Source organism: Arachis hypogaea, chromosome 17 (genome assembly GCF_003086295.3).
Source record: "Arachis hypogaea cultivar Tifrunner chromosome 17, arahy.Tifrunner.gnm2.J5K5, whole genome shotgun sequence".
In the NCBI taxonomy this organism is placed as follows: domain Eukaryota; kingdom Viridiplantae; phylum Streptophyta; class Magnoliopsida; order Fabales; family Fabaceae; genus Arachis; species Arachis hypogaea.
This window is the reverse complement of record NC_092052.1, coordinates 132,738,083-132,810,171: the sequence shown is the minus strand read 5'-3', so window position 1 is coordinate 132,810,171 and position 72,089 is coordinate 132,738,083. Positions and strand designations below refer to the sequence as shown.

General features: G+C 32.9%; 5 protein-coding genes across 7 annotated transcripts; 2 read left to right on the top strand and 3 right to left on the bottom strand.

Annotated features, from left to right (window-relative positions):
- Positions 1-13,867: 13,867 nt before the first annotated feature.
- On the bottom strand, positions 13,868-16,321 carry LOC112764202 (zinc transporter 4, chloroplastic). Of its 2 annotated transcripts, none has more exons than XM_025809747.3 (4): positions 15,915-16,321; positions 15,754-15,805; positions 14,880-15,622; positions 13,868-14,607 (listed from the first exon to the last, which is right to left on the bottom strand). In XM_025809747.3, exons 3-4 carry the CDS (start codon positions 15,546-15,548, stop codon positions 14,152-14,154), a joined length of 1,125 nt encoding a protein of 374 aa, XP_025665532.1. In that variant the 5' UTR covers positions 15,549-15,622; positions 15,754-15,805; positions 15,915-16,321; the 3' UTR covers positions 13,868-14,151. The 2 variants fall into 2 exon arrangements, with proteins under 2 accessions (XP_025665532.1, XP_025665531.1); XM_025809746.3 differs by having other exon boundaries at positions 14,880-15,577.
- Positions 16,322-28,948: 12,627 nt separating this feature from the next.
- On the top strand, positions 28,949-32,730 carry LOC112765546 (uncharacterized). Its single transcript, XM_025811444.3, has 7 exons — positions 28,949-29,213; positions 29,309-29,408; positions 29,490-29,610; positions 30,009-30,130; positions 30,262-30,383; positions 31,385-31,544; positions 31,631-32,730. Exons 1-7 carry the CDS (start codon positions 29,075-29,077, stop codon positions 31,740-31,742), a joined length of 876 nt encoding a protein of 291 aa, XP_025667229.1. The 5' UTR covers positions 28,949-29,074; the 3' UTR covers positions 31,743-32,730.
- Positions 32,731-37,840: 5,110 nt separating this feature from the next.
- LOC112765297 (NDR1/HIN1-like protein 13) lies at positions 37,841-39,368 on the top strand. The gene has a single exon (XM_025811208.3). The coding sequence runs from the start codon at positions 38,184-38,186 to the stop codon at positions 38,970-38,972; it is 789 nt and encodes a 262-aa protein (XP_025666993.1). The 5' UTR covers positions 37,841-38,183; the 3' UTR covers positions 38,973-39,368.
- Positions 39,369-46,419: 7,051 nt separating this feature from the next.
- On the bottom strand, positions 46,420-47,971 carry LOC112766680 (delta(8)-fatty-acid desaturase 1). Its single transcript, XM_072223737.1, has one exon. It carries the CDS (start codon positions 47,969-47,971, stop codon positions 46,613-46,615), a length of 1,359 nt encoding a protein of 452 aa, XP_072079838.1. The 3' UTR covers positions 46,420-46,612.
- LOC112766679 (ATP-dependent zinc metalloprotease FTSH 4, mitochondrial) lies at positions 46,420-55,154 on the bottom strand. Of its 2 annotated transcripts, XR_011875722.1 has the most exons (9): positions 54,985-55,151; positions 54,316-54,403; positions 53,789-54,052; positions 52,514-52,750; positions 52,290-52,414; positions 51,190-51,666; positions 49,924-50,832; positions 49,026-49,078; positions 48,548-48,915 (listed from the first exon to the last, which is right to left on the bottom strand). XR_011875722.1 is itself a non-coding variant. In XM_025812577.3 (8 exons), exons 1-7 carry the CDS (start codon positions 55,009-55,011, stop codon positions 49,939-49,941), a joined length of 2,112 nt encoding a protein of 703 aa, XP_025668362.1. In that variant the 5' UTR covers positions 55,012-55,154; the 3' UTR covers positions 46,420-49,078; positions 49,924-49,938. The 2 variants fall into 2 exon arrangements, 1 of the variants encoding a protein (XP_025668362.1); XM_025812577.3 differs by having other exon boundaries at positions 46,420-49,078; positions 54,985-55,154.
- Positions 55,155-72,089: the final 16,935 nt, after the last annotated feature.

Genomic DNA, 72,089 nt, shown 5'->3' with positions numbered 1-72,089 from the left:
CAAAACGAATAAAAATAGAAATTCAACTTTTGTATTTTATTTTAAATTTCAAAAATTTTACATTTTTTAAATTTATGAATTTAAAACAGAACATTAAACGATTTCTAAAATTCATTAAAAATTATTCTTTGACTTATTAGCATCTAAAAAATTATTATCGGAACTTCTGATATTAAAAAAGTTAATATAAAGTATAGCCCTCCAAAGTGGCATAGGAGTTAAAAGTTAAATTTTTTCAGAGTCAGAAGTAACAACAGATAGTTATAAATTATAAAATGACCAACTATATTTATATAATATGTAATTTGAGAAATAATTAAAGTACAGTATAAATATAGTTGGTCAAATTACATATTGTATAAATATAGTTAGTCATTTTATAATTTATAACTATCTGTTACTTCTGATTCTGAAAAAAATTCAAGTTTTAACTCCTATGCTACCTGTTACGAACAGAGGTAAGAAGAATGAAAAATTATCTACTCAAGCATGCTTATAGGTGAGAAGAAAAGTATATAGTATAGTCCAACATCAATAAGGACCGAAGAAAAAGAAGAGTGTCAATCAAATAGCCTTGAGAGATCACCTGCAAGCCAAGAACATAGAAAATAAGGGAAGAGCTTCATAAGAAAGATAAGGATAAGCCAGAGAGGAGAAGAATTAACAGAGAGGTACTCACAATGTACTCTGCCCTTGTCTCCCCACCCTGTCATGCCTTTTGATCCTTTCCTCTAACCAATTCAGTTATGGTGCGACACTCTTTTCATCCTCTCAATTGGCATATGAGATGGGCCCTCAGGAGCAACCGTTTTGCCCTTCTTTATATCATTACCCCCTCCTTTAAAAAAAACCTTGACCTCAAGGTTGAAAGTAGAAAACTGCTGCTGTATTTCTTCATATGGTTCCCATGTTGCTGCCTCTGCTGGTACCCCATGCCATTAGATAAAAACTTGTTCTTGCCAACAGTCATTTTTCTTTACCATTCGATGTCCCAAAACCCACTGTGGTTGGACCCCCAAGCCTTGTTCATACAGCAGCAATGGTGTAGGAATATTAGTAGTCCCTGGATCTCCTCTACATTTTTTCAATGCGAAGACATGAAAAATAGGGTGTATCCTCGCTTCAGGTGGTAATTGTAGTCGATAAGAAACTTTGCCAATCCGAGCCACAATAGGTCTCATGCTCAACTTATGATTTTTCCGGAATGCCACCGAATGTTGGCGATAAAGTTGCAGTTTAACAAAAACATAGTCACCAACATTGAATTCAACTTTTCTTCGCTTACTATCAGCGTTGTGCTTCATACGCAGCTGGGCTCGCTGGCGGTTCAACTTGAGGGTGGCTAGAACCTCATCAAGTTGTTGTAATTGTTCTTGCACGGCTGGTATATCAGACACAGTATGCTCATAACGAATGAGAGGGAGAGGGTCCCTACCGAAGACAGCCTTGAATGGGGTCATTCCTATTGCCGAGTGGTGGGACGTATTGTAACTATAAGCTGCCCAAGGAAGGAGATGGTACCAATCGCGAGGATTCTCCTGAGTATAGCAGCGCAAGTACATTTTCAAACAACGATTGAGGACCTCGGTTTGTCCATCAGTTTCCGGATGATACGCAGAACTCCGAGCCAAAAGAATGCCTTGCTTGCCACAACATCGTTTCCAAAATTTACTGGTAAATACTTTATCTCGATCCGAGGCAATAGAATGAGGAATGCCATGAACGCTTACCACATTTTGAAGAAAAGCATCCGCAACCTTAGGGGCAGTAAAATCTGCCGACAATGGGATAAAATGAGCAAACTTTGACAAGCGATCTACCACCACCAATATAACTGAGCATCCATTGGATAGTGGTAGCCCAGTAATGAAGTCCATGGAGATGTCTTGTCAAATATGAGATGGGATGGGAAGTGGATCCAATAACCCGGCCGGTGGTTGAGTACTATATTTGACTCGATGACAAGTTGAACAAGTGGCTACATATTCCTTAATTGTTTTGGCCATATGTTTCCAATAAAATTGTGCAGAGATCCTTGTTAAAGTTCTATGGAACCCAGCATGTCCACCTAGTAAAGAGTAATGATACTCTCGCAAAATGATTTTGGTCAGTGGAGATGTAGCCGGAATCACCAACCTATCACCCCAGTACCACAGGCCCTGTCGGAGCTGGAGTTTTCCTAATTGAATTTCAGCTTCAGTGAACTCCTCGGATGGTGTGTAGGCCTCGAGTTCTTGTTGTAATTGGGGCAGCAAGGCACCACTTATCATGGTGAGGATGAGGAAGGATCTTGACAAAGCATCTGCCCCCTTGTTCTCGCTCCCTTTCTTATATTCTATAGTAAAATCGTAGCCCAACAACTTTGAAAGCCATAGTTGTTGTTCCGGTGTTTGTATGGTTTGAGCTTGCATCTCCTTGAAGCTCTTATGATCGGTGCGAATCATGTAAGGTCCAACATCGGTTGGGGAGGGGAACGAAGCATGCCTTATAAGGGTGTGGATACCTCTCTTTAGCATGACGCATTTTGACAAGTGAGTGTCGGGGGCTTCGGCTAGCATCCCTATCGTCAAAGACAAAACCGTGAGGCCTTGTGTGCCAAAGCAGACAATATCAGACTTAACTACAAATCACAAATTTGTCTGGGATGTTACAAATCACAAATTTGTGGCCCAACAAGTAGTGGCGAAACTTAACCACCGCTGTCAGGATCGCTTGCATTTCCCGAACATATGTGGATTGCTTTTGATTCAAACTAGAAAGCTTCTTAGAAAAGTAAGCGATGGGGTGACCTTCCTGACTAAGAATGGCCCCAATACCAGCCCCAGATGCATCCATTTCGAACACAAATTGCTTGGAAAAATCAAGTAGTGCTAACACTGGGGCGTTAGTAAGGACTGTCTTCAACTGTTGAAAGGTGGCTTCCGTGTGAGGGGACCAGTGGAAATTATCCCTTTAATAAATCAGTCAGTGGGGCAACAAGTAAAGCAAAATTTTTGATAAACTTGCGGTAATAACTGGCAAGGCCGAGGAATGCTCGAAGTTGTTTGATGGAGGTGGGAGAAGGCCATTGTTTGATTGCCAAAATCTTGGAGTCATCAACGCAAACACCCTCTCGGGAAACCACATGTCCCAAGTAATCAATTTGTTACCTTCCAAAGGAGTATTTGGATAGCTTGGCATATAAGGCGTGGGTGCGCAGCACTTCGAAGACATGCATTAAATGCTGTACGTGGGAGGACCAATCCGAGCTATACACAAGGATGTCGTCAAAGAATACGAGTACAAACTGTCGCAACACATTTGCAAAAATAGAATTCATTAAGCTCTGGAATGTGGCAGGAGCATTGGTGAGACCAAACGGCATAACGAGCCATTCATATAACCCTTGGTGAGTGCGAAAAGTAGTCTTGTAACAATCTTCCGCTCTTATTCTGATTTGATGATACCCAGAACGCAGATCGAGTTTCGAAAAAAATTGCGCACCAAACAGTTCATCAATCAATTCATCTATTGTTGGCATTGGAAAAGAGTCTTTAACAGTGACCGCATTAAGGGCACGGTAGTCAGTACAAAACCGCCATGAGCCATCTTTTTTTCTTAACCAATAACACTGGAGAAGAAATGGACTGGTGCTTGGTTGAATAATGCCTTCAGCTAACATATCTCTTACCATTCTTTCAATCTTGGTCTTCTGGCTGTGGGGGTATCGATATGGTCGCACCTTCACAGGAGGAACATTTGGAAGTAGCACAATTGAATGATCATGGCTGCATGGTGGTGGAAGGCCATAAGGAATGCTAAATATATCCTCAAAGTTACGAAGGAGCGAAATAAGTTCAGGGTCCAAATTGCATGGTAATATCAACATAGGAGGTTCCATGCTATCTTTCGACTGCACCTGCATAGTATATAGTTCAGCAATCTCATCCGTGGCCTGGAGTCATTTTAAGTGATTGAATTGTGCCTTGGCTGGTAGCTGTTGTAACTCACCCTGCAGTGTTACCAATTTTCCATCATCAAAGAATGTAATAAATTTCATTTTGTAATTTACCAAATGTGTATCAAGAGTTTCTAGCCATATATCTCCCAACACTAGTTCCTCATTAGCTATTAGCAGTACAAAAGCATTTACAAACAAAGTGTGGCCCTGGATGTTTACAGGCAATTGCTGCACTTCGCCTTCACATTGCAACAAAGTGCCATCTCCTACCTCCACCTTGAATGCGGGGTGCGTGATGCACAGTGACAATAAGTCTCTTAATCAAGGCGGGGTGAAAAAATTGTCAGAGCTACCTCCGTCCATTAAAACGTGCAGTTCTCGAGCCTTTACTGTCCCTTTAAAATGGATTGACCTTTTTGCAGGGATACCAGTCAAGGCATTGTAAGAGAGATGATGGGAATCTTCTGGGATGTGTTATCCAAAATTATCAGGCTGTTTGATCTCAGTGTTTTCCTCTTCAATTGGTGGATCCTCTGGTATTGCTTCTGTGGTTTGGATGAGTAAGTAATGTTTGGTTGCACATTTATGGGATGGAGAGAAATGCTCATCACATGTGAAGCAGGACCCTTCTCGCGTCTAAACTGGATCTCGGTGGGACTGAGTTTATGCAACTTAGTAGAGCTGGTTAGAGTGGGCAATAGTGGGGTTGTGGGGATGGGACTCAGGGTTATTGGGTTGGACCCAGGTGAGGGTTTGGGTACAGTGTGTTGGGGTAGAGGGTAAGCTGATTTCCATCGCGAGGAGGACGGGAAGAAACACTCCTCAAACAGCTTGGCTAAAGAAACCCCCTGAAGAAGAGATGCCGGCGATCGTGCCTTTACCTCACGTTTCAGTTTTAGGTGTAAACCCCCTACAAAGCAATCCAATAACAGGGTGTCGTCCATGCCATAGGTTCTTGAAACTAAATCATTGAAGGATTCAAAATACTTGCCAACAAAGGAAGTTTGTTTCAATTTTAGTAACTCTTCTCTAGGGTTATCAAATTGAGAAGGGCCAAATTGTATCTGAATGGTAATCGACAAATTCATCCAATTCTTCTTATTCAATTTTTCCCAAAGCTGAAACCACGCTAAAGCCCGCACTTCGAGGTTGACTGCGACGACGTCGAGCATTTGATCCTCCGCTACATCATAAATCTTGAAAAATCTCTCTGCCCGGTTTTCCCCATTAAATTTAGAAAAATCCATCTTCAATTGTCGTAACGATGCGAAACCAGACGAAGAATGGGGTTGTGTAGGCGAGTTTACCGTCGGGGATATGAGCTGTGCTTGTATTGTTGCCAGCGACTGGGTAATCATGGTGAGCTATTCATTGTGGAGATCGGCTTGTTCAGTGAGCTTGTTGATGGCCGCTTGCATAGTTTGCATTCGAGTATTATCCGCCATTTGAGGGTTATACTTTATATTAACTTTTTTAGTATTAAAAGTGTTTGTTAATGATTTTTTAGATGCTAATAAGTCAAAGGATAATTTTTAATGAATTTTTAGAAATCGTTGAATATTCTGTTTTAAATTCATAAAATTATAAAAATGCATATTTTTTGAAATTTGAACTAAAACACTAAAGTTGAATTTCTATTCTTATTCATTTTGATTTTTTGATATTTTATTTGAATCTAAATAAAAAGTACTTTTTTATTGACATTTATGTTTTAAAGTTAATGTAGAATAACTAAATAATTAACTTAAAAATAGTAAATGTCAATAATCTGTTATAAGTAGTAAATCGAATTAGTTCCATACTAATTTGAATTTAACCAATTCAATTTATACTTTAAACAATGTTCCTATGTCATTCGAATCAATGTGTTTCGATTTACTATTATATTATATAATTTGAAATATTTATGTAACATTATTTAATTTGAGTGATTTATATATATTGTTATTAGTTTAGTTTATATAACTGTTTTATCCTAAATAATAACAATTGAGTAGATGGAAAAAAATATAAAAGGTGACTACAAGTGACTGACAAGTCACAATAAAAAACATGTGGAAGATAAAATGCTTGCTGACCATGTTTTTGACTGATACAATAAATACCTTTTTTTGTCTTGGTTTCTAATCTTAACATTAACAAACAATATAGTTGAAAATTGAGGTGTAATTAATTTTACTTAAAATTAATAGTTGAAAATTATTAAATAAAAAATTAATTTAATTTTTTTTTTACCAAAGATATGAGATTTGAACTCGCAATTTCTTAATTGAATATAAGAAGATTATGTCATTTGAGCTATTATTCATTGGCAAAAAATTAATTTAATTAGTATCAATTTTAATAAAAACTCAGATGTAATCAATTTTAAGTGAAGTTGATACCTAAAAATTATTAGATGATTTAACTGATTTGATTAAATTTTCATCAAATATCAACTTCAGGTAAAGTCGAACATAAATTGATTGAACATAAATTTTCACCAATAATATACTAACAGAGAAGAGATGGGAAATAAGGGGAAACATCATCTAATCATACAATTCCTCTTCTTGGATTCAGCCTGACATATTTGGTTTGCCGCTACAAGCACTAGCCTCAAGTCGGTAAGAAATGTCTTCTTCTACCTGGAGCTACAGGAACTGAATGCGGTCTTTGATTCCACGGGGCTTCTTGCTACGGTTCCAGCACTCGGTATTCATGGCCACAGCCACCTATGACCTATCTGTGTCTCCGCCTCATCTTCGATGAGATTGCTTTCATTTACTCAATACCCAATTTTCTCTTTTTTTTTTTTTTCGCTATCACCTCCATCTTGTACCACACCATCACTCTGTTAGCTCTTCCCATTTTCCGTTTGCTCTATTCTGGAATTTGTCTTATCTATATGTTTAGGTAGAAACCGTAGAATGCATTCCCTCAATTAGTCATAAGTAGAATTTGTACATAACTGGAATTTTTAATCGGTCTTTTTCTATTATCAAATCAAATGTGACCGCTATATTTGTCAATCAATTTGTAGCTATTTAGCCACCGTTAATTTGGCCACCATATAGACGTGGCTAATATAAAATTATGGGACACAGACTACAATGTAAAAGGGTTGTAGTCTTATTCAAATGCTATTGAAAGGAGGTTTCAACAATTTTACTAATAAGGAGATCTATGTTTTTACAGATTGATATTTTTTTTAGATTTTTTTCTTGAATTTCAATTTAAGAGAGGAATTTTAATGTGTTGTACTCCCCCTTTATCCTTTAAGTAACAAAATGATATTTAAAAGCTTTATGTTAAATTGCAGTGCTCTATTTCTCAATTTGTAGTAAAATTAAGTAGAATGCAAATTTATGATAGATTTGGATAAAACAAGTATTAGTGTGAGTATATATAGTTTATTCTCTTCTCTGAGAGAGAGAATTTTTTTGCACAAAAAAGAAGTAATAAATAGAAAAAAATATGATATATTAAGATGATTAGCAAGTTATTTGTTAGCACTAGAATTAGAAAAGATACAATCAACGAAGATGCATATAATTGATTATATCAATTGAATTTGAAAAAGATATTGATGATTGACTGTAACAAAGGAGATGGATTAACAAAATATAATTTCTTTTATTTCTAGGTGAAAGAGAAAAAAATTCTTAATGAATCAAAGTTCGTTCAATTAATTTTTTTTTACATTATAATAGTGTAGTCTTTATTTGTATTATTTCTTTCATCAATAATATTTATTAATACTCATTATTATTTAAATAGTCACTTATTTTTATAATTATCATATTATATGTTAGTATCATTGTTATTGAGCACATGACATATAAGATTAAACTTCTAAATTAAAGTAGTTAAATAAATAAAAAAATAAAAATTTAATTATTTTTAAATTAAGACGGCAGATTTACTCATAATATAAGTTACAAATCAATAATAATTATTTATTTATTTTATTAATTTATAATTTTATTTACTTTAGAGAATTTTTTCATATAAATAATACATAAAGGTAAATATTTGTACTTATATATATATATATATATTATTTTTTATTAGTAACTTATTTTTTGTAAAGTAGACTTTTTTTTATTATATTAATTAATAAGATGATAAAAAAAATAAAAATCAATATTTAAAGTTTATGTTTTATGGTAGAAATTTATCATAATAAAATTCAAAAACATAATACATTAGCATAGTTTACAATAAATTGTTGATAATAATTATATGAAAAACTATAAAATTAATATTAGATTATTACATGACATGCACGGTTACACTTGTACTGCAGACAATAATGCATGCAACATGCTACGCTGACATTTAATATCTTATAACTTTTGTAACTTTCCGTAAACGCATCTGATACAAAAGTATACTATTCTAGAATACAATACAAAAGAACACAGTGCTGAACATATAAATATATATATTTTATCATTTATGTTAGTACATGATGATCAACACGCACTACATACAAATGTCATATAAATGAGAGAGCCAAAATGAAAAAGCATAAATATATAATTTATATATATATATATATATATATATATATATATAAAATATCAAATATAAAAATGAATATATAAAAAATTATAAAAATATTATGAATGAAATGACATCTAAAAATATTTTTATAAAATATTATTTTTATATGTAAATAAAAGAAACATAATAATAAAAATATATTTTTTAAAATATTTTATATTTCTAAAATATATATTATTGAGAGTATTATATAAAGAAAATATAATTATATTATTAAATTTAATTGAGATAATTGAATAATAAAATTTATTTATTTAAATTAATTTTTAAATATTGTACATTTCACTTTTTATATTATATAACATATAGCATATAATATATAAAGTAATAGATATTTTATTTATTATTACAAATATTAGACAATAAACATTTTTTCATATTAATCTACATTTAAATCAATACTAATTGATTTTCTATTTTTATTTAATATTTTTTTTTATAACTATGTTGATAAAGTATTCTAGTATGTTGTGAAAACCTAAATTTTAAAAGACAAGATGCTTTTAAACTTTGAGCTGAACTCAAACTAAAGAAAATGCTTACAACTCTATTTTTAAAATAAACTACAAACAGATACTTGTGGCAATAAAGTGTGAAGAACAACTTGTGTTTTAAAAAATAAAAGCTAAGTTAAGATATTGACTTCAACCATCTCCAAATGAATTATACAATGTTATTACTTTTTACCATTAGTATTAACATGTGCAAATAGTTGCTGCAAATATCTCCAAGTAAATTCTTAATAAAAGTTTATAACATTTAGAAAGTTGATTTAGGAGAAGATTTATCATTTTTAATTGCCTTGATATATACATATAAGTTAGTATATAAGAAACAAAAATGTAATTTTTTTTACAAGATTTTCTTATGACTACTTTGATAATAGACTCAATATTTTTGAAAGTGGAAATAGATGTATTGTACTCTGTGTACTCGGTGTTTGTATATACTCTTAGTGCACAGTTAAGAGCATCAATGGTTCTATAGGCCATGGATGATAATATCAAAGATGATAATAGATAAAAATCTTTAATTTTTTGTGGTATTTTTATCTATTATCATCTTTGTGATTATATATGTTCTATAATGTTGAATTGAGCTCCTTTCTTAAAAAAAAAAAAATTGGATACTATCTAGGCTGTTGCACACCAAGGAACAACTAGTCAACTATATACAAAGTACAAGAGCAAGCAAAAAATTGTTTCTATGAGTTGACCAGACAAGAATTTGTTTTATCTATGAAACTTACAGATTTGTGAATATTTTCGTGCTTCTGTTAATTTATCTCACCTACAATCTCTAGTACAGAGATACACTATTTGGTAAGTGTAATTTGATCTGACTTAATAAGTGCAAATCAATTATTAAAGATTTTTACTATCCTAATTAGTGTAATTAATTATTGAAAATATCAAAATTATCCATTCTATAAAAATTTAAAACTTTATTAATTGATGAAAGAGTTTTTTTAAAAAGATATAATATTTAAATTCAAAATATATTATTTATTTATTAAAAATAAAAATACCTACTAATAATATTATAACAAGTTTAATAAATTTTAATTATACCCCTAAAAATAGTTATATTAGAACATCTCTTTATACAATTGAATATATAATCAACTTTCAAATAACAAGAGTTGCACTCTTAAAATATTTTAATTTTTTTTTTATACAAAGCCATGCATGTCTCATACAATATATGAGGGACATCCTAACTTTTTAAGACTAAATATCTTGTAATACAAAGTAACTGCCACAACAATTTGACAAATATAATTTTCCATCTCACAATATATGAACTATTTATGGCAAATATCTTGTAATACACTCTGTTGTATTTGCTTCTAAGTTTTGATGGTTGATTAAAAGTAAAGGAGAAAATAGTAGGACAGAAGAGGCAAAGCTAAAAGAAAGAAAAGGAACATAATGCAAATTAAACAAAATCAAATCAAAGGTGAAACAACAAACGAGCACTACTTAATTATACAACATATATATGGCAAATATCCAAATAATTTACATATCAAGTATACTTTTAATTTACTGCTAATAGTTCACACTTGACAAGCTACTTAATTATTAATATTAATTACCACCGGCATACATGCAAGTATACATATAAATAAAAACGAACACTGTCTTAGAAAGCATCTGATACATCTATCATAATTATATCATGATGGAGTTGAACTCAAAACCACTCACTATTCTCCACAATCTGGTACCAAACAAGAACTTTTGCCAGCCACTCGTCATCAAAATCAGCTCCAAAGTGCTCTATGTTCATTTCTTGATCCTCGTTCTGAAGAAGGGGGATGAAAATGTCATTCTGTGGCAGCAATGGTGGCGTGGGGTTAGCGGAGCATGCAATTGTAGTTTTTGTATTGATCTCCTTATAGAGGTCTTGCATGAACTTTTGTACCATTTCTTCTTCCAACGGAACTTGCATCATGTCGTTCTCTAAATCTGCTCTAAGTTCCTGCAGCTTTGCCATCATAAACTCTGATGTAGAGTTTGGACTCTGTTCTTCCATCAAACAAGATATGGTACTTTTCTCTCTCTACTCACTCAAGAAGAAGTAAGAGGCAAGAACTCCTCAGTTTTGCTTTTCTGCTTCTATTAATTGATATTTAATAGCAACAGGGTCTCAAAGTTGGTGTTTTTATTTTTTTCAATAATAAAATAATTTATGACTCATCGATAATTAAATATGCGCCTATCTGTCATATGCATATAAATGTGTTTTTTCTGTAAACACTGAAAGGACTCAATTTCAAACTTAGTGCATACATTTAGATGTTTTATAAAGAAACAACAGAATGATTGTAATGACAATGAGTAATAGTTCAAATGGCATAGTCTCTCCATGATTAATTCTATCTCTTATTTTTTTTTTTAGTCTTCCTTCATGTATGTAATTATATTTTTTAATAAAATTTTTATTGTTTTTTTATATGAGTTCTCTTCTTCTATCTTTATTGTGTTTTATTTTTGTTTTATATGAAATTTTTCTATTTTTTGCTTTGGTAAAATTTATAATTGTAATTCTTGTATATTATGTTTATTATTATAATTTTATTATAATATAAATTATTGATCCTACTAAAAGAGATAAAGTAAATAAAAAACTAACTATAATTAATAATAGAGTTATAAATAATAAAAATTTATAATCTAAAATAATATTAAATAAAAGATTATTGAGAGTACTAAAAAAATTATGGATAATATAATTTAATAAAGTATATTTTGATATATTATTTTTATTTTTTATATAAAGTATATTTTATCAATTTGTATATGTTATTTTTAATTTAACAAGTAAATATTAATTTTTATTATAAAATTGATTAATAAAATTTATTTTAAATATCTAAAATAATATAAAATAATTATTTAAATTCATATTTTTTTGTAATTTTTATTTAAAAATAATTTTAAATAATATAATTCAAATAATATTTATTTTATTATAATCTATTTTAATATAAAAGTTACTAAATATAAATAACGTTAATACTAACTCACTTTTAATTAAAATTAATTTTATATAAACTCACATTTAACAAATTTCAATCCAAATATACAATATTGAGGAAAAAAAAAAGAAACCATCCAAACATAAAAAAAATAAATGAGGAGCCAAAACTAAAAAAAAGGTGCTTACTATAAAGGAAACAAAATGTTTAATGAAAAGTTTGTTAAAATCTTAGGATAAGTAAATCTATCTTGAAAGAGTTAATAAGATTTATTTGTAACAGATTAAATGTGTTTTAAAATTTATCTCGAAATACTTAATAATTTATATTTCCAAGCATATAATGTGTCCATACAAATTAGCTAATAAATTAATTAAATGTATAAAATAAATATTAAAATATAAAATATATAGTTAAAATGAATTAAAAAAATATATTTATATACAAAGGTGTGGTCTTAGACTAAGGTGGTCAAGTCAGGGCAGCCAATCCACTGATGACATTTGGCACAGTAAAAGTTGGAGGGCCCATGATTTGACTCGTCTAAACATAGTAAATAAATACACTAACGAGCGGAAGGTAAAATTGTTGGTCAACACAAAATGTCATCTGTTTTTATTTAGAAATGGATCCTCTCATTTTTTTAACATTTGAAAGAATAAAATATAATTTTTTACTTTTAATTTTATAAGTAGAACTAAAATTAAATAGGAGAGAACAATAAAAAAAAAATCTTACACATCTAATTTTTTTTTTCATTGAAAAAGATTCACTCCTATTTTAATCTTAACAGTGTGGTTGTCTGGTCGAGTTGCAATATCCTGCTGCTGCCAACCACAACGGCGTAATATGTGACTCAACGATAATTTTTGGGAGTTACCACAGTAGCGCAATATTTGAAAAAAAATTTCAATGAATAGTTAGACTTCTATTTATGCAACCATTTGTATTTTTATAATTCAAATAGTATAATTTTTTTTTTATTTAAAAATTTTATATTTAAGTCTCATTCTTAACTTAAAAAAAAAAATAATAAATTATATCTCAAATAACATAATCTTTTCATCCATATTTATAGTTAAAAAAAAACCCATCACTTAAGTCTGACTTATCATTTATTATAATTTTTTTTAAATATTAAGTCTGACTTATTATTGAATTTAACTAATAAAAGACTTGATAAAAAAATATTTAAAAATCTACTTTTTAAAAATTATTTTTATGTAATATACTAAATTTAATATTTATAACAATATTTAAATTGTTAAAATATTTAAAACATATAAAATATTTATAATAAAATTAAAAAATTTAATTTTTTAATTATAAAAATATTTATATATTTATTTATAGAAAAATTATAAATAAATAATTTTTAATCTATCAATTTTAAATAATTGTAATTAATAATTATTAATTTTATATTTTTAAAAAATAAAATTTAAATAATTATTAATTAATGACAATTTAAAAAATAAAATATGGTTCAAAAACACTTATTAATTTATTGTTTTGTTAGCTAAACTCTATTAATTATCTAACGAAATTATTATTTATATTTTAATAGATTTAGACATGAAATCTTTTTAGACTAATTTGTGACCTATTAATAAAATTAGATTTTAAAATCAATCTGAAAGTATTTTATGACAAAGATCAAACACAGGCCCACACTGCAAGCTCCTAACAGACCCTCCGACCCATTTTCACCGCTAACAACACGAGAGCTAGCTACACGTTTAAAGTCTCACGTAATTAACAGACATTCAAGAATATATACTAAAATAAAATCAATTATAAATTTATAATATATCACTAACTTAGGAAAACACTAAACTAACATCTAAAACTTTTAATAACACATTGCTGCCTGCCTGCGTACTTGGCTAAACGAGTAAGAAAAAATTCCGTTTTATATAGAATAGATAGAACTCAAAACACTAATGCACAGATTTGTGAATTCTTCAGTCCAATAACCAGACTACAGTATTTTTCTTGAGTTTCCGTGTTACAGTGGTTACACATTTTTCAGTTTGTACGTAAAGGCAGAGAAGGAAGGTAAAGAGAAACCAAAGTAACACAGAAAGGAAAACAAAAAAGTGGTGGTATGATATGAGTTATTGATCGACGTACTACTAGTTTACAGGTATAACGGAAGAAGGATCAGATTGAATCATTGTCAAGCCCAGATTGCGAGCGAAGACATCAATCCAGCCCCAAGAAAAAGCATACAGTAAGATACTATCTGCAGCCTAAAATTACAACTCATTCTTTTGCTAAGAAAATCTGCCGCTATCAAGTCCACTAACGCCATGTACACCAATATCCCTGCTGACAAAGAGTCCAGTATGCCCTCCGTGACCAGTGCACCCGCACTGTGAGGGTTATACACCGACGCGATTGCGGTTCCGATCCCAACACCGGTGGGTGTGGTCAGTGCAAAGAAACAAGCCATTATTGTTGCGGATGAGGTCTTGAATTGTGCCTGGGAGATGCACCCTCCCAGTGCAAACCCTTCAAAGAATTGGTGAAAAGACAATGCTGCAATTAAGGGTCTTATGGTGCATGGGCTCTGTGAAACCCCCAGAGACAACCCAATTATCACTGAGTGCGACACTATTCCAAGCTCCAGCACCTGCAATATAATCACAAGTCACAATCATGATCATGAAGTGTTAAAAAGCATTTCATTTTGTTCTATTTTGTTAAGAGGAATGCTAGGAGGCCAGCAATTTTAGTGTTTTGTAACCATTAATTGGCTATTAATAGTGTTTTTAATGGTGTGAAATTACATCTAACGGTGGAAAATCACCCACTTTTGTTTTGATAGTTAAGTGCTGGACAGAAAACACAAAAGTTGCTGTACTTAGACTTTTCCATTTGTTACCGCAGTGATAAAAAAGCTACCTGAGAAACAACCACGTGGCGGACGTCACTATCCTCCTCCTCATGCGTGCCGTGGACATGGCCGTGGTCGTGGGGCCTGACGCCGCCACCAATGCCATGGCAAGCATCCTGGCCATGGGGGTGGTTATGTCTATGGTGAGCAGCGTGCGCGTGCATTCCCACGATGTGCATTCCACCCTTCTCTTCTTCTCCAAAAACCTTCCCACTCCAATCCTTCGCCTCCACGATCCCGTCTTCTACGCCGGATTCCGAAGTTCCGACTCGCGCCTGCTCCTCCACCGCACGGTTCACCCCTTGCTTCCGCTCGTAGTACTGAGTCCCCACGAAATCAAGCAGCAGCGTCAAGAGAGCCGCCGTCATAGCGAAGAACCCCGTGAACGGAAACTTGTGCCACGGTGACGTTGGTAAGCACGGGTTGTTCAGCGCATCAGTAGCGTCTGATAGCATATGGACGAACCCGGTGGCGAGTATGACACCCGCCGCAAAGGCCTTCGCGGCGACGAATAGGTTTCCGTCTGTTCGGAGGAATCTGCGGTGTTTTCCGATGAGCGGAATGGCGATCCCAGCCATTCCGGCGAGCAGGATGGAGGCGATGGCCACGAACTTGAGAACGAAGGCGGCCGAGTCATCACGGCAGAGCTCGGCATCCCGGTCCCCGCACGCCGCCATGAATTCCGGCAGTTGCTGGAAAATCGATGCTTTGGGGAAACAAAAGCACCGGTGTGGAAGAATTTAGAAACTCCCTTTACAAAATTTAACTAGTGTGAATTTTTTGCAATATTAGAAAAGATTCCTTCGGATCTACGAAGCACCCTAATTGTAATTGGAGCGTTCATATCAAATTGTAGATTGGTGTAGCGCGTTAGTCACGTACCTGAATGAAGACGAGTATTCGATAGGAATTGCTGGAGTGGTGGCCAGATATCCTGTGAATAAAACAATTGAAAAAGAATGATCATTATTCATCTAGGGAAAGTGGAGAATAAAGAGAAAAAAAAAAAGGGAAAAAGGAACGAAAGGGAGAAGGGAAGAAACCTCAATCAGAAACATGGGATGATGATAGCACTAGAGGGATATTTGGGAGAGTGCGTATGGGTGGGGGTTATAGTAGAATAGTTGGATGCGGAGGAATCTGAAATATTAATAATGAGATGAAGATGAAAGGGAGAAGGAGGAACATGAAGAAGGGAAGAGAATTGGGTAAGAGAGAGGGTGTCGTCATAGTGAGGGTGTTGAGAGGGGAGAGAGTAGGAGGGGGTTCCTTCGCCTGCTGACTGTTTGCAAGGAAATGAGCGCGATAGTGTCGACATTCTTTCATCACATCTCCTCTCTCTCTCTCTCTCTCTCTCTCTTACTTTTATATCTGGAAACACCAACACGCTGCACCTATTTAAATATTCAATTTACGAATTACTAAATTCTTTTCTTTTCATTACAAGAATGCATGGATCTAGACATTAGGTCATATTTTAAACATCCACCGCACAACCAGCCTCGCAATTTATTAACGTCAAATTGTAGATAGCACAATTAATTAAAAAAAATAAAAAATAAATAACTAATATATAAAAATAAATATTTAAATTAATTAAATAATAATAATAATTTTTTAAAATTAATTAAAAATTAAATTTTAAAAAAACACGTAGCATTTTTTGTTGTCAAATATTTTTAATAAAAAAAAGTTATTGTTCTAGTATTAAAAATCATTATGAAGTTATTTATCGTATTAATTCTTATTTTTTTAATCTCTACTATATATAATAAAAATAAAAATATTATTTATACATTAAATATTATAAACATATGTATAAAAATATAAAAAAGAAATATAAAGTAGAATTCAGTTATGAAGTGTTGTGTTAAATAATAGGAAATGTCTAACATGTTTTACTTTCTAACATTTCTATTTATTTTCGATTTTAGTTTTTCCAATTGAACATGACGCTTTTGTGTTTTCTTGCATTTTTTATTGCTACTACGAATGTCCATGGCTGGGCTGGGCCGAGTTTAATTAGGCCAAATTTAAAAAAATGTTGGATTTATTTTAACTTACTTCGAAAGTGATTTAAAATAAATTAGATTAAATTTTATCGATTAGAAATAAAATTAGTATATATATATTTATAAATTTTATATATTAAATAATAAAATATTATTTTTAAAAATTAAATTTAATAAATATTATACTACATTTATATTAAGATAAATTATTTTAAAATAAAAATAATATTGTATAAAATAAAAAAATTAATTAAAATATAAAAATATAATATGACATTATTCATTTTATTTTAATACAGCATTACTTAATATTTTTTATGTAATTTTTAATCATTTTTCTCATTTCAATTTTACTCTAAAAAATTCTTATCAATTATCATCAGTTTAATTTATTGTCAATGGAGACATCGTATAAAATTGTCATCAAGCATTATTATACAAATCATGAATTTGATTGAAATTTTTTAGTGTTTGATTTATAAATTTGTTAGCATCTGATATCTAAGTTTATTAGAGTTTGTTTTATAGTTTAGTTGGATTTGGTCAAGAATTCAAATCATGAATTTTGATAAAGGTTTAGTTCAGTTTGATTAATAATAAATCATGAATTTGTTTGTAGGTTTTTTAAATGTATGCTTTTCTAGGTATATTGGAGTTTATTTTTTGAGCTTATTAGATTTCAATTGAGGATTTAGTTGGAATGTGGTTATTTTGGATTTTGTTAAAAAGATGTTTAGGTTTGATCCGTGGATTTCTCAGTGTGTAATTAAAAGTTTTTTTTTTTTTTGTTTGCTTTAATCAATAATGTAATTTGTGAATTTGATGGTAGATCTTTTGGAATTTGATTTGTGGACTTGTTATGTTAGCATTTGATTTTTGAGTTTATTAGATTTTGATACGAAGTTTGGTTGGGGTTAACAAGAAAGTTTTGTAGAAAATTATTTAGACTCTTATTTGTTAATGTTTGATTGAAAATTTTGTTGGATATTAGTACAAATTATAGATTTGATGATAGGTTTTGGGAGGTTGATTTGTAAGTATATTAGGGTTTGATTTTTAGATTCATTATATTCTCATAGGCGATTTAGTTGGAATTTCAATTTTTAATTATGAAATTTAATTTTGATTTGATTTGAAGAATAAGCGTGGTTCTTGCATCAAGGAAAAAAAAAGTGTTTTTTTAGTAAATATTATTTTAGTCAGTGTTATGTAATTTGTTGAATCAAGATTTAGTGCTTGTTTGTTATTTTGATAAAAAAAAAGATCTTTTTTCAATGAAAAAAGATTTTTTTTTTATTTTTTAGTGTGTTTGGCAAATTTCTAGTAGTAAAAGTAAAAGTATTAGAAAAATAAAAAAAATATCTTTTTTGAGAAGCTGTAATTTACATTTTTTTTTAAAAAAAAATTTCTCTTCAAAAAAAGATGTTTTTCATTTAATAAATAAACAAAAAAGTACTTTGATATCGTTATACCCAAACATAATTGATAGATAAAAAGATTTTTTTTGCATGAGATACCCAAACATAAAATTACTTATACTTTTCCATAAGATCTTTTAAAAAAAGATAACTCAAAAAAAAATCTTTTCTTAGAAACTCACCCAAACAAGCTCTTAGATCTTAACTCTTATATGATAAACATAATTGATATTTATTATTTTTTAATTTATTGTTTTTATGAACATCGTAGATATTAATAAAAAGAAATCAAAGAATCACAATTAACAATTTATGATTTAAGCAAAACAACACATGATTGAGCTATATACTCCAAAGATCATGTCATTCTAGAATAAGAAGCTGCTGCACTTGTGATCAAAGAATAAAGAAGGAAGGATTCCCTCTCCAATACTAACGGTTATAACATTGATTTGTGCAAAGGGCTAGTTGGATCAAAAAGAAAATTTTTCTTACATTGAAGAAGAGATCAACAAGCTTTATATATCATGATTTGTCCACGGAATAAGGTAACTAATTTGAGCTAATTCAGATAATATACACACAGTTTTTGCTTTCTTGTTTTTAAGTGTGTTCCAATATCTCTATTGTTTAAAATTACATTTGTATTGAGAGATATAAAAAATAAAGAGAGTTAATTCATACAAAAGTCATTTACACTTTTATTGGAGTGATTGATTTAAAAGTGCACTAGGATTAGAATACACTTGGTTTCCATTATCTAAGTTGAGTTAGCACTTAGAAATTATTAAATTTGGGTTAGTTCAGATGAGTTACAAAAATATGAATATCTTGAATTGGTATTTGTAATATTTTTTGATTATAGTGAAAATTCCACCATTATTTATAGTGGAGACTGAATATAGATCACATTACACTTCATGACCGAACCAAGATATATCGCGGTGTCACTTATTCTCTAACTCTCATCTCTGCACTATCATTTTCTATTCTTTTACTTCGAGACAAGCAAAAGGCAAAATAATCTCTCATTTCATGATTTCTGCACAATCAATTTTATTAATTTTAAAAAATATTTTCTTGATTTAATCCTCCCTTCTCAACTTACTTGAAAACTTTCAATTGACATAAGATTTTAGACTCAAGGAACTAACTTAACAATTTGGAATTAACGATCTATGGCAATCAATATTATTGCATACACTCTAATGAAAGAATAATCCAATAGTAGGCCACCATACTTCAATGACACTAAATATGCCTATTAAAAAGAAAGGATGAGGATCATCATGCAATCCATCGATTGCAACGTCTGAAAGATCATTCTCAATAGATCAGACATTCCTACCAATGTCAATACGGAAGAAAATATTGTTCCAAAAAAGGATAATGAATGGAACGACGAAGACAAGAAAGAAGTGGAGCTAAAGGCCAAAGCTATTAACATGATACATTGTGCAATTAGTTTCGAGAAATTTAGAAAAGTTTCAAAGTATAAAACCACAAAGAAGATATGAGATAAGCTGTTGTTCACTCATAAAGGTACCAAACAAGTTTGAAAAACTTGTATTGGCATGCTTATGAAGGAGTACGAAATATTTTTTATGAAAGAATATAAAGGCATGGACGAGATGTTTAAAAGATTCTTCATGATCATTAATAATCTTGATGCTCTCGTAAAGAAACACACTGAAGAAGAGCTCGTGAAAAAATTCTAAGAAGTCTCACCAAAAAATGAAAAACCAAGAGCATAGCAATTGCTGAAGGAAACAATTTTAAAAAAATCTCCTACGACGAGATGAGAGGAAATCTGCTAGCTTATAAAATAACTCATCATGAACCAAAGAATAAAGATTGTGTTAAAATCCAATATCTCCTCCAAAGATGAAGAATTAGAAGATGATCTCTCTGATAATGAGCTCGTCTTCTTCGCTGGAAGGCTTAGGAGAATGATGAGATAAGGTGGAAAGGAAAATAATCTTTTTCAAAGGACTTCAAAAGGGATCAAAGCAAGGTTATCTGTCATCACTATAGAGAACTTGGCCATTATAGATAAGACTGTCCACAAAAGAAAAAGAAGAACAATAATAAAAAAGAGTAAATAACTATTTCTGACCATGAAAGATTCGAACGCTGATAAAATTGACCACGAAATAACTAAATGAACTTTGTACTCGTGAAAGATAAATTATGTTCAACAAAAATATCTAATCGTTAAATTTTTATTAACTTCATTAACACATTAAATTCCAAAATTAACCCTACCACCAATCATTTTCAACCTTCAACCTCCTGTTATGTCTCCTTCATTTCTTCTTCCATTCTAGAAACAAAATGAAAAATAAAAAAATCCTAAACTTAAATCTGTCTCTTTTTCGAATCTGTCTACCTTACTCATTTTTTTGTCTTTTTATTTTTTAAAATCATTCATAGTAATTACAATTTAATTGATTATAAAAAACATAATTTAAAATCATGATAAATAAGCAGAGAAGCTTTAGCATTAGCAATAGTACATGAACGTGGAGGAAAGAAGGGGTTTGAGGAGAGAAGGAAAAAGTGGGATTCAAGAAAAAGAAAAGAGTGCCCTCATGAGAGTTAACGGTGAACTTAATGCCAATGGCCAAAGAAAAAGAAGAACCCTCATGAACCTCTTTGTTCAAAGCAGAGAGGGTTACCAGAATAGCAAACTCCATGATGGTTCTAGAAACATTTATAGGAAAGGACGACTTCTAGTTTTGAATGCTCAATTCAAAATGGGCTACTTCTAAAACTAATGAAAAGGAGCATTTTGAAGGCTTAAAGGGAGAGAACTTGCTGAAATGGAATGGAAGTGGGTTATGTTGGTTTTCGAATTTGGTGTCATTAAATGTGTAGCTACATGGCGAGCAAGAATAGGACTTAGAGTTTTTTAGTTTTTCATTTTGTTTCTGTAATGGAAGAAGAGAAAGAAGAAGAAATGAAGAAGGAGGCATGAGAAGAGGTTGAAAATTGAAGATGATTAGTGACAGGATAATTTTAAAATTTAATGTGTTTTTTAAATGGAGTTAATAAAAATTTAACAATTAGATATTTTTGTCAAAGATAATTTATCTTTCATGAGTATAAAATTCATTTAGTTCTTCCATGTTCAATTTTGTCAATATCCAAATCTTTCATGGTCTGAAATGGTTATTTACTTTACAAAAGATAGAAGAAGAAGGTTCTTATGGTATCAGGAGAGGATCTTGAAAATGACACTAATGATAAAGATTTTGATCATGAATCCCAGATTTATCTCATGACTAATCAAACTGGTTATGATGAGGTAGACTTTACTAAGCTTCCTACTAGATAATTGTATCATTGTATGTTATTATTGATGATTTAACTAAAAATTCTGCTAAACTTTTTGATAAATATAGCAATTTTTAAAAGAAAAATGATGCTTTGAAATTGAAAAATGCCAAGCTCAAAGAACGATTAAGCATGACAGAATCCTCCTTTGTTTTAAAACAAGAAAATGAGCTTTTGAAAATTGAAAAATTAAGAATCTAAAATTGAAGAATTCGGCTGTTGCATCAAATGATGTTCTTGCTGAAAATAAGAAATTATAAGAGAGGATCAAGAACTTAAACATTAATTTAACAAAGTTTGTTCAATATTCTGAAAATTTGGACAAAGTTCTAGCTAGCTAATCAAAGGTCATTTTTTATAAAATCTAATATTGGTTTTGTGAAAGAGAGAAAACTAATTTTAAAAAATAATTTTGAAGCCTCTTCCTCCAAAACCAAAAGGGCTGAATATGTTTTTAATAAAAATCACATGGCCACTTCTTTCAAAATAAGAATATTCTTTATCATTTAAAATTTTTTCAACAAGAAGCAACATTTATTCTAATTGAAATAGAGATGAACATTCTTCTCCTCAATGTTTCATTCACAAAAAGAAAATTAGTAATTATGTTTATAATATTGTTTGTGATTATAATATTTTTGGACAATCAAAAAGAATTATTAAAGAATTTAAGTTAGGTTGGATACCTAAAATTTCATGAAAACTTTGTAGATTTGTCTTGTATTTAAGAAAAGCAAAGACATGTGGAATCTTGATAATATGACTGAAGAATTTTTCATTAAGCTAAATGAATATGATAGTAGATTTGTGACTTTTAGAGATGATGTTAAAGAAAAAATCACAGCCATTAAAAAAAAGTAGGTAAAAACTTTTCATCTTGCATTGACAATATATTACTTATTGAAGGATTAACAGATAACCTCATTAGCATAAATCAATTATGTGATAATAATTATATGGTCATCTTTAGAAAAATCAAATGCAAAGTGATAGATGAAATTTCTAATTCTATTTTATTCATGGCCAAAAAGTGTGACAATGTTTATGGTTTAACACTAGATGAATTAAAAAATCAAAATGCAAAATACCTTTTTTCAATTGATTTTGAAAAATAAATTTGGCATAAGAGGTTAGGACATGTAAGCATGTTCCAAATCTCTAAATTAGTTAAAAAGAATTTAGTGAGAGATCTTCATAACATAAAGTTTGACAAAGATATCACTTATGATACTTGTCAAATGGGCAAGCAAAATAAAATCTTTTTTAAATATAAGGACGGCGTCTCTATTAAATATCTTTTAGAGCTTTTAAATATTGATCTCTTTGGTCCTACTAGAACTCAAAATCTTGAATATAAAAGTTATTATATGGTTATAGTGGATGACTATTCTAGATATGATAGGATAATTTTCTTTACTCATAAGAATGATGCTTTCAATCTTTTCAAAAATTCAATAGGAATGTTCAAAATAAAAAATATTTGAAAATTGTTTGTATAAGAAGTGATCATACAAAAAAATTTGAAAATTATTTTTTGAATCTTTTTTGTGATGAGAATGTCATTACATATAACTCATTTTGTCCAAGAACACCTCAACAAAATAGTGTAGTGAAAAGAAAGAATAGAAGCCTTCAAGAGATGGCTAGAGCAATGTTATGTGAAAGTGACATTCCAAATTTTTTTTAGGCTGATGCAGTGAACACTGAAAGTTATATTTTAAACCAAACCATCATTCGCAAGTTTTTAAAGAAAATCTCCTATAAGCTATGGAAAGAATCTCCTCCAATTATAAAATACTTTCGTATCTTTGAATAGAAATGCTTTATTTTGAACACAAAAGAAAATCTTGGTAAGTTTTATCCAAAGAACTATGGAGGAACGTTCATTAGTTATTACACAATTAGTAAAACCTATAGAATTTATCTTAAAAACTCTAAAACTGTTGAGAAAATTATACATATCACGTTTTGTGAGATTAATGATATTTCTAGTATTCATATAGATGATTACAGATGATAAAGAGGTTAAAAATGGCTCTGGACAAGGTGTTGTCCCTGAAATGGTATTAAATTCTGCAGATGTTACTGCTAATAAAAATTCTGGAGACAAAATAAAATTATCTTTTGATTCTTTAGGAGACAATACGATTGCAGAAAATTCAGAAACTGCAGAATTAATACCTAAACCTGCTCCAAATATTTTCAAATTGAGAGAATAGAATTCATGCAGAATTATCCTAATCAATTCATCATAGGTGATTTTTCACATGGAATTACAATAAGATCATCTACAAGAAGACTAGAATCAAACAATTTTGTCTTTATCTCAACAATAGAACCTCAAAACATTGAAGAGGTTCTTGAAGATTCGTCTTGGTTTAAAGTTATGAAAGATGAACTAAAAAATTTGAAAAGAATAAGGTCTGGACTTTGGTTCCAGATTCGAATGACAAAAAGTCAAAGGAACAAAATGAATATTTAGAAATAAACTTGAAGAAGATAGTAAGATTGTGAGAAATTAAGCAAGGCTTGTTGCACAATGATATAATCAAGAAAAATAAATAGATTTTGATGAATTATTTGCTCTAGTTGCTCTAAGTTGGTTAATAAGTTAGTTTATAACTAATTAGGATAATTAGTTAGATAAATTAATTTAGAATTTACTTTAGGATTGAAGTTAGACTAATTTAGACTTGAATTTAGGTTAATTAAGTTAATTTTATTATTAATTAGGATTTAAATTTAGATTAATTATTTTTACAAATGTTATTAATTTTTTATTATTAATTTTTATATTTCACTAACTTTATTTCTATTTTAGGATTTTTTTTTTGTTGAACGTCGTATGGCATTAATCGTGGGTTATTCGTGCTAATATATACGTGGATTGTTCGTGCTATCTCTAAACGTGTTAAATTGTTTAAGTTTTATGTTATACTTACTTTTTCTAAGATACAGTTTTAGGACAAAAGTATAAAAAGATTATCTAGTGGCGCCTTCTTGTTGAAAAATTGCGAAGTAATAAGGGATTACGCACTAGAACAACAAAGATTTGATATTTTATTGAATGCGTGTTTATTTTAGTTTATGCTTACAATTTCTCTTAAAAATTGATAAATTTTTTGGTGAAAAACTCTACCGAATTTTCGTTAAAATTGTTTAAAAATATATTTGATTTATGAAAAAAATAAAAAATATATTTAGTGGAGGACTCTAATTATAAAATAAACACTGTCAAAATTCTAAAAAAATTAATAAGTTGTGTTCTTGGTTGAATTCTAGGTTATTTGTTTCAAAATGATTTTAAGTTATCGTTTGTGGATGTATAATAGGAATAACGGTCAAATGGGGAGTTTAAAACCTAGGTTCTTTGAGGGGGTTGATTAATTTGTTGTGTATGTCTTCAATATAAAATCTTTTAGGTCTCAAGGGGTAACTAGGTGTCCGTGTTATAAGTGTTGACTGACTAAGTTATTAGGACCTTCGGATATAACCTTCACCTTTACTGTAATAGGATTAAGAGTGGATATTGGGAATGGATTGAACACAGAGAAGTTGATGAGCAGAGAATCAATCAGTCTACACCAAATTTCAATAGGTCTGGTCGATCAAGGAGGGTTCGAGTCGTTAGAGAAGTGAATTTGGGAGAGGTGAATTGGAAGGTAACTAAGAGAGATACAATGAGATAGTATTTAATGCAATCGGTGTTAATGATATAGAAGATGTTGAATAAGAGCCTAACCCAAAGATAGAGAGATTTTATGATCTGTTAAAATATGCCACAGAACCGTTGTTTGAGGAGTATATTCACTCAAAATTATTTGTCTGCATTACAATGATGAGTAGTAAGTTTGAGTCAAATCATACCTAAGAGTCTTTTACTAAGTGAGCCACCCTTGATAACGAATTAGTACCAGCCGGGACTACTGGCATCTCTCAGAGCCATTATGAAGCAAAGAAACTAGCTTCGAAGGGGTTGTTTGCTGTATTACAAGGGGATATAGACCTTACTGCTTGTAAATTTTGTAATGCACTGAGGTATTAATTAAGTAGACAGAAAATAGATTGGTAAATGAAGGTTAAATAGAGTTTCAAACAAAAGGATGCACTACTTATCCCTAATCTCTAAGCTAAAAAAAATTATATGCTTTGATGAGTTCGGCCTCTCACATGACATGGCATAGTAACAACAAGAGAGACGATGGTTTTATGATGCACCTGTCATACGAAGAGTCTTGAAAGTACTTTGATCAGGTCCATTCTACATTTGTGAGCGAATATAGAAATGTTAGATTAGTTTTGTACTCTGATAGATTTGCACCAAACTCTAATTTTGGTAACACGTACTCTTGTTAGCTTATTGTGGTGACTCTTTATAACCTACCTCTCGAAATGAGCATGAAAGAGCGATACATGTTCTTAACTTGTATCATACTTGGTCCAAGCAATTCAAAGGCCAAAATTGATATGTTCTTGCAACCCTCGGTGGATAAGTTGAATGAGTTGTGAATTGATGGTGTAGAGATATATGATATTTTAACTAAAACAAACTTTCAAATGTATGCTGCATTGATGTAGACCATTAACGATTTTTCTGCGTACGAGATGTTGTCTGGTTGGTCCACTCAAGACAGAATATTGTGTCCCATTTGTATAGAGGATACAAAGTCATTTTGATTGAAGAATGAAGGTAAGAATTCATGGTTCGATGGTCGTTGAAGATTCTTCGAGTTTGATCATCCTTTTTGGTGTAACAAAAACTCATTTAGGAAGAATAAAACTGAACTAGAAGAGGAACCCGTCAGGTTGAGTAGTTTAGAAGTGTGACATCGAGTCAGTAGTATTCTTAAGATCGTCGAGAATGGAGTAGGGTTGAGACCTTTGGGAAATGGCAGGAAGCATAATTTTTGACAAAATAAAGTATATTTTGAAAGTTACCTTATTGGAAAGATAACTTGGTTAGTCATTATCTTGATGTGACCCATATTGAAAAAAATGTCTTTGATAATATCATACACACGGTAATAGGCGACGAGTGAACCAAGGATAACGATACGGTTAGGTTAGACTTGATGGACACTTGTAGGCGGCCAGATCTGAACTTAAAGAGACTTGACAACGGTCAATAGTCTAAACCAAAGGTTATATTCGTTCGAACGAAGGGTCAAAGACAAAATATTTGTAGGTGGATTAGGTCACTCTTAGGTCGACTGTTATGGATGATGACATCATTAATCTTAGAGTAGACGACAACATGCTACTAGTAGAGGATGACGATGATTAAAAAAAAAAGGGGGGGTAGATGGAGATAAAGAAGAAGAAGACGAGTTTGATAATTAAGAAGTTACCTCAAAAAAGGAGAATGAACCAGAGAAAGAAGATGATGAATCCGAATAAGAGTAACCTAAGTATAGTTTAACTAGCTTGTTATATTTTTAAACTTTAATTAGATTGTTACATAATTACATTGTACGCTAGCCACATAACTATTTTCATTTTTCCTTTAGGTAGACTACCGCCTCTGTGGAACCAAGGAGATGTCAATGATGATACCTATCAAGACTCGTAGTGATTAGGGTTTGTTATGCTTTGTTTGAAAATATTTTATTTCTTTAATTTTTATTCTGTACACCTAATATTTACCTTATATATAGTTGACTATTTTCATTAAAAATATTTCTTGATTTTTACTAATTGAGATTTGACTATTAATTGTTGATTATGGGATTCTAATAGGTACAAAAAAATTATTGTTATCATCGAGTTTACTATTGGTTAATCTGAAGGTAATGTGGCGCGAAACCATAGCACATGGCGCTAAACTTATCGTTGGAATTTGTCTGATGGTAATCACCTCCATATTTTTGCCAACTATTTAATGGAACTCGTCGCTAATTCTATCAAAAATTACCGTCGAATTTTAGAATCCGATGGTAATTAGTTACCGACGAGGAGTTTATCATTGGATTGAGTCTGACGCTAAATTCGATGGTACTCAGAGAATTTCTTGCAATGCCTCCTCCTTTTTCTGGTTGTTTCTTCGTCTTCTTCTTGTTTTTATTTTTGTTAAGAAGGTGAAATAAGAAGAATTATGAGTAGGTAAAAGAAGAAGAACAAGAAGAGGTTGGGGAGTTTTGAATTGTGTAGAATTTATATAAAAAAATAGCACTAAAATATTTTAATTGTGACATAAGAAGTTTCTTAATTTTGACACCGAAATTTCTTAACCGTAACGCAAATTCTTGTTAAAAAGGCGAAATAAAAAAATTATAAGAATGTGAAATAAGATGATGGTGATGTTGATGATGATGATGAAAAAGAAGAAGAAGAAAAAGAAAAGTAAAAGGAGGAGAATGAAGAAGAGTTTTAAATTGTGCATAATTTATTAGAAATAGTAATGAATTTTTTTAATCGTGACACAAGTTCTTATTATAGAGGGTGAAACAAGAAGGAAAAAAAAAACGATGAACAAAAAGAGACAAAGGAATGAGAGTTTTAAATTGTGTAGAATTTATTAAAAAAATAGTACCGAAATTTTTTAATTGTGACACATAAAATTTCTTAATTTTAACATTGAAATTTCTTAATTGTGACACAAAACTTTTTAACCAAATTTTTTTATTATTAAACTATGGTATTAAACTCATATATAACATGTCTAACCATTTCTGTGTCATTTATAACAAGTTGTTGTATTTTTTGTTCAAAAATATATTTGAGTGTATTTTGTTGGTTGAGTGAGTTAAGATTTTAAATTTCTATTTTTTTAAAAATTTCTTGTGTCATTTATAAAAAATTTTGGTGTTATTTTTAACAAATTTCTTGTATTATTAACCTAAAATTTTTATATCACTTTTATTATCCTTAAATTAATCATTTGATATTGAACTAAGAAAAAAAAATGATAAAGATAATAATAAAGGAGAAAAAAAATCAAGGTTATATAAAAAAAAGACACGATGATAAGGACAATAAAAATGAAGAAAAAAATAATAAAACATAAATAAAAATATATAAATTTAATTTAGTCAAACTAAATTAAAAAAAAAACTTCATCCTCTATTTTTTTTATATAAATTTTTTATATATTGGTATGACAACTAGTAAATGGGTAAAAAAATTCATGAAAATCCAAAATTCAGGTCATAATTAATTATTTAATATTGTTGTTATGCATAGGAAGGATGATGAATGAAACTGAAAATGAGCATGCAGTAGGCACTAGGCACCGTTGCCTTACTACATAACGTTAAAAGGGGTCCCACGTGGGGTCTTTGGTCCACCTTTGGACCCTGGGGTCCTTCTCATTCCAACATTCGAACCACCACCTGACCTAACTATTTTTCTTTCTTTTCCTTTTCCTCTCATTCGAAGGAACCCCCATAGTCAAATCAAACCCCAAAACCCAAAACCTCACACCAAATTTCATTTTCACCGATGGGTTGGGTACCAAGATTCAACGCAAGTCGTATATGGCTACCTGCATTTCTCTTCTCTCTTTTCATCCTTTTCTTCACTCCCACTATCCCTCGCTCCCACAACCACCACCATTTCGTTGACATGCGCAATCTTCTCGGTAACCACGCTCGCTTCAATCTTCAACCATATTAATCACTTCTCTTGTTTTTGTTTTCCTTCTTCTCATCGTTTCAGCTTCTCGCTCTTTTGCAGGAGTTCCCAACACCATCAATGTCATCACAAATTTCCCTTTCTTAGTTGTGGGTGTTCTGGGCTTTGTTCTAGCCCTCGATGGAGCTGTCTTCTACATAAGGTTTTCCACTATTCTTCTCGCCATTTTAACTAAAATTGCTACGATCGCTGTCTTCAGATGATAGCAGTCCTTTTTTTTCAGTTCTCAAGGAGAAGTCTATGCTTGGGTAGTATTCTATGCTGGAATGGTAGGCGTGGCTTTTGGTTCTGCTTATTACCATTTGAAGCCTGACAACCACCGTGTGTTGTGGGACACTTTACCGGTTGGTATTGCAGACCAAGTGTTCGACGTTTATTCTCTGATTCTTATCCCTTTTTTTTTTTATACTCTGTGGTGTTTGAGTTTAAGTAGTAAATAGAAGACATTTTCCAACTGCATGATGGATTCGTTTTGATGAGAGGCTTTCTGATTAAACTAACACATTAACAGTAGATACTTTTGATGGTGTAACGAATTTTCAGTTCCATATGCCACTCACCGAATGGAATACTCGTAATTTAGCTATGGAAATTAACAAATTTCATACTTGTTCTTGTACTAGTTTTCCAGTAACTCTGTCTAAATGCATTTTTTTTCCTTTACAAAGTTGCAATAATGTCTGGGAACTGCTATTCTTGCATCTCTTTTCACTCAAACGTTCACTGGTTTTGTCAATGCCAGATGATGGTGGCATTTTCTTCGCTTTTTTCTGCATTGGTTGTTGAGAGATTCGGCCAGAGGATCGGGTTGTTCTGCCTGTTTGCACTCATTTTTGCTGCCGTTCTTTGTGTAGTTTATGAACGGTTAGTTCTTCTTTTCCTTACATACTTTAAAATTGCTGTTTCTGTCTTTGAATTCATTCTTCAAGTCAAGGTGCTGAAACAGTATGAGTATCCCAGTTTTCGTCTGAATTCTGTCTTCTAGTTGGTTGCAGAAATTATAATGACATTCGGTTCTGCATGATATTCCAGTTGACTCTTCCTCTAGCTATTCCAGTAATAGCATTTATGTATAGCTCCAAGTACACTCACTCAAGATATTGGTTTCTGGCTACAGGTAATCTCATAGACGTTTGTAATGCTTTGGTTTTAATTTGCTTTATTTAGTGTTTGCTCTGTCGACTGCCATCATTGCCTTGATGAAATAGCAGTAGGAACAGGAATAGGAAACTCTAAGAAAAGAAGTAAACTCTTATGCCATTCACAGCTTTATATTTTCTACCAAATGAACTTTGGTGGGTACCTTACATAAACTGTATAATTGTATATATGGGAAAGGAAGATGTCACTCCACTTGTTGGTCACACTGCTAATGCCCTATATAGTGGACGCTTAAGGACTTCTTCATTTGAATGGAAACTAGTGGTATTTTCTTACAACAGGGTGGATTTCATGTAATGATGTAGCCAGTTTGATAGGGATAGGGATAAGATAAAGGGTCAAGTATTAAGATATTCTGTTTGATTATGAAAAGAAAAATATAACTCTTATCAAAGATGCACTAATCAAGAGGAAGTCAATAATATTGGGGTTATCATAGTTGTGATGAATTCTAGTGCGTGTAAGACTATAGTCCCCTAAAATGAGTTTGGTTTCAGGGTTTGCCTTAGCTATACTACCACTATGCCTGGTTCTGTAGCTTTTAGGACAAGTTTCTGTGTTTTGAGTTTATACTAGCCCTCAGGATGGATCACTCTATATATATTTTTTTTCTCTGATTTTGAGGGCATACTTGTGTCTTAATGTCTGAATGAGAGCTAGCTTGATTGTTTTTTTAACTCCTTGTTGCATTTTGTATTATACTTTCTTTTCCCCTTATTTGTCCCATGAAACATTCTTCAGTTGTGTTGTGACCTGCTGCCCCCTATAAGCGATATGTTCCTTTCTGTTGCACTGTCCATGAATGATGTAAATTTTAAGGAAAACAAGACAGCTGTTAACATACAAGTTCAGGAACTTAAATCTTGGTCATGACCTTGAGTAATAGGCTATTACTAATACCCATACATACCATTCATTTTTGTGGTAAGCTTTGAAGCTTGAAATGTTTTGGCACAGGTATTTATCTGCTAGCCAAATTTGAAGGCGCTACTGACAAGAAACTTTACCATGCAAATAACTACATTATCAGCGGGCATTCTTTGGAACACTTATGCTTGTCGTTGATCCCAATTGTGCTCAGCATAATGCTCATCTACAGGGAATCTAAGTTTCAAAGGTTTTTGATCAAAATGCCTTGTAACTCTTCTGATTTCGCATAGAGAAAAACTCTTGTTCTATAATAATCTGTTGGCTTGATGACAGGTTAGTTGATCTTAAAGATCGACATCAAAGAGGAGGAGTGAATGATGATTTTTCAACTGAGCTATATATGGCTGAGACTTTGCAGCACACTGAGCAAGTCAAAACAAACTAGATGAAACTCTCTTCCATAACTTTGAAAAACTAACAATTTTAACTGTCTAGTAGTGTCAAATTCCTTTGTTTTCTATTGTAAAGGAATCATAGTTGACACTTACCTGCATTAATTGTCGGCCATATGGATGATGGATGGGAGAGCTCGTGCATTCTACGACATGATAGAGGTCCTTAGGTGACAAACAAGTGTGTGTCTGACACGCATTGTTTTTCTCTTTGTCGTTGAGATCATTGCCCTTGTCAGTCTTGGAACAGTTGATTGTGAGGCATTGGAGACTTTGTATTCTAGTCTTATTATTAGAGTAAATGTCTTTTCCAATCCTTAACCATTATCCCGAAGTAATTAGTCTAAGTGGCCGTGTGAATGGTGACCTGCAGACATGTTAGGGACCGCTTAATCCAATAACGGGTGCGTAGACCAATTACTTGGATGATTCGGGACCGGTTAGGGATTTTCGAATTGTGGAGAGGTGCTTTGTCTTTGGAACAAATGGTTAGGGATCGAAAAAGACAATTACTCCTTATTATTATTGGTCTTATTTTTACTCATTCGTTTTCTTGTTGGAAGTGAGAGAGTAACTAACATAGGGAGAAGAACGAAGATTATTTACTTGTATGTTCTTAGAGTATATTTAATGCGTATTTGGGTACAATTCATTAGGAAAGATGGCTGTAAATGTTTCTGATGCGTTGTGATTGACATAAGCCTGTGATCTTGTATGTTTTCTTGTGACCATTTGATGATCGATAAATCCAAGAGGGTGGCATCAAAGGCTTAACACTAACAAAGGTTGTAGCACGTGTAGGAACTTGAGGTGCTTTGGAAAGATATGCGTGCTTCACATGCCGTTGCTTTGTCCTTTTGAATAGCCTTTTGTGTGTTCTTATTTGATGGCTCCTAATATTATTCACAATCATGTGGCTGTACCAGCATATACATTATACACAATAATTTATTTGTATTACATTCGGTGATCTTTGGTTTCTTTAGGTGGGTTCACAAGTTTGAGAATATCAGCTTTCAAAATTCCTCCTCTTTATCTATTTTGAACTCATGGATAAGAAAAAATTTAAAAATCTTAAATACTCTCTTCTATTTTCTTTCTTTCCCTTCCATAACATTTGCTTTCCTTTTCCTCACAATTCGCAAATACACCCTTGGGGTCTCTTTCCTTCTCCATCTTGCCAAGGAGATCAATTTTTTCAAAATATACTGTCTCTATTTTGAAGTCTCCAAAGAAAAGGTTGCTTCTGATTACAAGAGTGACTGATATCAGCAAATTAGAAGTAAAAGATGACTCCTTGGATAAACAATAAAAATGGAAGTTTGCCAATTTGTCACGACATAAAAGTTTTTTGTTGAATCTTTACTGCATCCCTGAAATCTTATTTCCAAAATTTTCAGGCTCTTAAACATGCCAATTTTTGCAACGATAAATTTATACTCCCTGCATTTACAAAAAATTATCACGTTTCACAAAATTGGTTTATAGATGTGTTTAAATTGGCAGACTTCCTGACCCAAAAAAAAAATTGGCAGACTTCATTGCACCCTACCCTATCCAAAATTAAGTAAAAGAAAGAAAGTACAACACAGTTTTTTTCTGCCGTTTTCATAATTATATATTGTAAAAGGATTTAGTCAGCGTTATCGGTATACTATTTATTTTGTTAAAATTAATTTTAAAATATAAATAATTTTATTTCTAACTTTTAATTAAAATTAATTAGGTATATGTTCGTCATGTGCAAATCAGGCGCACAGTATAATACTATATACGTAGCTGTACTCAATTTGTTGATATCAACTCATTCGTCCATTTAAAGAAGTGTTCGAGGTTCTCATCTTATGCATAGTTAGCAATTGATTTATCGGATTAGGAGATACATGCATAACCAAAAAATAAAAAAAGAAATTATGTGTAATGTAGTACAAGATGATATGCACACACAAAAAATTAACTATCAACAACTGATTTTGATATATACACCGATTTTTTTTTTTTTTTTGGTCATTACAACACAACATATCCACACAATACACTCACACACACTAATGGTTTTTTTTTTTTTTTCACTAATAGAATTTGAACCCAGATGTGATTATTTAGGAGACTTATAATATGCTCTACTTGAACCAAGCTTCCAACCTATATGCACCGACTTTGATGTAAACTAAACTACTGAAGCACAGTATATATGTAACTAAACCAAGAGCACACACATATGTTTATTGTGGGGGTTGGTATAGTTGGTCATAGTAAAAAGTATGCACGCCATTTTGTACAAAAAGAAAAAAAGGACCCCACTTAAAATTTGAAATAATGTAAATCCAAGTGTCGGCAGTCTAAAATAAAAGAGTAGAGTTTGGATATCCCTCACTCTATCTATACAAAATAGTAACAAAATACTTGTCATCATGCTCTTTAAATAATATATACACTATATAATGATCAATTCAATTTAGCAACAAAGAAAGTACTCGAGGAGGAGACGATAAATGAATTAAAAAGGTAAATATCCAAGTGAGAAGTGGACCACCAAGTGGGTTGGGAAGCAAAGGTAATAATTGGCTTTGGAGTTACGCATATGCAACAATGAATGAATGCGATTACTAAACTATACTTAGGGTTACAGGGTCAATTGTCAATCTCTAATATAATCAGCACTGACTCAGATTTTACAGTTTCGAGATGAACTTATATATAAAACCAACAACATGCAATATTATTGGTTAAATAATAATAGATAGATGTAAATATAATATAGTTTTTTTTATCCTCCATATCTTTTAATCCAACAAGTTAAGGACTAATTCGTCGCAGATCTGAACTTCATTTAAGAGATTGTCGCTGGCCAATAAATTACTGCATGCATAAGCCGAGATAAAAAATAGTTCTTTTGAATGCAGTAGTTGAGATAAAAACCATTATAGTATTTTTGAAGTGATTATGAGTTTCCAATTCAATTCACGAGTTCTATAAAAAGTCTGACAAGATTTTAATGTTTGGAATTGGACATATTGGAACATTGATATTAGTAGGTGTGCTCCTTAAATTTATTTTTCTAAATTAGATAAATAATAAGTTTTCTTTTTCTTTCAAAGATTAAAGACAAAAAAGAAAAAAATATCTCAAATAAATAGTTATTGTGAAAAAAAAAAAAGAAACAGCATGATATATGGAACCTTACGCTGATAGCAAGTTGGCAAGCTGCTACTGCATTCTTTTTGGAAATTTCTATAAAATATAGGAAGAATTTTTAGTGTATCTAATCAACTTTTAAAACAATTGGAATATTAATGTTTCAGAAAATATAAACCACCATTTGATTTTGACAAATGAAAAGTGGATTTTTTTTGTAAGTGGGCTAAGCATAAAATGTTATACTGTATATTACATAAATACATAACAGAAATTATATTTATATTATCTTTTCATTAATCATTTTTAATATGAAATAAAAAAGTTAAAAGAGAGTGTACGTAAAAATAACACAACATTTCTCGAAACAACCAAACACGATGTTATAATAATAATAATAATAATAATAATAATAATAATAATAATAATTGCTTTGTCTGTTCATAATTTCAAACAATCTTATTAGATAACTAATTATGATACTAATCAACTATAATTAATTATTAATTGGGATGTAAAAAATTTTTAAAAATTACCAAAAATAACATATATAATTCATTCTAAAAAGTTAATTTTATTACCACAATAAACAATAAACACTATATGAAATTTTAATTATTACTTCACTTTCTTGTTTTACATCTTTTTCTCCCCCCAAAATAAAATCTCTTTTTCCAGTGCTTCTCTTTTCATTATGCATGTACTTTCTTTCGCCGTGTGTGTTTTTTTTCTACTGTGCCTTTGTTTCTCTCTGCCGTGCGTTCGCTTCCCTTTGCCGGTCCCTTGTTTCGCTCCGCCGTGCTGTTGTCCCTCTTCCGTGTGCCTCTCTCCGACGTGGTCAACTTTTCCATCGTGCTCATCTTTCTTTACACATAACTATTGGCGACAGAACCTTGAGCACGCTACGAAAAAATACCTTGCCATTACTTTATTGTCACTGTGAAGTTTTAAGGTCTATGATCTACCGTGAATCTCTCTTTTTAGATTTTTTATTTGAACATCTAAAAAGAAAGAGGTTCAAAATTTTTAGAAGTTTTGGATGTTGTTTTATTTATGATTTGGGATGATATTTTTTCAGAACTTTTAGATGTTAATGATTGTTATATTTTGATTTTTTGAATATTTTTTATTTAAAAAATTTTAAATATAATAAAATAAATATCTAAAATTAAATAAAAATTATTAAAAATTATTGTAAAAAAATATTTAAAATTTAACAAAAACAAACATTTGAAACATAATAAAAAGAAATATTAAAATTATTGTACAAAAACTTTTAAAAATAATTCAAAGAAGAGAAATATAAAGAGAGAAGTAGCATATATAGAGAGAGACGCGGAGAGACAAAAAAAAGCGCAAAAATAAAGAAAAAAAGAAGTAAAAAAATAATAAAATACGTATTTTTTAAACATAAAACTATATCAAAATTTTTTATAAAATTAACAACTACATATAAAATTGACTGCTTAAACTTTTCGAATTCGAAAATAATGACTTGATAACAAAAGATAGTGTACAGTTCATTGTTTAAGGAACTTTCGATTTTGCCACGGATGATGCATCATACATTTACTCAAAACTTTCCTATTTAATACTAAAATTATTTTCATATTTTAACTTAATTTTTGTTGCTCATTTTTTTTTCTTATGACTTCGGATTGAATTTTGAAGGTTATACCTGCTGAACATGCACTGTTATAATTAAAGCTATAATAAAAATGTGCATGTTTATATTTGGGTTTATTAGCTAATATGTGTGGGTGCTAGGACCGGTGTCAAGATATATACAATAAAATTACTAATTAAAAAAATATAAAATTTTAAGTTTTAATGTATTTGTTTTATATATATTAAAATAAAATATTATAAATTTTTATTAATAGTAATTTATATGTTAATTAAAATCTTTTTAAATTTAATATTTTTCTTGATGATATACAACTAGTATATGATATATAGTTAATTGGACAATACACACATGACACAATATTAGTAGCACCATTTAATTTAAAAATCCTATTAATAGAAATAAATAATTGAACAACAGTAAAAAATACACTAACAATGGTAGTATTAAAAGTGAAAGACTAAAGTAACATTTTTGTTTTTAATATTTGTAATTTTGTTTTTAATTTTTTTTATTTGTATCAACATTATCTCTAAACATTAATTTCATATAAAATACTAGGAAATAAATTAAAAAAATTTAGATATAATTTTGATACAAATAAAAAATATTAAAAATAAAATTAAAAACATTAAAAATATTTAAAAAATCGTAATCGTTAAGGAGGAAAAATTATACTTTAGCTAAAGTTAAAATTAGTAATATCTTACAATAGTAAGTGGACAATGATACGATGTGTCAATACATGTAAAAGTACTGCGTTACGAGAAATGGTTGTACGTTTGCTCAAAAGCCAAAGCCTAGGAAGAAAAAATTGACATATATATATGGTGGAAAAACGTGTGGCCATAAGATATTGGAGTAGGGCTTGTAATTATTTTGCATATCCCAAGTTGTTCACTTTCAAGTTCGACCATATATTATGTTATTAACTCATTAATTGAGAGCTAATAAACATGAATTATTAGGGAGTGAGAATCCTTAATGGAGGTGGACCCAAGGTTCCTGAGAATTCACTCAATCACATGTTATGTTAAAAGGGAGCTACTCAAATGAAGATGCAAAAAACATCTTTTTATGAAGATGCTTTGTATAAAAGTGTGATTTATTGATTTGGCCACACTTCAAATAAAAACAACACTTTTATAACATATCAAAATCTAACCCTACACTCCATCATCTAAGGGTCAAAAAGAAAAATCATCACATGAAGACAATTATAATATCTTCATGGGAGTACCCACCATGTTAAAAAGGCAGCAAGCCAGCAACCGACGTGTGTGTGTGCGGCTCTCAATTTTAACACAACACAAATCTTGACTTCCGATCCAAGTTTTATTATTATTAATAATTATTAATTAATAATAAATTTCAACTAATAAAAAAAATAACACTAATAATTATATCTCTAATATTCTCTAAACCATTCGCTTCTCGTAATTTCGTTAAGTATAAACAAGAGAGAATAAAAAAAGGGAAAAAGATTCCATAATTGGTGAGGTGGAAGCATCCTCTTTTGGTTCTGGGTACCTATCTCCACCTCTTCACTCTTCTTCTCCTTCCCTTCCATTCCATTCCTTCTCTCTACAAAGCTTGCTTCTCTTCTCAAACCCCATTACAACTCACAACTCCTTCATCTCTCTCACTCACATTCTCCCTCGGTCAAAGAATGACGGAACCAGCTTCCAAACCCAACGGAAACGGCGCAATTAACGGAACCGCCGCAGCCCCCGCGGTTAACGGCAACCAAGGCCCAGTCAAATCCCAGCTCTACAACCCCAACCGCCAAGTCTATCGCCCACAGTCGCACTACCACCGCCGGCACCGCTCCGGTCGCAGCATCTGCTGCTGCTGCTGCTTCTGGACAATCCTCATCATCCTCGCCGCCGCACTCCTCGCCGCAATCGTAGGCGCCGCACTCTACGTTCTTTACCGGCCACACCAGCCGCAATTCTCCATCACCAACCTCCGCATTGCGAGGATGAACCTAACAACCTCCACTGACTCGCCGTCACACCTGACCACACTCTTCAACCTCACTCTCATCGCAAAGAACCCTAACAACCACCTTGTGTTCTTCTACGATCCGTTCACCGTGACGGCGCTGTCAGATTCCGTTTTCATTGGGAACGGGTCGCTAACAGCGTTTGAGTCCGACAAGAACAACCAGACGAGCTTGAGGGCGGTGGTGTCGGGGTCGCAGGATCTGGACACGGAGTCGCTGAGCACGATGAGATCGGCGCTGAAGAAGAAGAAAGGGTTCCCGGTGGTGATTCAGATGGACACCAAGGTGAAGATGAGAATGGAGTGGCTCAAGAGCAAGAAGGTTGGCATCAGAGTCACCTGCGATGGGATCAGGGGCACCGTCCCCGCCGGCAAGTCGCCGGCTGTTGCTTCCGTCATCGACTCCCAGTGTAAGGTTGATCTCAGAATCAAGATCTGGAAGTTCTCTTTTTAGTTTTCCTTCAAATTTTTATAAACGAAAAAAAACCAAGTGTTTAATTTGATTAGTTTCATTATTATTGGTGATTCGTTGTTATGAGTAATCAATCCAATCATCAATGTCCCTCTTTTTTTTTTTATAATTTTAAAATTATTCTTTTTGTTGTCATAATTGCTTTTTTTTTTTATTTTTTAATAGAGAGGGGTTAATGGGTTGATTATGATGGGGGAATATATCATGCCTTGAGACTTGAAAAAGCTTAATCTGTAATGAAACCAAGAAAAAGTTGAAATTTGAGCTTGTTATATGAGATTTAGGGCAAAGCAAGTCCTAAAAACCATTGTAGTTTGTTGCTGTAATTTGCCTGAGAGTAATACAACTGGAAATTGTATCTGGGTTTTGAAATCTAAATGCCTCTCTTATATTTCCTTAAACTATTCAATTTTTATCGAAGAATGATAGGAGGCTAGCAACTTTGTGATCTGTAGTCATCAAATAACCATCAAATAGCCATTAATAATGGTTTTAATAGTGTAAGATTGGTGTGAAATTTTCATCCAATGACTCACTTTTTTTGTTGATTACATGCTGGCAAGAATTTAACAAAGTTGCTGGTCCCTAAACTTTTCCATTTTTATCACTTTAGTTTGTAGAAATATGAAAATTCTCAATTACTTATTATAGTCTTGAATGAGTTGGAATAGTACAAAAAAAAAAAGAAAGAAAGAAAGAAGAAAATGGATGAATTGAGAAAAAATGAAAGCCACAAGCAATGGATCTTGCTTTGCTTGTTAAGTGAGCAGTTATTTCCATGTCTCTATTTTGTAATGGAAATCCATTAACAGTTTTATCATTTAATATTAAAGAAGAATTTAAAAGAATACAGTTCTTAATAGTAATACAGTGAAACACTGATGAGTCTATCTCACATTTTGACCTCAACAAAGATGGAAATATAGAAGAGAGGACTTTTATGGAGGTGATGTCAGTGACTGTATTGTATTAGATTTTGCTGTGAGAATTTTTTGATCTTCCAAGCAAAGCAGAATACAGAGTGTACTGAAATTGTTGTAAACTGGGGTTTAGATGATGAGATCAGGTGCTGTTCCATCCTTCTTGTGAAATTCAGCAACCTGTCCCACACTAAGTGCCACGTGCAATCTCGTTGTCCCAAGTTGGATTTGATTCTCTCTTTTTCTGCTCTGTTACATTGCTGTTCTATAACAACAAAAACACTACAGTGCCATTGCAATTTCTCAATTTCACATTGTAACAGAGGATTGAAACTGTTTCCACGGAAACAAATGAGAGAAGAAAATTAAAAAGTAGTAAGAAAGTAAGAAACAATAGTGTCTTTTTCTTTTGTCTAGTGGCATGGTTAAGTATATAATATTTCAATAACTGAAAATAACATTCAGTTTTTTTATTTTATTTTTCATAAATTACGACATTGTGTATTTTCAACATTGTTATTATAATTAAATAATATTCAAAAACATAAAAGGTTGAAATGATAAAAAAATTATAAAAATATACATTTTACTAGTCTAAAAAAATCATCTTTTAATATATAATGAGCCAATTATTTAACAAAACAAAAAAACTTTAATTATAAAAAAAATTATGTAATAATATTTTATAGAATAAGACACATGATTATATAAAAAAGATTCAAGAAAAAAGGTGTGAAAGTAGATGTTAATTTAAATAGTAAATATGAGTAAAAATGAGTATAAAAATAAAAGAATAAATTTTATGATTATGATTTGAAAATGAGTGAATGAGAGAGAATATATTGTGTGTAAACCATAGCAACGAGTGAGAGTTAGTGATTATAATTAGTTAGGAAAATGAATACAATTGTAAACATTTTTAGAAACATTATAGATAAAAAAGAGGAGATAAAGAAAAACTGTAAAGTAAATGTTAATTTATATACAAAACATAAAAAGGAGTGAGTATGAAAAAAGTTGATGAATTATATATTTTATTACTCAATTTATATTTATTAAAAAATAACATTATTGATATTGAAATCATATAGTATCTTATATAAAAGTAAAGAGTGAGAGAATATGGAAAATATAGAGTAACTTAATGAAAAATAAATGTCATAAGAGTGAAAAGTAAAATGAAGATGAATCCTAAGTTATAATTTTATATAGTAAATATAAAAAAGAATGAGTATAAAAAAAAAATAATAAATTATGTTTATACCTATTAAAAAAAATATTAACATTAAAAGCATATAATGTCTTATATAAAAATAAAGAACAACAGAATATAAAACTTAGAGAGTAACCTAAAATAAATATATATATATATATATATATATATATATATATATATATATATATATATATATATATATATATATATATATATATATATATATCATGAGAATAAAAAAAAAATCTTAAGTCATAATAACGAAACATATGAGAAGTATAAGCAAAATGATTAAAAAGTAATTCAATTGGAAATAAAAGAATTAAAAAATAATTCAATAAGATAATTAATAAGTAATTGTGACAATTATTTATTTAAGTTCACATGACATCATATTAAAAAGTTAAATTCTATTTTAATATATTATAAATTGATAGATAAATAGATAGATTCAATTCTTAGAAGTGAGAAGTGAGAAGAGTTGAGTCACACTAAATTTAAATTAGGTTTTCAAAAGATTGAATTCAGTTTAACTTATTAACAATTAAGCCTATCTATAAAACTGAAGTATGACTCATCAAAATACACAAATTGATTTAAACTCAGGAATTATTTCAAATAACATCAACATAATATATATATATATATATATATATATATATATATATAAAATAAACTATTTATTATGTAGTTTATATCTTCCAACAAAATCATATGTAAAAAAATTATTATAAAATTATATATCAAAATATTTTATTAATTTTTATAGTTTTATTAAATTTATAATTAAATTTTTATTTTTTTTAATTGGATCCCGACATTACTTTTAGTTTTATAATTAGGTCCTTCTTAGTGTAAAAAATATTAGAATTAACTGAATATTTCTTCGCAAATTAAAAATATTTATAATTAAAAACTTAATTAGATCTTTAATCGCATGTATTTTAGAAAAAATATTCTATTAATTTTAATATTTTTGACATGAAAATAATTTAATTATAAAATTAAACACGGTATAGAGACCCAATTAAAAAAAAACATATAAAAACCTAATTAAAAATTTAATAAAACTATAAGAACCAACAACAGAATAATTAAACCTAAATTTTATTATATTCTAGTTCAATCCATCCAATTCACAATAAAATAAATAAAGATATTACAATTTTGATATGACAAAAATAAAAATTAATATACTATCACATATTTAACAAATATAAAGTTTATAATTATATGTGTTTAGGGTTATAATTTTTACTATAAATTAAAAGTATAAAATACATAATATGTATTTTTATAATATAAACTTCCATAGAAATTGAACAGTCTTGGGTCGAAATCAACAGATATTAATTCCATTTCAACATTGGAAATCAGAAATTAAACAAAGGTGAAAATTCAGGTGAAGTCAACTTTACGTAAAGTTGATATTTAAGAGTCGTTAGATGAAAATTTAGTCAAATCAGTCAAATCATCTAACAGCTCTCAAGTATCAACTTCATGTGAAGTCGACTGCAATTGAGTTTTCACCTAACCAAAGTTAGCACACAACATCTTGTTTAAGAACACACCTATAATAAGTGTATGCAAGTGATTTGATCATTTATCAGCATCAAATGAAGCGCATGACAGTGATGGGGTGTCTTAATTTGGTGCACGTGCTTACGATGGCTACACCGATCCCACTTGCCTCTATCAAGTATGGTCTTTCTCTCAATTCCATTTATTTTCTTCTCGTTTTTTCTTCCCACCCACTATTACCTATCTAGAATCTTAGTAGTGATGAATACCTGATTTTGTTGTCTCCACTTCCAAATTCCTATTCTATTTTATCACCAAACAAAATATAAGAATACTAAATTTTGTATTTCTGTCTTTTTTTTTAAAATAAAAAAAGTTCAACACACTAAAATAGAACAACAGATAAACAGATACACTAAAAAACCATAAAAATAAAACCAAACACAAAGGTAATCAATCCCCTGTCATCTTCGGCATAGTTATCAACAACTAAAAGGATCAATACTAACTCATTCTTTGTAGCTCAGAAAAGTTCTGCTTTAAATGACCTCAACACCTGCTTTTCTATTGTTGAAAATTCTGTCATTGCGTTCTATCCAGATGTTCCAAATCATTGCAAAGAATTTAGTCAGCCACCTCTTCTGCTTCTCTTTTCTATTAAGCATGCCAGTCAAACTCTCAAACAGACCTTTAATGGTTCTTGGGACTGTCCAATCTTTATGAAAACACCTCAACCACGCACACCACACCTGCCAAGTAAACTCACAAAAAAGAAATAGATGATGAACATATTCCATATCTTTTTTACACAGGACACAAATATTGTCACTCTGCTGGATGACGCCTAATCTACTCAACCTCTCTTTAGTATTCACCCGATCAACTAGGACAAACCATCCAAAAAGCTCGATTCTTGAAAGTACCAACCCTTTTCAAATAACACTTGTGAAACTATAACTCGTAATCACTTGTGAAAGAGTCTCCGATTGCAGCACCTGCACCAAAGAGTTAGTAGAAAAAATATCTTTATTATCAAATTTCCAAACAAGATTATCCTCTCTACTAGTTGATAGCTTCATTGGCATTAACCTCTCATAAAGTTGATGAACCAGTTCCAACTTCCATTGAAATAAATTTCTCCACCACTGAAAATTCCAAATCCACTCTAACCCATCTCAAAACCCACAATCTCTGTTCTTTATATCTTGTTCTCAGTACCAACAAACCAGCCTATACCAGCCTATACGTATTGTATAATTTCCATCATTAGAAACAAAAAGACAAGGCTTTGTGTATCTCTTTTTGTTACCGAAGATATAAAATATTTATTTTTTGTATAAACCTACAATTATTTTTAATTGTTAATTACGTGGGAGAGGGAGAAATTAAATGGGTGTGGATGATTGTGACCCTAAAAGCAAGGGGAGAACGAACCAAGTTGGTTGTGGCTCTTGTAATGTGATGGTCCATGCAAATCATTTGCCGCTGCTACTACACAGTCAATTAAATGATTGAAAGAATTTTGTTTCGGATGCATTATTATTATTGAAGAAGCAAAGTAATATCGTTTGTATTGTGATCAAAGAAACATGAACATGACGCCCTTCAATTATTGGCTGGACTGTCTCAATCAACTTACTATATTGTTAGCGTTGTTTTCATTGCCAGCTCTAGGACCTTTGTTTATAAGTACTTTTCTTTGGCTTAATTAGTTTATTCCTTAATCAAGCGTTCAAGCACTCAGTTAGGATCATAAATTCAATATATTTAATGGGGGTTAAAACAGTGCATTAGGTGTAAATGGGATTTTTGTTGTGGTCCTAGATCTATGGAGCTTTATTTGTTTCAGAATCTGACTTAATCTACGGTGATCTACAACAACTTACCACTCAATTAAAGTCGTTTTTTTTTTTTTTTTTTTTTTTTTTTTTTTTTTTTTTTTTTTTTTTTTTTTACATTAGTAGGATTCAATGCAAAATATTAAGTACTTCTAGATAAGAGGTGGTTGTTTGAGGCCAATGAGTTATAGTTCAAATGACATAGTCTCTCCATACTCAATTAAGAGGTTGCGGATTCGAATCTCTTATCTTTGACAAAAAAAAAAAAAGAGGTGGTTGTTTGAGATGATCAAATTAAAATAGTTTTTAACTAAAGGATCTATCTAATGTATTTGTTTAGGTGTTAAATGTATAAAATTTGTATTATAAGACTAAAAATTTCAAAACATTGATTGTATAAAATGATTAAATTTTCTTAACATAAGTAACTTTATTAGCAAAACATTAATTACAAGCTCGCATAAGATTGTAGCTTTTAAATTTAGGTGACTATTTTCATGAAGACATCTTAACCATCTTAAATTTAAACGTCCCTAAATTGAAAGTCTTCTGATACTGCTAAGTTCTAAGGAATTATTTTTTATCTATACTCCTCACATACTTACCAATTTTTTCTTCTCGGTTGCAGCTAGTAGGACTCGAACCCGAGACCTTTGAGATGGGGAGGGGACGGAATGCCGTATGAGCTATGGCTTATTGGCAGGTAATCTGTAGTTTAAATTAGGTTAGTTAGGCGGACGGATCTGGGTCTCAGTTCTTTTTCAGTGTGTGAGTTGGGCGTCTGGCCTTCACCAGGTCCAAAAAAAAAAAAACTCCAAAATTGCCGGAGCCATAGTTGAATCATGGTAGACTCATAGTAACTAATACCACAATGTAATCTGTTTTGGTACACTTGAGCTTCAATCAAGGTATAGCTCGTCACTTTGCATAGGTGCTAATGCTATGTAAGTGTAACTCCTCGGATCTCCTTCAACACGACAGTATTAGATATTTGCCAAAGATACTACGACGATCAAGTAAGAGTCTTTTCGAATAATACTCAAGAATTTTGTAAAATGATTTAATCTATGTTACTTTTCTAATGTATCTTACAAAATGTGTCTATTTCTACTATGTAACTATTATGTCATAATTCAGTTTAGGATTGTCAAATGGGTCAGCTCAGCCCATTTAGGTCCGGCTTATTTAAGTTTGTGGGTTAAATAGATTAGCCCATTTAAGTCCGCTTTATTCACAGGTTATAATTTTTTAGTTCAGACTGTTTATGGTCAGCTCAATGAATTAAATGGATTGACCCGTTTACCTTTTTATTTTATTGTTTGAAAAATATTTTGACAAAAAATTATTATTTTTAGGTCAAAAACCTTAAATAAACTGTATTTTCTTAGTTGATGGGTCGAATTTTCGAGTCGTAAGAAATATTGACTAAAAGTGTTATTTTTTTTTGAAAAAATGGTTAAAAAAAATAAACGGACCGTTGTTTAGCCCGTTTAACCCGTCATTTTTTTTCGAATTAATCGAATTCAATCCGTTTAATAGGTCATTTCTCGAGTGCTAGTCCGAACTATGACGGGTGGATTGTTAAAAGCTTTTATTGAAAAGCAAGATATGTTCCAACTTCCAAGTACCAAGAGATTGAAATAATGGATTGCATAATCCATATTGGTCTTAATTGCTGCTTATTAGAATTAGTAGTTGGTTTCCGTTAGCTCTGTTCATATTGAAATGTAACCGTTGTATTCAGTGTGAATTAAATTACACCATCCATCAAGTGTTGGGTGTAAAACAATATAAGTAATGGCTGTATTCGTATCTATAAATGAATTGGCACCCTCCAAAAAAACACTTAATCCCCGAAACTACGTAGGAAACTACTTAATACTTAACTCACCCTCACATGATTTGCTATAAGACAAAAAGGGACCCAGAATCGATTTAGAGGAAAATGTAATTATTAATGGATCACATAGTAAATGGGATCCAACAAACTAAACTAGACAATGAATGATGAGTAGTATTCAGCATTCCATTGTCTAAACGGATTAAAGGAAACATAATTGGAAAGACAAAATACCAATGATTAACAACTGAAACTTAACAAAACAATGTGTAGAAGAATTTTTCCATTCATCCATGAGTGTTAACGGCTTCCCAAACCAAGTTCTTGGGAATGGGATTGGAAAGGTTTCTAGCCTGCAATGCTGCATCCTTGAGTGTGTTAAGTGTTAGCACATTAGCTTTCCAAAATGAGACATGGTTGTAAGGCAATCCATGCTTCTTGCAAAGCTCCTTCACAAGAGGTGAAATGCTCCTCAGATGGCACCGCGGCAGCCGCGGAAACAGGTGGTGCTCCACCTGGAACTGCAGTCCACCATGGAACCAGTCCATCCAAGGAGAGCAATCCACATTGAGTGTCCCAATTGTCTGCTTCTCAAACCAATCACTGCTTCTTGGTGGCCCAACATACACACTTGAAGAAAAATGGTTCAAACAGAACTGAACATGCTGTATCCCAGTCACAGCAAAACTTGCAATCACAAACACTATTCTTTCTCCCCAATTTGGTAAGAATGAAACCAAAAGAGGGTACCAAATCCAGAAAACAAGCATCCCTAAAATCTCTTGAACCCTGTTTGGTACCTTCCTATTGGAAAACAAGAAGAAGAAAGATTGTGCAAACAAATTGAGCCTAGCAAAGCACATTACAGGGTAAAATGTGAAGTGCTGATAGCTCACCAAGAACCTAGCAACACAATCAAAGTTCAATTTCCTATCATAGAAGCAAGAAGTAATGGAATTGAAGAACTTGGAAGATACCACAAAGAAAGGAATGTGCTGAAGATCCGGATCATGATCAAGGCTATTGCAAGCAATGTGGTGAGCATTGTGGTTCCACTTCCACCACCCAATACTAATCCCAGCAAGGCAATTCCCGGAGAGAATTTGCGCGAAACGGTTGAAACGCTGCGTCGTCATGACCTGGTAGTGGCCGGAATCATGTCCAATCCAACCACTCTGAATCCAAAAGAATCCCATTAGGCCACCACAACAGACATGCACCAAAGGGCTGCTAGAACAGAACACGCCATAAACACTGGAACAGAATAGCACTGCCATGAGCAGCATTGTGAAGAAGACGGTGTGTCCCTTGGTATCAAACATCCCCATTGCTGTGAAGTGGGACAAGAGCTTCCTATAGTCTCCAGAGACCTGGGAGATGGCGTAATCTTGGAGATAGTACCCTGTGAAGAAGTTGTGAAGGTGTTGGGAGGCTGCAAGGGGATGGTAGGCGAGGAACGCGTCTGTGGCGTCTTGGCCGGCGAGGTTAAGCAATGGAAGGTCACCTCCAGGGTGGTGTTTGGCCCAGTTGGTTACATTGTAGATCTTTCCATGGATTGAGATCCAAAGATCCTCTATCTTGTTGTGTTTGCTGAGTTCTTCAAGTGAAATGCTGCACTTTCTGGTGGATTTTACCTCACCAGCCATTCGTAATGTGTGTGTGTGTGTGTGTGTGTGTGTGTGATTATGAATGCTATGTAGCCAACGAGGATTGGAGTTTGGATTGGATAGAATAGAGAATACAAGAGAGGTGGGAATGCAATGAAAAGTGCCAGCTACCACTCCTCAAAATGATTCCAACCAATAGTACTTAAGAATTTCATTAAAAGAGAAATGTTATTTTGTATGTTGTGTAGCATAGCCAATAAATGTAATACGGTGTCACCTGAAAAGCAAGGAAGTTTCGCCACAATGGAATGGAGGTAAAAAATGAACCTCAGCCAATAAAAAATGAACCGTATTACATTTATCTAATTCAAGCTTTCAGAAGATGCCACATAGAGATGCTTCAGCCACACATTACACTGGAAATATCTTGCGCCCACAAATAACATTGTTATATATAGGCCCATCATTTGTCTGAACCTCAGCCTAATATTCTTTCCACTCTTCCTTGGTTTGATAAATTTGATTTAATACACATATACAAATTGAACTTTTGTAATGTGTATTTAACACTATACTATAAAATTTATCACACTATAACCATGTATTACTCGTCTATGACAGTAAAACAAAAATGAATTTCACGAATAATTTAAATGTGACATAAACTGCACAAATTATTAGAAACAAAAACAATGGTATAATCCTACACGACCTTTAATTTGACTCACTGCAATACGGAGTCAACTTGAAGTAAATTAGTTCCAGTGGCTGAAGTTGAAGGAACAGCATCAGCCCTGAAAAATTGAATAAGCTACAATCTGCATGTTTCAATCCGGTAATGGTAATTTTGCTGCATGAATCACTTTTCCGGCTGAGATCCTACCAGAGCAAATTTTTTGTCAATAAGCATCGTAGCTTCGGAGCTCATAGTATCATTGTAGTAGTGAGTCGCAAGTCGAACTTCACTACTCATCCATGGCAGGCTTGACAGCAGCAACATCAACCAAGTTTGCAAGGTCAGCACCAGAGAACCCAGGTGTTACACGAGTCAGGATCATGATATCAAACTTATTCACTGATAAATAACTCCTACCTAATAATATTCTGACCATCTGAGCTGTCTATATTCTGATTCATTCCTTGCTACTGAAGCACAAATAAATGTAACTGACAGATTAGAGCAGGTGCAAGAAATCATAGATTCATAGTTGAACAAATTGAAAACTAACTAATAATGGTTGGATCTTATTCAGATGTATGTAAATTCTCCACAAACTGTTATGGCTATATGCTTTAAAAAATAAACTACCGTTTTAGTTTCAAAAGACATCAAGATAACAATGTGATGTGTATTAACTATTGGTCGTCTTAAATTTCTTCCCTTTTAAATCCTTCCAATCACCCGATACAAGTTCCATTACGAACCATATGATTACATATTTTCCATGCAACGTACGGTCGATCGAACGGCTGGAATTTGGGAGCACTCCTGAGGAGGAGAAAACGCTAAAAGGAAGGGGACAGTGAAGAGTGAGGGCCATACTTTGTCATTTAGTAAGTTATTAAGAGACATTTTTGTAGGAAAGATTTTTCGTGTTTTCAGTTTTGTCAAGAGACCTTTAGTCCCATTGTTTTAAGAAGCAACTAATCACAACTTCAAGAGAAGCGGTGAAATTAGCTTCTTTTTCTCCTTGGATTCTCATTATTAGAAAAATCTTACCCAAACACAGTCACCGATACAAAACGTGTTTTTTATTTTTCCCACTGAAAAAGGTGATTAGGTTGGTAAGAAATGGAAAACAAACGGGCACTATATCAATGACAGCATTCTACGCTAGCTTTGACTCACTACAATATGGAATCAACTTGACCCAGATTACGAGTTCAATCCAGAGGCTGAAGCGGACGAAAATCAATCAACCCTGGGTAACAGAATAAACTACAATATGCACATGTAAATCTGGTAATAATTATTTTGGTGCATGTCTTACTCCGGCCTCTTCCTGCTAAGATCCCACTGGGGCAACACTTTGAGCCTTGGCTGCAGTCGCTGCCGCAGCGGCTGCAGCGGCTGCAGCAGCAGCAGCTGCTGGATTAGACCGTGAACTGCCTTGGTTTTCAACTGTTTGCGCTTGCTGTTGCTGATGGGAGTTGACATTTTCAAGCAAAGCCTTTATCTGATTCCCCGTGAGTGTCTCATGCTCCAGAAGAGCATTTGCAAGCGCATGAAGCTCCTTATTGTGGGTGGTTAGAATAGTTTTTGCATTGTTGTAAGCAGTCTCCAGCAAGTTCTTCACCTCTTTCTCAATAAGCAACCTAGTTTCCGAGCTCATGCTTCTCCCGTCATCATTGTAGTTGTGGGTAACGAGTCCGACTTCACTACTCATACCATATTTGGTAACCATTGCCCTAGCCAACTTAGTTGCCTGAGAAAGATCTGAGGATGCACCAGAAGTAACTTCGCTTTCTCCAAAAATAAGCTCTTCAGCCACCCGACCTCCCATGGAAACATCAAGTCGGGCAAGCATCTGTTTTCGTGAGATACTGGTCTGATCCTTGTCAGGTAATTGATGAACCATACCAAGAGCCATCCCACGAGGAACTATAGTTGCCTTGTGAACAGGAAGTGCTCCATCTGTATGAATTGCCACTAGGGCGTGACCTCCCTCATGGAAAGCAGTCATCTTTCTTGACTCCTTGGATATAACAGCTGACTTGCGTTCACTTCCCATCATAATCTTGTCCTTTGCAAACTCTAAATCATTCATGGTTACAGCTTTAGCACCATCCATGGCAGCCTTGAGAGCAGCAACATTAACCAAGTTTGCAAGGTCAGCACCGGAAAACCCAGGTGTTCCACGAGCAATGATCATTAGATCGACATCATCAGCCTTCAGAACCTGTTTTTAATTGGAGAGAAAAAATCAGCATATACAATGTTTGATCACATCAGCAGTGAATATAAACCATAAAACAGAGTGCAGGAGGTCAAAAGGAGCATGCAAATGTTGAAGCCAAGCAGAAATGCTTTGGATTATTCATGGATCCAAGCTTGCAATTTTCACAGGTTTGCAATTCATGTTGGCAAACTCACATGATCAGACAAACCTGATCATCAGTGAACAACTGGAATTTAAGGTACCATGCAAGAGCATTAGATCATGTGATGATCTTAAAAATCTTGCAATTTATATTTTGACATTCATAAAACAATCAGTATCACATCTCACAAAATAAGTTGGGAGAAATATATTTACCTTTGACATGTGAGATTCCAAAATCTGTCGCCTTCCTTCTACATCTGGATTGGGGACAACAACATGACGATCAAACCTCCCAGGCCTCACCAATGCCTTATCTAATGACTGTGGAAAATTCGTAGCTGCAATCACAATTATGCCTTCATTTTGCTTGAATCCATCTAACTCAACAAGTAACTGATTCAAAGTCATCTTCATGTACATTTGATCCTTTGGGTTTCGGCTTCCTCCTATAGCATCAATCTCATCTATGAAGATTATACAAGGTGATCGCTTTTTTGCAGCAGCAAAAAGATCCCTCACCCTTCTTGCACCAACACCAACAAACATCTCTTCAAATTCACTTCCACTGCATGAGAAGAAAGGAACCCCAGCCTCTCCAGCAATAGCTCGTGCCAACATCGTTTTACCAGTGCCAGGTGGGCCAACAAGCAAAACGCCTTTTGGGAGCTTGCCGCCAAGACGAGTAAAGCGCTGTCACAATTGAAACAATTTGTCTAAATATAATCCAGGAAAAATACCATAATGTGTGGTCAGGAATGAAGTAGATAAAATACACGAGAATAAAGTCGCACAATAAGAGTCAAACAGAATTAAGGTTCTTAATACACCTTTATAAGCACTCATGTCAACATATTACCCAACTGTATTTATTTGTTTGTTTATTCATTAATGATGGAGGTAGTAAAAACAAAATGGGAGACTTATTACAATATGTGCTGAAACCACTTTCCTGTTTTCTCCATCACAAAGTATGTGTCACGTAGATGTTTACTATCAAACAGCACTAGCAGATACAACCATTTCACCTTTGACAGAGTGAAAACTACAGTACCAAAGTACTTAAAAGTCAAAGGAGCATCAAATAGGAAACCTAATGCTTACTGCATCCAAAATATTTAGATATCATTATCCAAGGCAATAAATCTGATTCCTTTACAATATTTACCTAGTTTCTGTTCAACATGGGTACATCTTCTCATCAACAATATTAATGATTAAACTATTTTCACAATTACCAGAAAATTGGACACAAGTCAGTATCAGCAGCATATTTTCCTTCACATAAAAGTTTAAAATGTTAAAAGAAAGTCAACCTTAGGATCTCGGAGGTAGTGCACAATTTCTTCCAGTTCAGCCTTTGCCTCATCAACACCTTTTACATCAGTAAACTTAGTACTTGTCTCCACACTGGGTTGGACTTCTTCACTCATGCCAAGTCCTATAAAAGTGAAAGCAAATCAAAGAAGCCACTAGGCAAATTCAGATTCAATATTAAATTGGTCTGATCAACTGATAATCAACAATGATAAGGCAATACCTTTGCTAATTCCTTTATCCTCAATGAGTGCTCCTGCACCAGAGATCAAGAGAAAGACCACTAAAAGGGACCGAATTGTGCGCCACAGCTGCTCTTTGAAATTTGCACCTTCTGCTGCCACCATATGAATTGGGGCACTTGCAGTTCCAAGAATGCCATCTTTTGTAGGTTTTCCCACATTTCTAAGAGCAGAAAAACCTCCTATACTTTCTTCTTCCCTCAATGAACTAGACATACCTGGATGTTCACACACATCTCAGTTACAACTACTAATCTTTAAAATCAGCTAAAGAAACAAATGTTGAAACTCTAATGAAGTAAGAAGAGAAACAACACATTTTAGATATGTATGCCATTGAAATGTTAATATATTGGAAAAATCAAAAGTAGCCTTTGTTTGTGATCTTCTATCATTTTCATAACTCATTTGAGTCACAGTCTTGACCCATCATTCTCCTTCCTAGCACTATATACATTGTATACAGAAGCAGTGACTGCAGGTTTGTAGCATTAAATCACAGATAAAAGGCAGACTCTAAGATCATATATTTGTTTGATTAATAGAGGAAGACATTAATTGAGCTTAATAATCCCCAACAACCTATTTCTGGTCACATAATTTTTAAGAATTACAAAAAGGCATCACTTAATCTATATAGACAGCCTCATTTAAGGGAGAAAATGCTTAGTTATTGACTCAAGTATTACATATATACAGTTATAACTGTTCCAATAGAAAAACTAGAACAAGCACTGAAATACTACAAATGAGTTCTAAATTTCAATGGAAGATGAATTGTAAACAAAACACATCCCATGCCTTCGATAAATCTTCCTTAGGAGACAACCAGGAAAAAAACGTACTCCTTTTTTGTAGAATAGTCACTACCCATGCATTACTACAACAACAACAACAACAACAACAACAAAGCCTTATCCCATTAGATGAGGTCGGCTACATGGATCAAACGACGTCATTGCGTCCTATCATGTATCATGTCTAGAGTGAAACTGTTGACATGTAGATCTACTTTGACCACTCCATTATGATCAAAATTTCAATACTTCATGGGCACAAGTGCTTGGAGGGGAAAAACTCCTTTATCAAGGTATAACATGTCATCAAACCACTATTGATGAGATATGTGACAAGAAGAAACTATTGATGAGATATGTGACAAGAAGAAGAAGAAGAATTGATGAGATATGTGACAAGAAGAAACTATTGATGAGATATGTGACAAGAAGAAGAAGCAGTTCTAGCCAATTAGGCACCTCTACGTAAGGTCTTCAGTAATTCACTTTCATCAAGCCGATCAACTTTGACTAATGCTTTAATGTATTCGGAAAGTGCCTCTGGATTAGTCTGCAGAGATGGTTGACTTTCAAATGCTCTAATCACAGCTTCGGGATCATTGCGACGATAAAGTTTTTTAAGATGAGCAACTTCACTGGCTTCATCTGCCTCACGTACTCGGCGAGCCAGATTGCCAACATAGCTGGACTGGAATCTCTCTTGGACACCAAAAAGCCTATTCCCTACAAAAATTTGAAACTATGTTCAACAAAAAACAGAAAGCTCCATACCAAAAGTAACATATTTTCCGGATACTTTAAACCTAGCATAATTAATTTTACAGCTAAAACAGAAGAAAACTAAAGAATTACAGAGAAAAAAACAATTTTGAAGGTTAAACCAATTAACCAAAAAGTAATATAGGTCAGGCATAAAATAGCTACTCTACAAGAGCAAAGAACATGAACTGAAATATATGACTGATACAGGGTCAACGAATTCAAACCTGCACGGCCTTCAAACTTTACAACTGATAAATAACTCCTAGCCAACAAACTTTTTGCCAGTCTCAATTCTGATTGATTCTTTGCTATCTGTAAAAGAAATTAAAAATTAGCTGACAGATTAAAATGCAAGACACATATAACAGATATCAATTATTCAATTGGCATCAATTACATATAAACCATAGCATATCAAAATCTCATAATGGTTAAGCGTGTCCATAGATGCAAACAAAACAAACTCTTAACAATCTTCCCATTTTGTAACTTGGCCAACAGTAAGGTTAAGCGTGTCTGAGCAGGGTAGAAAAAATTGTGGGATGGTTGAATTGAAAGTGCAAAAAGACAGCTTAAAGGGTGATTTTCCACCCTCCACCCTTTACCAAGCATCTCACGAGAGATAACAGAAACCCTCAATGCCAAGACAACGGTTCCCAATAAATCATTTCATTTCCATACTATCCCTCCAATACCGAATCACGGAATCCGTTTCAAGATTCAAAATTTTTAATAATAATACATTCAGGAGATCATAATAATGAATCAATAATCAATGTTAACAGAATTAGGGTTCTCGGAATAATGACTCAGAAAAAGAGCAATAGGGAAACAAGTTGACGTTGGGTAAAAATTGACGGTGTGCAAGTTCTTTTATTGAGGAAACAAATTACCTGAGTTATCAAATGCCTCCACGCCATGAACGCACTAGTCTTGTGGTCGTTCTTCTTCTCTCAAGTTTTTTTTTCTTCTTCTTCTCTGGACTGTGTCTCTTTTGGTCTTTACCTCCGAGCTCATCAGCTAATCAATTTTAGGTGTTCTTACAAAATGTCATCTTTGCCCTTTCTTGCATCCGATATTTTAATATTTAGATTTTTTATTTTTCCTAACGGCTTTGTTATTTTAATAAAAAATTATTTATTTTTTAAATAGTTAGGAATAATAGAAATTATATTCTTGTGTATTATTTTGTAATTTTACTAGCAGTACAATTTCGCAAGCCCTGACTACAACATTAGGGTACAAAGTAATTTCTCATGTAGTTACAACAAAGTTACTCATTATAGCTTTAATTAACTACAATTTCGCATGCAATGAATGTAGAATTAGAAGACCAATATTTTCTATTATAATGATAATTTTGTAGGCACTTTCAATGAAAATAAGAAAGAAATTGTTTATAAAATTTCGGAATTAGAGCAAGTGAAATAGAGAAAGATAATGATGTTTTCTATCAATTAGACTATACATCCATATAATTTTTTATTTAAGTTTATTTAAACTGGTCTAATACCAAAAAAATACAATTCTATTAAATGAGCGTGTATTACACGCGTCCAAACCCTTTAAACGTTTAACATTCATTCGCGCTTTCATTATGAAACAATGTTCCTTCTTCAACCTTAAAACGCTACTGGAGAAGTACGAATCTCTCTCAAAATCTTTCAAAGCTCGATCGTTTTCTCTGCAAAAACTGCTTTTACTCAGAAATCGCAATAAGATTTCGAAAGGAAGAAGAAAAAACAAACGAAAACAACAACAGAGACTGGGAAAGGCATGATAAAAACTACTATTTATTTAAAATCTCGCAATCTCGCGTTTCTCCTGGTTGCATTTTAGGTTTACTAGATTGAATTGTTTCGTTTAGTAGATCGACTTATTCTGATTCAATTTTTTTTTTTTTTTTGCATAACTAGGGAATAGGAATGGAAATGTGTTCTCATTTTCATTCAGTTTAGTGGAGTTGGTCATTTTGATTCACTTGATTGTTAGTGTGTTCAGTTGAGTTCTTTTGCATGCATAAATGCTTTTCTTGTTGATTGAATATTTATCACGTTTTATTCAAAACATTAATGGTGTTCTGTTCAGTGGAATTAGTCATTTTGATTCACTTAATTGTTAGTGTGTTCAATTGAGTCCTTTTGCATGCAGAAATATTTTTTTTGATGATTGAATGTTTATCACGTTTTATTCAGAACATGAATAGTGTTCAGTTCAGTGCAGTTGGTCATTTTGATTCACTTGATTGTTAGTGTGTTCAATTGAGTTCTTTTGCATGCAGAAATATTCTTCTTGATAATTGAATGTTTATCACGTTTTATTCAAAACATGAATGGTGTTCAGTTCAGTGGAGTTGGTAATTTTGATTCACTTGATTGTTAGTGTGTTCAGTTGAGTTCTTTTGCATGCAAAAATATTTTTCTTGTCGATTGAATATTTATCACATTTTATTCAAAACATAAATGGTGTTCAGTTCAGTGGAGTTGGTCATTTTTATTCACTTGATTGTTAGTGTATTCAGTTGAGTCCTTTTGCATGCAGAAATATTTTTCTTCATAATTGAATGTTTATCATATTTTATTCAAAATGTGAATGGTATTCAGTTCAGTGGAGTTGGTCATTTTGATTCACTTGATTATTAGTGTGTTCAGTTGAGTCATTTTGCATGTAGAAATATTTTCTTGATGATTGAATGTTTATCACATTTTATTCAGAACATGAATGCTATTCAGTTCAGTGCAGTTGGCCATTTTGATTCACTTGATCAATTGAGTTCTTTTGCATGTAGCAATGCTTTTCTTGTTGATTGAATGTTTATCACGTTTTATTCAAAACATGAATGGTGTTTGGTTCAGTGGAGTTGGTCATTTTAATTCACTTGATTGTTAGTATGTTCAGTTGAATTCTATTGCATGTAAAAATGCTTTTCTTCATGATTGAATGTTCATCACATTTTATTCAGAACATCAATGGCGTTCGATTCAGTAGATTTGGCCATTTTGATTCACTTGATTAAAATATGCATGCTTTTGATTGTCGGTGTATTGAGTGAAGTATTGACCAAATTTTTTTGTGCTTACAGCAAAAATGAAAAAGATGATGGTGACAAAAAAACAGAAGCCGCACTATAACATAAGCATATGTACACATTAAATATATTTATCCCCTTTCATTCGAATAAACTCTATTTTGTATTATAAATATATCATGACATACTGTTTCGAAACTTTGCAGAAAACTCACGATCTCAGATGCCAAACAAAGGCAATAGCGAGGGTGTTCAAGGCAATGAGTCAGGAAAAGAAAGATATTGTTGAAAAAATAGGATTCGGTACACTGGCACATGCCCTGGAAATGAACGTCTCTCATAGCGTCTTGAGAGAGTTGATTGCTTGCTATGATGACTATTATGGATACCTGAACACTCTCTATGGGAAAATATCCATAACACTTGACAAGGTAGCAGTTGCACTGGGCATAAATCACGGCGGTAATACACTTTCCACCTTGTGCTTATTTCGGTTCATTGCTTGCTTTATTTTTGGTTCACTTGTGTACATAAAATAAAATTGAGCCTATTTGACTGGTTAAAATATTGCAGGGGATCGTTTTCCTGAAAAAGTTGAGTACAGCAGACTGAATGAGGCAGACAAGCAGATAATTGATGGCTTCAAATGTGCTACATTGGCATCTTTGACAAAATCTCTCCTCGATATGAGTGTTAATGGGGAGAAGAACCGGCAAAAATTCCGGAGGACTTTTGTTGTCTTCGTCCAGAAGTGCTTCCTACTACCGACAACGGTAAGCATGGCCTCCCCAATCCATAAGCCGCCTGCCCTTCGTGTGGACAATATCCGACAGTGGGATTGGGCAACTCATGTCCTGATCTTCTTGAGGAAGGGGACTGAAAATAGGAGAAAGGGAGAAAAAATAGTTCGTTGACTGCTGTGTGTTTGTTTTGATGCTGATATATTTCCATAGATTCAACTTCCCTCGCTTAGATGCACCTGATGCTCCCGGGCCACCGTCGGTGGCCCACTGGACATGAAGAGGATGCTCGATTGGATTTATCAGGAAGCAACTGATACAATGGTAAATTTAACAAAAATTTTCCTTGAAATTTTAGTTTAGATGCTTCTAAAATACTCAGCTAACTAAATAATCTTATGTTTTAGGGACTTCTATACATAGCACAATCAAAGGAGGAAAAGAAAAAAAAAGGAAAGAAGGTGGAGAAGAAACCAGTTTTTCTAAAGGAGAAAGAAAAGGGAAAGCAGAAGAAAGAAGAAAAGAAAATTGTTATTCTTAATTCTTCTTCGGAAGAAGACAGTTTTTCCGAATCCGAATCCGAATCTAAATCCGAAAAAATACCGCCGACCAAAAGAGCAAGACAATAGAGGCTGGTAAAAAAACAAAAGATTGTTCGGACGAATTCGAAAACAACAAGTGAATCTGAAAGCAGTCCCATGGATTCAAAAAGTACAAGTGAATCTAAAAACTAGTAAGTTTGATGTTCATTTGGTTTATTTTTGCTTGTATTTGGTAAAAATTGTTCTTATGCGCTTCTCTTATGTATCACAGAGAAGAAGAAGAAATTGAAAACCAGAGATAAAAAAAGAAAACAACCACAGAAGGTGGTTAAAAAAGAAAGCAAAAAAGGAAAGCCTGTTCCGACAGATTCAGAGAGCACAAGCGAATCTGAAAAATAGTAAGTTTGGGAATTGATTATTTTTGGTTCATTTCTGTGATTGTATAATGTTCATATGGTTTAATTTGGCTTTTCAGAAAATTGTTTGTGTGTGCTTGTTAAGTAAATTACAGTTGTGATATTGTTCTTCGATATAAATTCAATGTGTTTGTATGTGTTGCAGAGAAAAAAATATCGAAAAAACTCCGACAGTGAAAAGAAAACAACCGGAGAGGGTGGAAAAAAAAACCAAATCAAGCTAGCTTGTTCTGACAGATTCAGAGAGCAAAACTGAATCTGAAAGGGAGTAAGTTTCTGAAATCATATTTTGGGTTAATTGATACTTTTATTTTAGGTTCATTGATACTTATTTTATGAATTTTCAGAAGTGAACGAGTAAGGGTCAGCGCTACCGAAACAAGAAGAGAGGCGTTGCAGCTGTTAAAAGAAAAGAGAGCAAAGAGAAGAAATGATGGAGCTCAGAAAATAAACGTTACTCCAGATCGCTTTGACTTGACAGAGGTGCGAAATGATTTATCTGAGATGTAAGATTCAGTTTCTTATATCGAGTTCTTTTTCTTTGTTTGCTAACTTTTCCTAAAACCTCTTCTAATTCCTCTGGATTTACTGAGTAATATTTATTTATTTTGCTTAGACTGCTGACGGTAAATCTGGGCAGCAAACCTCTCTTACAGACTCAAACGAGCTACACACCGTCTGTAAATGTCCCGGCCAATACCAGGTAAATTCATTCATTGCAGGCTTTAAATTCGGTTCATTGGATTCCAAAAATGAATTTCAGGTGTTTCTAGACCTCTACTTTTAATCTTGGTTGTTGATTTTAATTTGGTATCTTTTTTATTAGGAAAAATACCCCGGTAAAAGTTTTTAGAAGAAAGAAAATCCATCAAAAACAGAGTTTACAAACTCCACATGTATAAGTTGAAATATTTATATTAGTCTTTTAGATTTAGGTAATAATTTTTGTTTAATTAATCACACGGAACTTGTGTTTAAACGTCAGTAACATTACACTTGATCCTGAACTCCAAATCATTAAGGTTCGAGAAGAAACTCGTTCTCAACCTTTGGATATGTGAGTTTTTCAATGTGTAGATTTCGATTTCTTGGTACCTATTCTAATCATTCAACATTAACTTCTTCCTTATTTACATTCCTTAGATTTCCTATGCGGTGTCTCTTCCGAGTTCTTTTAAGGAAGAGCTAATAAAAGATGCCTTTACCTATGTCCCTTCCAAAAGTATAACACAAGAAGCTTCTGTTAATGAGTAAGTTGTACATAAAATTCTTTTTATTGGTTTTAATGGTATAGGATAATAATTTGGGGTCATTATTGAACTCTTTTCTATTTAGTGCAACAGCCCTCTGGAACCGCAACAGCAACCCTACGAAGAAGCACCGGCAGGGCAATCAGAACAAGAAGTACCTGTCGATGTGTAAGTTTTACTGCTTGTTTAAAACTGGGTAATTTTGGTTCATTACATGCTTTACTTGTGGATCATTTGAATCCAGAAATCAATTCCATGTGTTCTTATATTGGATCTCTTTTCTTTGTTACAGCTGCCCTCTGGAACCCAAAAAGCAAACCGGCGAGGAATCTTCCCCGATGAGGATGGAGCCACAACCTCCGTTGAATGTGTAAATTTTAATTAATATCATTTTTTATAATCTTTCGTGTTATATGATATTGCTTTTTCATTGTTCCTTTAAGTTGTAATTAGAATTATTTTTCTTAGTTTTAATGGTACAGGATAATGATTTCGGGTCGTTATTGAACTCTTTTCTGTTTAATGCAGCAGCCCTCCTGAAGAACAACAGCAACCGTGCCAAGAAGCTCCGGTGGCACGGCAATTAGAAGACGAAACACAACCTGATTTGTAAGCTTTCTGCTTGTTCAAATCTGGATAATTTCGGTTCATTACATGGTTTACTTGTGGTTCAGTTGAATCCAGAAATCAGTTACTCTCTTCTGTTTGTTACAGCTGCCTTCTAGAACCCGAAAACAGGCCGGCGAGGCATCTTCCCCGAGGAAGATGGAGCCAGAACCTCTGTTGAATGTGTAAGTTTTAATTAATATCATTTTTTATTATCTTTCGTGTTATATAATATTGCTTTTTCATTATTACTTAAAACTTTCCTCTGTCGTCTTGCAGTGCTGCTCGTCCTTCTTTGTGGGAACATGATACACCTTTATTCGATCTTGGCATAAGTTTCCCAACATCTCAACCAACTCCCATGACCTCTTAGCCAACGGTGAGACAGCTTGAAATCCTGGCAGAGGCGGTGATAGATGCTAGGGTGGCGGCAGCATTGAAATTTGCTGATGCAACAAGTATCGAGCCGAGCTTCACAACTGCTGAAGGGTACAAAACTCCAGAGAAAGAGAAAGAAATCACAGAGGAGCTAAAGGAAAAGTGTTATCATTGGATGACACATGTGAAAAAAACCAAAGATAGTACCAACGAATATGACGCCATATTCGTCTTGAACTATGAAGCGAATTTCGAGGGCTTAGACATCATTTCTTGTTTCTAATGCTCGAACAACATGTAGAAAGCACGGTAAATTCTTTGCCTATTGAATTAACATTAATGATTTTTCTAAAGACTCTTATACCGTATATCTCATAAATTTTCTTCCTGTAGGTGGTCAATGCACATTGCATGATTCTCAACGACATAAAATGTCCCCAGTTTCAGGAAGACATATGCTGTGTATCGATGGATATTGTGGTAAGCCAAAATTTTTATTCCTTGAGTAATTTACTGGTTTTGATAAATAATTTGGTTCATTTGTGATTTAACTGAGGTTTATTTTTCAGATGTTTATGTTGGAAAACCATGGTGAGAAATACATTGATCCAAAGACCATCAAGGCTTACCGGATGGATGTCGATCAATATGCCCACTACCGCCGTTTTCTTGACAAAAGAAAACTCGTATCGTATCCATTTGTAAGTTGTGATTTCTAAAAATTCTTTGATAATTCTCTTGTTTGCTATCGTTTAGACTGAAATATTCTATCCTTTTCCTAAAATTCAGCTGTTTGTGTCGATTTGCAATGGAAGACACTAATGGTTGTGGATTGCCGATGTCCAAAAAAAGGCATTCTATGTGCTTGACCCTGTGAACAAGAAGAAAGATGAAATACCTGACTTGAGAATTAAACTGAACAAATTTATTGTAAGTTATTTAAATCATACATATTTTGTTGTAAATTATTCAAACATGAGTAGAATTCGGTTCATTAGAGTTGGTGATTTACATTCAGTTCATCCTTAAGTTTTCAGTTGAGTTCTTTTGCATGCAGAAATGTTTCCCTTGCTGATTGAATATTTATTACGTTTTATTCAAAACATGAACAGAGTTTGGTTCATTGTTGTTGCTGATTTACATTCACTTCATCCTTATGTGTTCACTTAGGTTCTTTTGCATGCACAAAATGTTTCTCTTGCTGATTTAATGTTTATCATGTTTTATTTAGAACATGAACAGAGTTTGGTTCATTGTAGTTGCTAATTTTCATTCACTTTTTGTATCCCTTTCAGAGATTAATAATCTCCCAGATGAGGGTTTATGCTGGGGCAAAACCCTTAATGGAGGACGGAGAGGGAGAAGAAGTAGAGTATATCAGGCTGAATGGTCAACGTACAAGGTAAAAATCTTTCTCTGCTATAGTGCTATTTTTAATGTGTTTTATTTTGTATACTATTAATCATATTTTACTTATTTCTTGCTTAGCTATGATTGCGGGATGTACGTCATAAAATGGCTAGAAACAATTGATCCTCAAAAGATAAAAAAAAAGGGAAGGGGTATCAATATAAAAACTGGACACAAGTAAGTAATTTCTAAATTAATGAAATTCGTTTCATTTCGTATTTCAGTTGGGTTCATTTCTTATGTAACTAATTCTTTTCAATTGAATTGTAGGAAGAAATTGATGCCTTCAGGCACGAATATGGTCCAAACATTCTGTTGCACAAACTAAACAAAATCAGAGACCAAGTGATTCGGGCATCTAAAGGCATAAGACTCCCGAAGCCATCTGTTGCCCTCTCCAGCCCTTTTTGTAAATTCACATTTGGAGATATAGATAGTAAATAAGATACACTTTGTTTGACTGGTTGTAACTAACATTATTTTGTTTAACTTGTTTCAAAAAGCAAACACTGCTTCTTTAAATGTATATATGTGAATATTAATGTAAATGTTATTGGAAATCTAATGTTAATGTATATATCTGATTCAAGACGAATTAGTCCTTGTCCTGTCAGTCTAAGATGTTAATGTATGTATCTGTTGGAACTGTCTAGTTGCTGTTTTGTTCCAGGTTCACAATGAATGGAATCAGGGTATTCATCAAACATTAAGAGCCCCCCAAAACACAAACGAACTGAAATTAATACACTGGGTGAACCGAAAAATTGCATATATCAATATAGCAGACAACTAATTTAAAAAAAAATGTTGTTATCAGTATTTAATTTCAGAAATACCTGAACTCTTTGACATAACAGAATAAATTGACTATTCAATAAACAAAAAAGTGACTATTCAATAAAGACTAACATCAGTCAGAAATTAACCCTCATATAACTGCAATGAATCGAAATTTGCTCATACATGAATGAAAATTTATGTTAATAAAAACTGAAACTCCTATAATCCTCTCCGGGATAATTCATATCCGGTGCATTGTAAAGGCTGGAGCTTGACTGAATCGTTGATTCGCCGTCTAAAAGGTTCAATTGTAAAAGAGAAAATAAATCGTATATTAGCAAAATGCACAAATGAATGTTTCCCTAATCGAAAGCAAATCGATGTTACCTCGCTTGGAGCTGGCTTTTTCTTTTTCTTCGTGGCGTTTGAGATCTTTTTATTTTCAGGTTTGATCCTAGTATGTTCTTGGGCCGGCCTCTTGTTCTGACTTGTGGGGGGGGGTTTGAAGGTCGTTCACATCGCTCAATGTTGCTTCTTCATGGGATAACGAACTTTTTCCTTTGATTCTCGTTTGATATTCTTGCATATCGGCCATGACATTGTCAAAGGCCCGGTGAAGAATTCTGGTCAGCTCCTCGGACTCTAACGCAAATTCGCAGATATTATGCGACCAAAACACCAAATCGTCAAATCTCTTACTTCTCGGCTCTAGTAGAGCCTTGTCTTGGCTTCTCTTGATGTGTGTGTGCCTCTTCTTTATGTTCTTGATCCAGCGTTCTAGTATGTATTTTGGTGCCACGTTATCTACTCGCTCGAAGGTTAAGACGCTCAAAGAATGGCGGCACGGTATGGCCCTTGACTCAAATAGTAGGCACTGGCACTTTACCTCTCGTGATATTGCATCGTAGGTGACGAAAAACTTGTTGAATGTGGAGTTAGAAACCTGCTCTACGACTTCGTATGTTGTGAAACCTAGGGTAGAATGCATTGATCTTGTGATGCAGTTCACTTTTCCTCTGAATTGTCCTTGAACTTCTCTGAACTTCTCGTGGGTATACACATGCTGAAATTGAGCCTCTATTGCTGATTTTGTTGCGCATGGTATCACGGTGTAAAAATCTGCAGCATTGAATTCTCTCTCTCTTTGCTCTCTGCTTGCTAGGCAATTGTCGTATTGCTTCACAAATTGACTCAAGGAGCTGTTGTGTGTGATGAACTTTTGAAAAATACGTGCATGCTCTCGCTCCTTTGTGTACTTCTCATCCCGGCCTAGAAGTGGTGATCCAGGTAAACTGGAATCCATATATGGCGATCTTCGTATAGCTCTGCAGAATGAACCGAAAACATGAGCCAGCATAAACCAAACTCTATGCACGTTTTAACCCAAAAAGTAATGGCATGAAAATAATTTCGAATTAAGACCTCGGTTACCTGAGATCCACTTGTTGCCTCCGAGACCGTACTTTGTGAGGAAATCGTTCCAGTTTCTGTCGAATGCGTCTTTTGTGAATGAGTTCCAAACGACGTGGCTCATCTCTTGTTCGATTTCTTTGTGTCGCTTGTAACCATTTAGTTTGCTTGGGATCTTCTTCATGATGTGCCAGATGCACCACCGGTGAATTGTTATTGGCATGCACATCTCGATGGCCCTTTGCATCGATACACATTGGTCGGTGAGAATGCCTTTTGGTGCCTTCCCTCCCATGCAATAGATCCAACACTCGAATAGCCATTTGAATGATTGGATGTCCTCATTTTTTATCAGGGCACATCCGAGAAGTGCCGACTGACCATGGTGATTTACGCCCACAAAAAAACCAAAAACCAGATTGTACCTGTAAAAATGGACACACCCAAACAGTTATGAACTGAAATGTGTAGATTCAGTGAACAAAAAGACTTAATTTCGGTGAACCGAATACCTATTTGTGTTGTAAGTGGTGTCGAATGAAACCACGTTTCCAAAATACTCGCAAGCAGCCCTGCTTCTAGCGTCGGCCCAGAATGCATTTTTGATCGAGTGATCACCTTCGAGGTTGAGCTTGAAAAAAGAAATTTTGGTTCTTCTCTTTCATTCGTAATAGGTACTTCCCAAATTTTTTGGCATTGTCTTGTTTGGACACATTCCGTACTTTCATTGTGATGTAATTTCTCACATCTTTTTCTATAAAACTTAGTTCCGGATGACTGCCAGCTGCTGCTACGAGTAATTGGTAAGTTTTGCTCGGTCTGATTCCAGCTTCCTCGTTGGTTTCGATGGTTCGACGCACGAACATGCTTAGCTTCCTATGTTGTTTGAGCATCTCTGCCTGGTCTGGACAGCAGGGGTGTGAATGATTCAGAATAACTTTGGAAATTGCCCAAAGATCGACGTCATTCAATATGTGTACGTAGTTCCTGGCTGGACAGTTTATGCCGGCTGAGGGGTTTGCCTTCAAAGTTGGAGATATCTTGGATTTCCACCTCCCCTCTCTACTGCATACGATTAGTTGATTCTTAATCTCGTCTTCCTTCCGAGTCGTGTTTCTTATTTTGGTAGAAAAAACTAACAAGTTTGGAATAATTTTTGTAGAACTTTCCAGCTTCTTCTAGTGTCTTGAAAATTATCTCCACCTTTGGGACAAATTGTTCATCCACAACACACCTGGTCTGCATAATGAACCGAACATGTACTTAAGGTGAAATAATTGTATAGTACTAAATGAATGGAACATTATCCATTATATAAATTCAAATTCGAATGGTTGTCTGCATAATGAACCGAACATGTTCTTAAGGTGAAACAATTGTATAGTACTAAATGAATGGAACATTATCTATTATATAAATTCAAATTCGAACAACTGTCTGCACAATGAACTAAACACGTTATTAAGGTGAAACAATTATATAATACTAAATGAACGAAACATTATCCATTATATAAAATCAAATTCAAAACACCTATGTCTACAATTTAGAGATTATCAATTCAATTGAATTCAATTCAATTCATAACACCTGCATCCATTCAATTCAATTCAATTCAATTTAAAAATAGCATTCCATTCAATTCGATTCAAAATTGAATAATCCAAACCTCATCCTCTTGATAGGATTCAGAAGAATAATCCAAATTGCTCTCATTCAACTAAATTGAAGTTGAATCATTCATTGTTTCGATTCAAAAGATAAATGCTATGTGCATATCGAAGAAGAAAATGAAGAAGAATGGGAAGAAGATAAATGCAACATAAGCATATCAAAGAAGAAAATGAAGAAGTGAACGCGAGCAGAGAAGAACGACAAAGCTTATTACGTTGAATGCAATGGAAATCGATAAAGAAAACGAAGAAGAAGAACGGGAGCAGAGAAGAACTAGGAGAGCTTTACGTTGAGCAGAAGGTTTAGGTTGCAGCAGAGAAGATTTACGTAAATATGTTAGAGCGCGTATCACAAACGAGTTAGGGGGTGGAGGAGGTGCGTCTAGGAAAAACTGCTTGGATAACTTGGATGTATTTTTTGCATGGATATGGAGCATTATCGTTTTTTTATTTTTTAGACCATGTTTGTGAAATAGGTAAAGATAACGGGAAAAAGTGATTGAGTATAAATAGGTAGATTTTGATTTTTAATCATTTACTCTTATTTTAATATTATTAATTTTTCACCCTTTCAAATTCAAATTTTGACAAATATTTTAAAAATTTTACTTTGATAAATATAAAGATATTCGAAATTAAGAACATAAAAATATATCAATTTTTTTCTATGACAATCAAAGTGTCCAATATAAAATTCTCTAAATAATGATGACAAGCTTGTTCATTCTATATTCTATTGTCATAGAAGTGTTAGTCGAAGAATTCGGTAAATCAAAATGGTATTCAATGATATTTGCAAAGATTGTAATTTGAAAAAAAAAAGATATCAAAAGAAAGGGGTTTTATCTACCATGATTTGCCTAAGAATGAGGATCGATGGACAACGTGTCGAGATTGACGATGCATCACAAGGGCAGTTATTCGATTCTGCATTTGGCGGGAACAATTATTTTACGGTTGTTTAGAGATGACATTTGGCAGCACAGAATTAGTCGAATTGGTATATAAATAAGCAAGGTTTGGAAGAAGTAAGGGGTTGGAATTCGTCTTCAGAAAACACTCTCACACGCTCATATCTCAGCAACTTTCTGAGTCTGCCAAGAGTTTATTTTCTATATGATTCCTTCTATGTCTTTTCATTTCTTTTACATTTTCTGTAATTTTATTTCTTGCAATTTACTTTTCCTTTGCAAGTACTTTCCTTTTTTTCTTTAAAGTTCTGCACTGTCATTTTAAATTCAAAGTCCTTCAACTAGGTTAGTCATTTACTTTGTTTTTTGTAATTTCAAATTCAAGTAATTCAATTCCGGTTTACATTCTGTGTATTCCTCTTTTTTACTTGTTCAAAATGGATTCTTTGGTACAATTTTCAAAATTGGTATCCGTAAAAGAGGAGTATGTTTCGCTCCCAGATATTAGATTTCGAACAAACCCAGATTCTTTCTTGCAGCGAATAAATTTTTTGATTCAAATCTGTGAAAAAATTGTATAACAAGAAGATTGTAACCTAACAAGTGATAGAGTTTTACATTGAATTAGTGGACATCAATGGTAATTCTTCGTCTTCATGTCCAGATTCACCGAGTTCTACAACGGGACCCTATCTGCGAAAAAACTGAAATCAGTGAAATGAAAGTTTGTTCCTTAGAACTAGCAGTGGCTGAACTTGATGTTATTGGGTTATCAGAAGACTCTGAATGAAACAATGAATGGGATAAAACTAGTTCTGATAGTGATAGTGACAAAGAGATAAAGTCCGTCCTAACACCCTAAATTTTTGGGATTCCTCCATATGGTTTATCTTGCCACTACTGCCGCCATTTTCTAATCGTTTATAAGTTCTAAATCATTAATTGACATTTGATTTGATGCTATGCAAAAGGATTTGATGCCTTTTGGGTCAGGCAATGTGGCAGTTACAATATAAGCAGGAGTGTGGAGCTGTGAATTGAGCAGAGATTTCATAACAGATAGTCTGTGCATCTAGCTATCAAAAATTACAACATTTGGAGAAACATGAAATATTGAGTATTTGAGTATGATCAGGTAAAGTATCATTGTTGACGCAAGTATTATAAAACAAGTTATTGATGGAACATTTGAGTCACATATCACCAAAATCTTAAATACTAGAAAGTTCATAAATATGAGGTACAACATACATGCTTGACACCAACTATCTCAAGATAATGATCAACTCGATATCAACCTTATCTGCAAGGTCATCTTTCCCATAATAGAAGGTAATCATTTTATTCTAATAAGGGTGTTACAAGGTATTGTGAAGCATAGTTATAGGTTTAAGCCATCATAAGAGAAGGTACAGATAGCAAAGCAAAAATTAAGCAATTGCACAAATTTACAAAGATTTGAAAAAGTCATATAACCATCTTTTGTGGTTGATTATATTAATGCGATGGATCATTATTTGTCGAATATGATACATGATCTCCAACTTGTGACATATTATGAAGGTAATATACGTGACTTTAATGCCATGCAATTTGATAGTGGTATAGACATTTTCTCCTTGCATTGAAGCATTACTGCTACCACGAACTTGACATTCTTCCCATTTTTTGCTTTGATTGAGTCAGAGATAACTAATTCTTGGTCAATCTATTTAAGGAATCTACAACAAGAAGTCATCCCCTGTCATCTCTGACAGAACTGGAGTGATCCATGCAGCAATAGTGAAAGAGGAAATTATGTTTCATGCTCCTAAAGCACATCATGCTTATTTTACTATTCATGTGGCGTCCAACTTCATGAGTAAAAATTCAAATGGAAGGAAGAAAAACGAGCTTTGGTCAATGTAATGTATTCCACAATTGAGGAGAATTTTAGGTGGTACATGACACCTTTTTTTTTTTAACAAAAAAAAACATTAATTTCTTATTTGTGTAAAAATAAGAAGTTTTTCTTTTTTTTTTACGAAAGGGGGCCTAAAGGCCCAAAAACACAAACAACTACACAGAAATGAAACTAGAAAATCTGACACCACTCATATCGGCAGTAAGAGCTGGGAGAAGAAAAGCTAGGGGGAGGAGAAGCACGACAGCCCCACTGGCTGACTGAGTGCCTTTTTTTGCAAGGAGATCGGCGCACATGATCTGTTCTCAGAAGACATGATCAACACAAACTTCCCAAGGTTTGGCGAGGAGAGCCTTAATAGCATAGATGATAGAAGTTTGAGCCCTATGCTCAATCGAGCTCTTTTGGATGAACTAGTAAGCACACGTGGAATCTGTTTCTACTATCACCTTGTTTATCCCCAAATTAGAAGCAAGTTTGATCCCACGTAGAGACCCCAAAGCTCTGCCACAGTTATAGTGCATTTTTCCAAATTGAGCATGAATCCTGCGATAACTCGGCCCTAGCTGTTTCAGAAAAGACCACCAGAACTTGCTGTGTTCTCCTGCTCAATACACGAGCCATCCACATTCAACTTCACCCAGCCTTCCTCTGGCGCCATCCAACCTAGAGATTCTTCATTCCTTCTGGACATCAGGAACTTGGCATTCTTGGTTAAGGTGAGTACTTTATCATAATCTTTCGCCAGATTATACACTAGATGAACTAGATTGTTACTTGGAAGGTTTGAGTTATTGAAAATTAGATCGTTTCTACTTTTCCAAGCTGTGTTGCAGGTTGTGACAAAAATGGTGTACTATTTGGTTCCATTTAGCTGTCAAGGGCTCCAAAGATTATTGTCAAGCTAACTCATAAAATCAAGTTAGAAGAAGCGTTGTTGGAAACTCCTGGATACCAAGCTTTTCTAGACACTTGTGATGTAAGGACAATCACACATGACATGGAGCAAGGTTTCAACATTGTTCAGACATGTGATGTTGGAAGGGTCGTCTGTAAGATTTCTCTTAAGTCTGTTCTCATTTATAAGGACAATGTTATGAGAAAGGAGTTTGGTAAATACTTTTAATCTCTAGGGAATTTTCATTTTTCACATTTTAGAGTGAGAAAATTTTTTTATTGTGATTGTTGTTGGCCTGATGCTCTACTTTATACGTAGACTTGATACTAAACAAACTAGTAGGAGAGTATAGCCAACAAATGGTATTTTTTTTGAGGTTGCTCTGAGGTGCTTTAATCACTCTAAAAATCTCCATTATTTCAGTAAGGAGAAATTGGGTTAAGACATTCCATTTCTAATTTTCATTTGACGAAGCATAGGTTGAAATATCATCTTGAACGATCTATTCATGAATCTCTAATGGAGCAACCTCCTTGAGATTGGGGATCCCAGGAATCCAATGCTCTGTCTAGAACTTTGTGTCTTTGTCATCCTCTAGACGCTAGATCAGACCTAGTTTAAAATCATTTCATACCCCAATTATACCCTAACAGGCATTAAAGCTGGTGCCTTTGGGCTGAACACAAGGAATAAGATCATTATCACAGCCATACTTACTCCTAAAAAATTTAACCCATAGGGCTTCTCTTTTATTGACAAGTCCCTAGGCTAGTTTCAAAAGAAAAAGCCTATTGTTCTCTCTAGCTTTTCTAAAACCCAAACTGCCTTTTTTTTAGATTTAGTCATTGATTTTCTTTGTACTCATTAGTTTTTTTTGTAGTCGTTGTTTATTTCCTTTGTACTCGTTAATTCAGTTTCTATGTTATTCAACTTGTTAATTTATGATATGATAATGATAAAATGTAATATGAAGTGTATCATACTAGAAAACCTAAAATAATGTCCATATACATCAAAACAAAGTAGAAAATAAAATCTATACATACATTATAACAAAGCCTAACAACAAAATACATACATAACATCAGACCTTATGCTAAACCTTAAATACAACTATTATCCACCCCTTCCTCGGCTCCGACCATGATCATATCCCTACCCTGCTTTGCCTGCATATATGACCTAGAGTCACTATAAGAAAAATATTGAATACCATCAGATTTAGCATCGGACGTTACCAGCAGATTTACCGTCGGATTTATCGGTGATTACGAGTGAAAATTTGTCCTTCAAAAAATTAACGTTGGATTAGATATTCCGTCACTAAATTCGACGATAGGTAGTGGTGCAAAATTTTATTTTATTTGGGTGAATTTTACCGTCGAATTTTACAGCAAAATTTTCCGACGGTAATGTTTTAATGAAACGCGTCGTTTAGGCAATGACGAATACCTTAATGGCAAATAAATCCACTGGTAAATCTGACAGTAAAATTGGGATAAAATTCAAATGCGAAATCCTTTCTCCTCACTTCTGCAAACTATCTCTCTCTTCTCTTCTCCTCTCTCTCTTCTCTTATCTTCTCCTCTCTCTCGTCTCCGCTGTTCCATTGAAGCTGCCGCCATCGCCACCACCTAGAGCTGCCGCCGCTGCATGTCGTCATCACTGTTGCTGAAGTTGAAGCCGCCACTACTGTTGGTGTCCATTCCCTTTGGAGGTTTTTACCTTGTCGCCGTCACTGCTGCCTCCTATCACCACCACGCTTCCACCATCCTGTAGCTACCATCAAAGGTGAATTTTCTATAGTTTTTTTTATTTTTCATATTTTTTTGTGAGTTTAGGATTTTATTAGGTATTTTATTAAATTATTGATTAATTTTGTTTAATGAAGTGTGTGATTAGGATTTGTTATGTTAACTTAGTGTAATTAGAAATTAAATAATGTTAGGGTAGGTTATGGTAGGATGAAATTAAGAGTGCTTGAGCTACTAGAAGATTTTATTTGAGTATTAAGAGTGCTTGAACTAATCAAAGATTTTATTTGAATTTAGTG

Bases quoted from the DNA above. Each gene is read 5' to 3' on its own strand.
- LOC112764202 (XM_025809746.3), bottom strand. The intron at 15,578-15,753 runs GTACGTGACTAA...GTTTCCCCAAAG, and splicing joins GAATACTCGTCTTCATTCAG to CATCGATTTTCCAGCAACTG. The intron at 14,608-14,879 runs GTAGCTTTTTTA...ATTATATTGCAG, and splicing joins GCCACGTGGTTGTTTCTCAG to GTGCTGGAGCTTGGAATAGT.
- LOC112765297 (XM_025811208.3), top strand. From the start codon at position 38,184: ATGACGGAACCAGCTTCCAAACCCAACGGAAACGGCGCAATTAACGGA.
- LOC112765546 (XM_025811444.3), top strand. From the start codon at position 29,075: ATGGGTTGGGTACCAAGATTCAACGCAAGTCGTATATGGCTACCTGCA. The intron at 29,214-29,308 runs GTAACCACGCTC...GCTCTTTTGCAG, and splicing joins TGACATGCGCAATCTTCTCG to GAGTTCCCAACACCATCAAT. The intron at 29,409-29,489 runs GTTTTCCACTAT...CTTTTTTTTCAG, and splicing joins GGAGCTGTCTTCTACATAAG to TTCTCAAGGAGAAGTCTATG.
- LOC112766679 (XM_025812577.3), bottom strand. From the start codon at position 55,011: ATGGCGTGGAGGCATTTGATAACTCAG. The intron at 54,053-54,315 runs GTTTGAATTCGT...AAATTTTTGTAG, and splicing joins AAAGTTTGAAGGCCGTGCAG to GGAATAGGCTTTTTGGTGTC. The intron at 52,751-53,788 runs GTGCCTAATTGG...GTGAACATCCAG, and splicing joins ACTGAAGACCTTACGTAGAG to GTATGTCTAGTTCATTGAGG.
- LOC112766680 (XM_072223737.1), bottom strand. From the start codon at position 47,971: ATGGCTGGTGAGGTAAAATCCACCAGAAAGTGCAGCATTTCACTTGAA.